Source organism: Lactuca saligna, chromosome 2, assembly GCF_052625555.1.
Source record: "Lactuca saligna cultivar CGN05327 chromosome 2, ASM5262555v1, whole genome shotgun sequence".
NCBI classification, from domain to species: Eukaryota; Viridiplantae; Streptophyta; class Magnoliopsida; order Asterales; family Asteraceae; genus Lactuca; species Lactuca saligna.
In genome coordinates, this window is record NC_136418.1 from 119,370,827 (window position 1) to 119,442,915 (window position 72,089).

Consider the following 72,089-nt stretch of genomic DNA (forward strand, 5'->3'; position numbering starts at 1 on the left):
TGCATAGGGTACATGGAAATAACCTTCAGTCATTGTATAGTGAAGTATCCTTTTTGATGATATTTTGTAGGATCCAAAGGAGAAAGCCAAGTCAGAGACTAGAGATTGGTTGAACAATACGGTATAACACTACACTATACTACTGCCTTTATAGCATTATACTAGTACTTTAAAGGCCTCCCTTTGTTTTATTATTTACATATATGGATCCTCATTTAGACATTATGTATGACAATGCTTATTATTGGTTAGGTGTCTGAGCTGGAATCTCAAATCGATAGCTTTGAAGCTGAGATGGAGGGGCTATCTGTTAAGAAAGGAAAAGCAAGACCTCCAAGACTGGTAATATCAATATAGTGAATAAAGATTCAGTTTCTTTAAATTTTCACCTTGTAATAGGCTCCATTTATTCAATATCTACCTTACAGTTGATAATCTGATGGATGTCTTTCGCTCTTTTGTTTGATAGACACATTTAGAGTCATCAATTGTTCGACACAAGGCTCATATAATGAAGCTAGAGTTGATATTACGGTTGTTGGATAACGATGAATTGAGCCCTGAACAAGTCAATGATGTTAAGGACTTCATTGATGACTATGTGGAACGAAATCAGGTCATCATATACTTTTTTCCCTTTCACATTTTCTCAATAGTTTCTTTGAAGTTCTCTCCATCTTGTGGTTTTCACTTTTCACAAAGCATCTAAAACAACCATTTCATCTGCAGGAGGATTTTGATGAGTTTGAGGATGTTGATATGTTATACAACACCTTATCACTAGACAAAGTAGAAGCACTTGAAGATCTTGTTATCATTGGTCCACCTGGCCTCGTTAAGGTAAAAACATATCTGTTGTTTAAAAATCAAAACCCTACTTGCTGAATTTATATTCCATTCATCATCTAGAAACTAGTTCCAATTAGAAACCATGTCAACTTAGTCAAGTTAGTTGACTTAATTGCCCTATGTAGAAGGAATTCATATGAAGAAAAAATTTCATGAAAATAATTGTTTTGGCAGGGTGTTGGTGCTACTGTTGCTGTTTTAAGTACGAAAAATGCTTTGTCTTCACCTCCAGTTCAGTCACCGGTATGTCAAATGACAAATCTACCCCCATAGGACACCTCCCCATGTTGCCATAGCCCATATGCATAGAAAGACATAATATTGTGTATTCTTTTTTGTGTTTTTTTGATTTATGGAAAAAATATATTCAACAGGGAGCTTCAGTACAGGAACAAACTGAGGAGACATTATCCCAGGAGAATATATCAGAGCATGGGCCACGGACCCCACCACCAAAAGCCATTGCCATCTCATCATCTCCTCCAACACCATCCGGGACCCACGCAACCACCCCTATTACTGTCCCCACTCCATCTCATAATCTCACGACCTCTTCAGTCCCTCCAAGTCCAAGTCCGGTGAGGGGCGTTTTAGACAATTCAGTTTCAGTCTCCAGCATCCCTTCCTCACCTATAAACAAGGAAGAAGAAGTTGGTGGATTCCCTGTTCGTAAATCATCTCCCGCTCTTAGTGAATCCGGATTAAGGAATCTCGGGAGGGGCAGTTTGACCAGCTTGACCAGTCAATCCTCAGTTACTCTCCCTATCAACCCTACGAACAGTAACATTATTTCTACCAATAATGCCCTTGGTGTTGCTCAAGCTTCGGAAATGGCTAAGAGACCTATGTTAGGGACAGATGAGAGAATGGTTCAGCAGCATCCTCCTGTTTCATCTTTGAGTAGCAGAATCATGTTGCCACAAAGTGGTGTGAAAACTAGTGATGGTGATAATGGAAATGGTGGTGATGCTGGTGGCATGGGCACAAGAGTCTTTTCACCTTCTGGTGTTCCTGGCATTCAGTGGAGACCTGGAACTTCCTTCCAATCTCAGCATGAAGGGGTATGCTATATATATATATACATTGTATCTACATTAAACTAAAATACTTTTTATTTTTATTTTTTTATAATTTTAACAGGGACAATTCCGTGGAAGAACTGAAATAGCACCAGATCAAAGGGAGAAATTTCTGCAGAGATTCCAACAAGTACAACAACAAGGAAGCAGCACCCTTCTTGGAATGCCTCCTATTTCTGGAGGAACTCATAAGCAATTTTCAACACAGCAAAACCCTCTTCTACAACAGGTTTCTCTTTCTTATTTCATATTTTATAATTCATAATTCTCCAGATTTTTTTATTTTAAATAAATGATGTTATGTTCATATGCACATTGCACAGTTTAATTCTCAAAGCTCAAGTGGATTGGGTGGGGCACCGCCAGCAAGTCCCAACACTGCCACGTCAGCACAACAACAAAATCTAATCCATTTACAGTCAAGTCAACAAATGTCAACCGGTTCTAAAGATAGCGGTAAACTCTTTGACTTTATTTTTATTTTTTTTAACATTATTGTCAAAGATAAATGAAATTTAAAATTTGAAGCAGAAATTAACAATTCAAAAGCTGAGGAAACGGAACAACAGCAACAACAACAAAGCGTTACATCTGATGACTCAGCACCCGATCCCGCACAATCTCCTGTCCTCAACAAGAACACTTCCAATGAAGAAGATCCAAAGGTCTCGTATGCATTAGACATGCAGGTATAATTTATTTTTAATTAATTTTTCTTCTAGGGTTTAAATATTTTATAATATGATTATTTATTTTTTTTTAAAAGGGATCTGGGACTATAACAGAAGCAGCACAAAGCACACGCGATGTTGACCTGTCACCTGGTCAACCATTACAATCGAACCAATCGGTTAGCCTGGGTGTGATTGGTAGAAGAAGCCTGTCTGACCTGGGTGCAATTGGAGACAACCTTAGTGGGTTAGCCGTGTCCTTAGGTGGGACCCACGACCAACAATACAACCTCCAAATGCTCGAGTCCGCCTTCTACAAACTCCCCCAACCCCGAGACTCTGAACGCGCCAAAAGCTACACTGCAGTACATATTACAACATCATACTCTTCATTTTTTTTTTATTTTTTTTTTAAATAATAAACTATTTAACTATTTTCAATTTTTATTCTACAGAGGCACCCTGCAGTGACCCCACAAAGCTATCCGCAAGTGCAAGCTCCAATTGTGAACAACCCGGCCTTTTGGGAACGTCTTGGATCCGACAACATTGGGACCGATACTTTATTTTTCGCATTTTATTATCAACAGGTATTTTTTTTTTTTTATTAATTGGATTTTTTAATTTTAAATATTCTGAAATGTGTGTGATTTAATGCAGAATGCTTATCAACAATATCTGGCTGCAAAAGAATTAAAGAAACAATCATGGAGGTACCATAAAAAATACAACACGTGGTTTCAAAGACACGAAGAGCCAAAGTTTGCTACAGATGATTATGAACAAGGGACGTATGTGTACTTTGATTTCCACATTGGAAATGATGAGATGCAGAATGGATGGTATGTATTATGTATATGATATTGAATATAAAAGTGATAAAAATAGTGATTTTGGTAACGATTTTTTTGGCCAAATTTTCTAACAGGTGTCAAAGAATCAAGACAGACTTTAAATTCGAGTATAATTTTCTTGAAGATGAGCTGATCGTGTAAATAGAGAGGGAATTGGGAAATCAAGATGGCGTTTTCTTTTATTCTCTTACATTATGTTTTTATTATGTTGGAAGTTTTGTACTTTTGTGTAATATTGCTATTATCTCCATTGGTAAATTTTAGTATTATTGCATTTCTCTAGATCTACATATTCTCTGCTTTTCACCCTTCTGGATTTTTTTTTATGTAATTTCGTATGACAATAAAATCTTTTAACAAAATATTTCTACCTTTTTATGTAACTTACAGCTAATGTGAACATAACTTGGTATTCTAATAACTCCCAATGAAGTAGTTTGCAATTTTAAGTTGCATAAAAAGTTAATGATACTTGTTAAGAGGGTTTATTTATTTATTTATTTTTGTTTTTTAGGTTTATTGTTATACTATATTACTAAAGTATTATATAAAAAAATCTTTAAAAAATTAAATATTAGTGTAATTTAACTAATGAGTTTTCTAATATTATGACATTTATGTATAAAGTATAAACAATAAAGTAAAGCATCTATTATTCTTTATGAAGTTTCATCCACTCCTTTTTGACAATCTCTAGATATTATCATTTTGATTGATAAGGATGCACATGTTAAATGCATTAGTCATGTCAAGAAAAAGGTTTGTTGACCAAAAGTCAATAGTCAGCACCATAAAAAGAAATGGATCAAATCGAGGTCATTGATTTTTAACATATTGAGTTCATACGATTTGATTTTTAATCAAACATTATGTTCTTTTCTATAAATGATTAACACGACCCATGATAAGTAAAATGAAAAGATTCATGGGTTAAATGGGTTTGTTTGGTTGAGATTTGAATCGATATGTTAGATAATACAACACTTTTTAATCATTTATATTTATCGTTGATCTTGTCTTGAAAAAAAATTCACAAAGCCAAATATAACAGTAAAGCTTAGAAAAACTCAACTTATCATTCACTAATACTTGATAAAACCATTTTATTTGTTATCATATCTAAAATAATATTTTGTAACCGGTAAACTTTTGAAAGCCGGTTACCTTACCTTTTTGACATCAGAAAAACCTAACATACTATTCTTTAATGCTCTAAAAAATCATCATATTATTATTATTTTTTTACAAAAAAACCATTTTATTTTCTAATTTTATACAATAAAACATTTATTTCCCCTTTATGTCCTATATATGTGTTATTGAGAAAGGATAATTGATAAATATCTTGTTTGTTGTTATGGTTGCACATTATACAAAATTAGACCATAAAAAGGTTTTATTGTACAAAATCATAAAATAAAATGTTTTAATTGTTAAAAAGAATAGCACAATGGTTTTTCAAGCATAAGAGAATAATATGAATGTGAAGTTACAAATGCTAGGTAACCAACTTTTAATGGCTTGCCGGTTACAAAACATTATTTTTGGCATGATCAACAAATAAATAGTTTTATTATACAAAAAAATAACATAATAAGCTTTTCGAGCATTGGACTATAATAGATAGAGTTTTTTTAGGGTTTTTCAATGACATAAACAAGAAAATTGTACTTCTATAAACTTGTATCCATAAGAAAAATATTGGTATGCGGGTAGATACCTAAGTTATGATGTTTTGGTTGACAAGCTAACTAAAAATATGCTAGCTTATGAATTAATAGTATTTTGTAAAAAGTCGCTTGTAAAGTATACTACAATTTAAAGTTAATAAATGGACATTGAGATATATAATTATATAAAAAAAAAAAAAAGAATAGATATAACTTTACAAGATTATTAAAAAGTACTTCAGAGTAATTTATCAAAGGTTCTAAAAAGCTTGTCATGACTTCGCAATGACTCGTCATGGCTCAAATCTTTGTAGTTGACGTCAAGTTTTAACAAAATGTCATCTTAAATCATATATGTATATAAAAAATGAATTAATCGTAAAAAAATATATAAAAAATTATTAATTTTATATAAAATTACCGCCTTAAGTCATGTGTTACCAACAACGTAGCTTGTCACGGCTTGTAAAAGCTTGAGGTTTGACATTACTGTCAACTTATATCTTACATTGTTTAGAACCTTGAGTTTATCTAACTTATAAACTATTTTATAACTTATAAGAAATTATTTTTATAGTTGTACTAAACAATAAAAACAATAAATTACTTGCTTGTTTATTTTTAGAAAACCTTAATCTGAAACTTATTCATATGCAAACAAAAACTCTAGCATGAGCATCTTAAATATTGGAATTTAAATTCTCCGGCTAAATCTATGCGATTTAAAGACAAAATTGCAAAAATGGTCCTTGTGGTATGCATTTTTTTAGGTTTTTGGTCCAAACCATGGGTTTTTTGGATTCGTGGTCCTTTTGGACTAGTTTCATTGTAAAATTGGTCCCCGATAAACTTGAAAAGACGACTTTGCCCTTTTAATTTGTTTTTTCCATTTACTTAATTATTTTTTTATTTTATTTAAATATAAATGTTAAATCAAATCAAGAACTCTCTCTCTCTTTCTCTCCCTCACTCTCTCTGAAAAAAACCCACTTGCCCCCACCCGTTCTTCTTCTTCTTCCTTACCAGCACCACCATTCTTGAACATTCTATATGTTTCTTTCTTACCTGCACCACCATTCTCCAACTCGTGATTTACAGACTCGTCTTCAACACACAAGAAAAAAAATCGAGACCTTCGTCTCTCGATTCGACTGGTGAAACAGATTAAGGGGAAACGACCAATCTACACAGAATGAGGGGATGGATGGCTTACCAGCAACGGCAGCAGCAGCAGACGGTGGTGGCTGCAGGATGTTGGTGGCAGCAGTAGCGAATGACAGCGATTTGCGGTGGCGTGTGGTAGGGGGCTGCTTTGACGGCCTTCTGTCGCTTCGCATCTGTTTGAATTAGATGGAGACATGAGTGGACGAGGAGGGGGAACTCGGTGGTGGTCGAAATCAATAGTGGTGGTTGTTGTGGGTGGTTTTCTCGCCGATGAAGATGGTGGATGGCGGTTTCCGACCTTCCTTGCAACATAAATGGTGGTGGTTGTTGATTATCTGAACAGGAGGAGGGGTGGACTTTGTAGAGAGAGAGAGAGAGAGAGAGAGAGGAGAGAGAGAGAGAGGTGGGCCCTCTCATTTTTTAATAATTAAATTAATAATTAAAATGAATAAATAATTATTAAATTAAAAAAAATGAATTTAAAAAATGAAAATAAATACCCCAAGGGTATTACAGTCATTTCACTATTCAGAGGGACCAAAAACGCAACGAAACTAGCTCAAAAGGACCACCAATCCAAAAAAATCGTGGTTTGGACTAAAACCCCAAAAAAATACATACCACAGGGATCATTTTTGCAGTTTTGTCCGATTTAAATATAGTGGTATGTATTTAAATTGAAAAAAATGCAATTTATTCATATAATATAATAATAATAAGACATAATAATACAAAAGAGAAAAACCTTTCAAAATCACCGAAAGTTTTTGGCGCCACCTGTTAGGCATGGAGATGAAGATGGTTTCCAATTTTCAAAATGCTTTGTCGGCTTCTTCTCCTCCTATTTTGAATTGTTTACTCTATAATATATAGTACTATATTTTGTTTATTCAAAAAAAAAAAAAAATTAAAAACCATGCAATATAGTTTTACCAAGTTTAGGTTTAGGGTTATTGTTCGAAAGTTATACTTTTAGTTTATGGAAAAGTTACAATTTTTTTTTTAAACAGAAAAATTATGATATCTAATTTTACATAATAATCTATCATTTTCTATTAAAAAATGATTTTTCTGTTAATTTGGACAAAATTTAAATAAGAGAATTTTCAGTTCAAAAAATAGAAGTTAAGACTCTTTTATAAATTATGACAAAATAATAAGATTTTTCTAACAATAATCCTTAAGTTTATATATAATTTGGAAGAAAAGTTTAATTAGTAAACTATAAAATTGCTTTATTAATATTTTGTAGATATTGTTAATAAGTATATACACACATTGACATCGGATTCTTATAAAAAAAGTGTTTTGAAAATAACATAGAATGAATAATGTTTTATTCTTTTTGAAGTAGAGAGAATAATGCTTAGTGTAAAAAATGCTTTATATAAAAAGTTATCAAAAATAAATATTGTATGAATTAATAAGAAGTCTACTTCATAATTACATATGCATTCAATTCTTTAGTATTTGATTTTAACATTTAAAACCTATATAGTCATAACAATATGAATAAATAAATAACGTAAGTAAGTGAAAATGAAAGATATCAGTAATCTAAAACAATGTAGGCCTCAATATTAGTCAACTAGTTGAATTATAAGTAGAATATGTGCTATTTTGATCATTTCCCCCCAATTTTTTCCAATTCAAATTTAAATTCTGTTTGGTAGAAAAAATAAATATGAGGTTAAAAAATAGTCCACATCTGTTTGTCTAACATGATAAACAATTTTATATTGTTTAAATTATTTAACAATATGGCGAAAATATATTTTTTTATCCAAAATAAAAGTATAAAACTATTGCATCTCTATTCTCTATTCTATGCTACTCTCAAAAAGTAAAACTATTGCATCTTATCATATATATTTCAATCAAATATATTTGATTAATCCAATATCTAAAATATGATCTTTAAATAATATCGAAAAGTTTCCTAGACGAAATCTAGGGTGACAGTCCATGGCAATGATGGCACGCATGATAGAACTACATTACATGAAACAAAATTTGGACAAAATCAAATTTTGAATTTTTGGTCGTGTTAAGTGTAAAAAATATGACATTATGTTGTGTTCAAAATTTCACATAATGTTAACATGTGTATGTCGTGTTTTGTAAGATTAATTATGAATTAAATAAACTAAGAATTTATTTTATTTTATCTTTTTCGTATTGATCGTTTTTATCGTGTTTTAATTAAGTTGTTACTGTATTAGTAAAATAAAATGTGAAGATGTATGTTTTAGCTAAAACCAATAAAACTATTTGATTTGTCACCGCTAACAAAATCAAATGTACAGATTTCAAATGGAATATATATATATATATATATATATATATATATATATATATATATATATATATATATATATATATATATATATATATATATATATAAAAGTTTAAAAGCTTAAAAATGATATTTAATTGGAGTAATTATAAAAAAGTTAGGATAGTCACAAAAATGATAATATGATTTTGGGGAACATAGGGATATGACCTATTTTTTTCTAGAAAATTGATGACTCACCAAAAGCCGAAATTAATTTTGTTCTAAATCAATTTTGTTTTACATTAACTTTTTGTTTAAATTAAATATATTTATAATAAAATTAAATATTTTGGATTTCGAACTACCTTGCGGACAAAGTAAAAAAAAAAAAATGTATTTTGAAATTTCAAAAACATGCCAATCCGCATAATATATCGGAAATTTCTAAATTTTTTTTATTGAAATCTAAAAAGAAATCCATATCAAATCGAAATAGATTACGATGCGATGACATAAAAAGTGTTATTTTGTTGATAAATTAGATGTAAGACCTATGTATTATACGGGTTAATTAAAAAAAATAAATATAAAAATTTAAATATTTAAGAACTTTAGATTTATAAGAAAATAAAAAAAATGAATTATAAAAATTGATTTTCTTATCTTATAAATTTAAATAAATAAACAAAATAAACTATGGAAGAATTTTGAAATAAGAAGGTAAATCTATTAATGAAATCGATATTTATTTATTACTATATTTATTATAATTATTACATTAAAATATTATGTAAAATTTATTAAAATAGAAAAACTCATAAAATGACGTATGGAAAAGAAATTAATTCAAAATAACCACAAAATGATATTTGACAAATTGAATGAGAGTGTAACATGTGACAAAAAAAACTTCATTTATTAGAGTAGATGACGATGATGTTCGTTTCATATTTAAAAGGTAAAGAAATTTTTTGATAAATATTTATGGCAGATTAAAGAAAAATACTCGTATAAGAACTACGATCATTTATGTTAATGCTCCATTGTAATGTGGTATGTTTTGTGATTATCCAAAGAAAGTAATATCTTTTTTTTCAGAAAGCGACTATTCTAAAATGACAAAAGTGGAAATAAATTTTCATATCAAACAATTTTTTCTTCTTGGACTACTATCCAAAATGACAAAAATGGAAAAAAAAAGCACGTGTCTAGTCACCAGATATTAGATAACCAGTTGTTTCAATCATATCAACAACGAATTTAGGTAAAAAGGAATAATTAATTAATTAATCAAATTCATATTCAAATCCAAAAGATTTGAAATTTTTATAACATGGGTTTTGATTAATTCCTCATAAACAAAAACTAGAAAAACTAAAAATCGATTCTTTTCATCAAGAACACATTCTCATCTCCAACACTTTCTTGTGAGAATTCGAGTGTTTATAACTCACAAAACTCGGACTCTTTGCTGGTCTATATTCGGGCAGCAGCCTGCCCGACTTGTACCTTACCCCACATGCATTACACAGTGTCTTTGGCCCTTCTGGTCCTGCCCGCCACTGTGGGGTTCTTTGCGAAAGACAATGCCTACATCTCCTCCCCTGCCCGCCACTGCTGCCCTCTTCCTCCTCATGCTTCGTCTCCTTGTACCTTCCCTGCCCGTAATCTTCACTTCTTGTGCTGTTATCACTTGTACCTTTGTTGGGTAAAATCAGCTCGCTGTCTGCTAACCAATAAGCTTGATGGAGCAAAGGAGGATCTGTGTTCATGGGGTACTCTTCTTGAGACATGCATAATCGACTTGTACTTTTTCTATTTCTTTTGCTTCTTGCTTTGCATGGTACAACGAGTTTATGCATGGAAAGATAGTTTCCCGAATGGGGTTTCATTTTCATTTTCATTTTCATTTTCATTTTCACCTCGGTTTCTGCTGTTGTTGTGTTTGTAACTTGTGCATTGGAAGTTGTACTTTGTGGGTTTATTGGCATACAGCTTCCACTGCTTGACAAACATTCCTCCACAAAAATTGACAGCCACTCCGTGTTGATATCCCCTTCTTCCTGCAAAATCTTCCAAATTAGAATAATTTCAAACAAGACTTGTACATCGTGCATCAAAGCTTGTATCTTGCTATGAATTTAACTATTAAAAAAAAAAGGTTTCGGTTTTTGTCGAAAAGTTGTACTTAAATGTACAAGCAAATGAAGCTATGAACACACAGAGGTAATAAGGAATATGGTACCATGGAGTGACCGGAGAAGAGGTCGTCGAGGCTGCCAAGTTTGGAGCATGATGGAGATAGAAGCTGTTGCTCCGGCTGATAATTGGCCGGAATCCCACCTGAAACAGAGATATTCCGGCAGATGTTCATACTCTCTTTCCTTAAAAAGAAAGAAGAAGACGAGAGAACGATTTTTGTTGGAATAAAGCAAGGTTTTGCAACAAGGCTTTTTATTTATTCAGAGTATAAGTACAAATTTGGTCCCTAGACTATCAACTAACGTGCTGTTTTGGTCCGCTAAGAGTTTTTTTTTAAATTTATTATTATTATTATTATTTATTTTACTATTATAATTAGACTAAATTACTGATTCTGTTATGTGGTTTGATCCAATCTGCATGTTTGGTCCAACGTTGAGAAAAATGATATGAATGGTCCCGCTATTTTCCAAATCTTGCACCAATCCCTCATTGAGTTTGTTAACGTTTATTTTTCACATGTGCAACTCACATGAGAACAAAAATGACATTTCTTTTGGTACTTGCTACACCCAATAAGAAAACCACGTTAATATTCTTCAAAGGGTTAATGATATAGAAAGATAACCGAAATTTGATCTTTATTATCCACATTTAGGTAATTATGTTTTTTTTTTTTCCGTTCATATTTGACCATTGAACAAGTCAAATAAGTTTATTAATCAAATGTGTACGAAAAAAGCATGGTTACCTAAATATGGACAAAAAACCCTACTATGAACAAGTCAAACAAGTTTATTAGTCAAATGTGTACGGAAAAAAACATGGTTACCTAAATATGGACAAAAACCAAAGTTTCTTACCTGTTTTGGTAATATTGGACAAAAATCGTCTCTGAGACTATGCCCTGGGATCAGTCTCCGACAGTCAATGAACAATTATGTTAGACTTTGTTTAACCCAGTTCAATCATGACTAGTCATGGGCTAGACTATGTTGCTAGATCTTTAAATCACATACAACCTAGCCCCTTAAGTATATACAACCTAACCCTTAACTAGTTGGCTTAAACTAGTTAGCCCAAGACTTGACCGTTTCCTCATACATAATGATCAGACAACCCAATTTCATGTCACATCAATGGATCTTATGACTACTTGTACTTAACATAAATAACCTAATATTACCAAAATGGGTAATGAACTTTGGTTTTTGTCCATATTTAGATAACCATGTTTTTTTGTACACATTTGACCATTAAACTTATTTGACCTGTTCATAATAGGGTAATGTTACCGCTAATTACTAGTTATATTACCTTATTTTAAACATGTCAAACAAGTTCAATGGTCAAATATGTACGAAAAAAACATGGTTACCTTAATGTGAACAAAAACCAAAATTCGTTACATTTCTAGTTCATTAAACCTTCTCTAAAGTTCCCCATCTGATCTTCTACCCTAGGTTAAAGATTGATATCATAATATTATGAAAAGAAAAATCAAGTTAATTAAGATGTTGCGACTCACAATGTATAGTATTCACACCTTGGAAACTGTTGTGGATATAAAAAAAGTATATAGTAAGTTTATCAATGTAATCTTTAATCCTAAATCTTTCATTAGAATAGTTGTTTTGTTAACAAAGATTTGTTTTATTTACAAAGTTTCTTCCTAATATGTTCTCAATTAGAATCAATCATAGTTGATTTTGTTGAAATAACCTATTAAGTGTGGTCTTATCGCTATTTTATTATAACAATCATATGTCGGGTACAATTATATTATATACTATAATATTTGACATTATGACGTATTATGTTCTTAGACTTTAAATCTACTATAATAAATGAAGGTTTTTTTTTGCCACATGTCTTCTTCTCTTTCATTTGGACACTTGGTATTTTCTAAAAATTTTAAATTTTCTATTTTCCACTTGTCATTTTATTGTATTTTTCATTTTATTAAATTAAAATTCCACATTTAATGTGTAATGTAATATATATGTAAAGTATTTATTAGAAAGAGTTTATATATGTAATGTATTCAATACATTAAAGTTTCAATAATTTTAATAATTCAATTTTTTTTTTCATTTTTCTTATAAATTCAAATTTTTCAAATTGTTAAAATTTCATATATATTTTTAATTAAACCCATGTAATACATGGGTCTCATACCTAGTTATATAGTAGATGGATATGACATATGTTTGAAAATTAAAAAGGCTAAACTTAATGGTTCCTTAACTTACTGTATTACCTTAATCCAGAAACTGTTAATGGGCTAACTAAGGAAAGAAATATCTAAAAATATCATGGGCTTTTACTTCCCTTTAATTATGCATTTATGCACAAACAGGGGAAACGATTTACATACGCGTACGTTTAAAAATTATTGGATGGTTTTTATTTTATTGAAGGTTCATTTGTAATGAGTTTGCCAGTTTGGAAACTTCAATTCGTTTATAATTTAACTAGGTTAAAACCCGTGGAAACCACAGGTAAAAAAAAAAAACACTGTTGATAATTTAAAATGATAATAAAAAATAAAAAAATTTATAAAAAATTATTAAATTACAAAGAGAGAAGTTTTGTCTATAATTTTATAATGATTAGTTAAAATTAATATATACATTATTGTAAATTCGGATATATGTTTTGTATGTATAGACATTTGATAAAATCATGATTTTATACAATACAATATAATTTTAAATAGAGTAAAAAAAAACAACATAAATAATGATAATGATATTGTTATATGGTATTTTTCTTTTTATCTAAATATAATTTCCTTAATTTTCTTATTTCTCTATTTTAAGTGTAGTAGATGTTCTTATTTGTATTTGCATAAACAAAAATATTGTATATTGTTTCAAATAATATAATAGTGACAAAACTGCAAAATTAGTCCTTGTGGTATTCAAAAAACTTTGGATAGGATCCAAAAAGTTTTCAACTTGTATGGATGGTCCAAAATCAAAGTTTTTCTGGGTTTTTGGTCCTTGATACACTTGAAAAGTCGATTTTACCCTTTTCATTTCTTTTTTCTATTTTCTTTATTTATTTTGGTATTTAAAAAATAAAATATAAAGTCTCTCTCTCATCAAACTCAACACTTTAGCTTTGCGAATCTGCATCTCAAATCAAATACAAAATCCTTTCTGTGTTTAAAAAATTTACTCATCGCAACACCAAATTCTTTTGACCAAGAGCCGATAATCATCACTCCATGTGAAGCTGCAATTGATAACTTGATGAATCCATCTCCTCCATTAATTAATCCATGTAACAAACACAAAATTAAAACACAGAAATTGAAAACATTAAAACCTGCAAGTCAAGAACAATCACTCACAAATTTATCTCCTCCTCTAACGAATCCATCCCCTTTGTTTTCTACAATTACATATATGAAATTGAACATGATTTACACCTGTGTTTTGTGTTTTTGTTCATTGAATCAAAATTGAAACCGAAGAAAATAAAAACACAGTGAAAAATAGAAATCGAAACACACATGCACAACCAAAATCAAAATCAAATTCAAACCTTTAACTTCCTCATCGAAATCATTTGTACCATAAGAATATGAAGATTGTTTAAAAACACGGATATTCTAACCCTAGTTTTGTACCATCGACATAATCAAGCCATAGATAATTAGGCAATCGTAATTAGTGACTAAAATCAGACAACAACCAATAAAAATCAGCAATTGATATTGAAGGATGCTTCATTGTTTGATGAGTGGAATCGCAGATCTAGAGGAAAACGAAGACATAGGATCTTCGTCGCTTTTAGTGGCAAGTGGAATTAGCGAGCAGCAAGGTAACTTCTTCCAACAATTAAGCAACGTCGGAGGTGGAGGTTGGCCACCGGAAAAGATGAAGGAGAGGCTAGTGAAGATGGAGGACTGTGGTGAGTAATTTAGGATAAGGTGGTTCGTGACGTTTGGGATGAGAGAGTATGGAGGAGTGTGGTGGTAGTGGTGAGCCTTTCTCAAACGCACAAATTTCGATCATATCTTCACCAGAGCTCAATCCACCATTTTCGTTTATGCTATGCTAATCTTCATCACTTTTTTCTTCTTCACTTTCTCACCTTTCTTTCCCAACAACGTTTTCGTCTCCTCTTATAATCTTCACCAATATCGTCAGTACATCTCTCAGAGTCACCCTAAGTTTAACGAAAATGAGATTCAAAATTACCAGACACTGTGGTTTAGATTGATGAAAATGAGAGAAGAAAGTAGATGAGGAAAATAGGAAGCGGATGAATAGGAGAGAGAGTTAAAGATAGAGAAAAAAAAGTCAAAGAGATAGAGAGAGAGAAAGAAGGGTGTAGGGTGTAGGGTATGAGATTTTTTTATAACTATTAAAATATAAAAATAAATAAAGAAAATTTAAAAAATTAATAATAAAGGCAAAATAATCCTTTCAACTTTTTTAGGACCAAAAACCTAAAAAAACTTTGATTTTGGACCTTCCATGCAAGTTGGAAACTTTTTGAACCCTATCCAAAAATTTTCGAATACCACATGAACCAATTTTGCAGTTTTGTCTATAATAGTCCATGTTGATGCAAAGGTATAAAAGTGGAGGCACATGCCCCCGATGACTAATTTCTTTTTTTACATATAAGGCCCTTAATTTTTTTTTTTTACAGATAAGGCCCTTTAACATTTTAATGAGAGACCTAACTCTCAGACATGAAAATGAAAGTAACGTTCTAGTTTGATCTTTGTGGTGAAAGTAGCATCATTTGTTCTATAAAAATAAGAGTAACAATGTATAAAACTAACATAATTTATTAGACATCACGTTATTAAAATACTATTACTTAATGGTTTTTTGTTCTCCTACACAACCAATCTATTATTCTAATAGTAAAAAAGCTTTATTTTAATTAAATTACTATAAATGATACAATTTCCATGTACAATAATTTATGATATTATAATAAACAAAATAACAAAAATATGTTATTAGTTATATTTTACGTGAATTTGAAAACCCAACCATATGGCTATGTTGGGTGCAATGTCTAAAATGTTCTTTAAGCATGAGATTATAATTTTATCACAACTTAATGAATTAAATACTAAACATTTCTAATAAATAAAGGTGTTTAACATTTTGATAAACATTATGCTTTAACGATCCATTTAATCAAATTTATTTTTATCAAAGTGGTTATATTTATTAGACTTGTTAAAGATATAATATAATGTGGAATTATCCAATTATAAATAAAAATAAAAAATTTCATTTGTAGTATTATACATTTTTATCTAAAGTTGATTTGGTGCTAAACATTAGAAAACAAACTCATTTTCTTTTTTCTACCAATTTGTTGAAATATAATAAAAAAATATATATATTGGTGACACGAAAGAAGAGGATTTGGATCTTAATGTTATCTTTGTTGTACCATCACGTAATTACACCGAATGGGTGGCAGTGGATTCGCATGTCTACATTGATATTGTTTTCTCTCATTTCTCAGTTAGGACATTAATGACAGTAACTTGATATCCTTGATTATGTAATTTTAAAACAAATTAGAACTTGCACCACAAAAAAATGAGATTAGCAAAGAGTGGAAAGCCAAGTGAAGATGGTGAAAGTAATAAATGGAGAGAATGATAAGCTTTGATTCCTTCAATAAATATAAATGTACTTTCAACATTTTACACATAGTAGCAATATACTCATATTGTTTTTTAAGCACAATAACATTATACTTTCAAAAATGGTTTAATAAGAAAAAAAGTATTAACAAATATGAAAATTAAGAAAAGCATTTATGAATTAAAAATCAAAGTAAGATGTTATATTAGATAATAAAATGAAAGTACATTGCTGTTTCTCGCATTTAGCTCTAAGAAAAAACAATATTCTTTCATTTCGTTGTCAAATATAGCATCTTACTTTAATCTCATACTCCTAATTTAATGATTTTTAATTTCAAATAATGTCTAATATAGCAATGTATTGTGCTAGAATTAGTTATGTTGCTATTAATTGATTGTACTTTGAAAGTACAATGTTAGAATCAGCTAAACTTTTCAAAGTATAATATAGCAATGTATTGGTGATAACAACCTTGTATGTGCTTTAAATTTAGTCCAAAGGGAAATGGTACTTTTAAAAAGTTGACAACTAAGTAGTTAAATTTAATAAGTGAAATCCCCTCAAGCATGCCACATGGAAGCTATACTAACAAATATAATTAGTTTATTTGATATTAATGCAAGAAAAAGACTAATGTGACTTTACATGCATAAGAGACAACAATGGGGAATGGAATAACTTCTACTCACTACTCATACAACAATATGATTATTATGTATAAGTTTTAACTTATTACCTCTAAATCATCATGAAATCTAGAGTCTAGAGTACTAATCCACCTGCACCACTTAAACAGACATCAAGGTACCTGTTATCCAAGGATAACAAGTATCGGTCAATAATTATATACTGCATTGAGGATGAACATGGGGACCCTGAGGTTGGAACCTATGTTAAGGGAAAAAGATTAAAAAATATATTTCAAAAAGATGATAGTTTATACTAATTTATCAAGCAAATTAGAAAGAATTCTTACAAAAGTCAGAAACCTTTAATTACAAAAACAATGTACTTACTTGATGCATCACGAATGACTCTCTACAAATGGAGATATCAAACATAGCACTGGAAAATTCTTTGGAAATAACAATTGTTTTTCATGTATTTTCATCAGGTTAACAGCCATTTATCAAGAACTTCTAAATCCTTCACACCATCCTGAAAAACATCAGATTCATCAGCCGTTTCATCTGCACCAAAGTTTTTTCTCTATCCTCGTCACCATACTCTAATTTATATGGTTCTACCTAATCATTTTCGTCAAGATAAGCTTCAAGTGGCTAACTTGTCGAGTTTTACCTTCTCTTGGCAATGCACCCAATATCAAGAGATTTGAGAAAACACAACAACCTATCTCGAACCCAAATGAGAAGAAACAAATCAAACCTCGAAAATGAAATAAAAAATATATATATAAGAAAACAAAAACAAAATAATCAATGGGACTCACAAAAAAACTCATAGGCTTCATTATTAAAAGAAATTGATGAAACAAAGCCCAAAACCTTGGTGTTTTATGTCAAAGAAATCTGCATCAAACACAAATTTACATGGTTTTATCTTCGATTCAGTTAACATGAGGATGCTATGAGAATTGAAGCTAAACTAACCTCCCTGTTTTCATCAAGGGTCTATCTGGATAAGCAACAGCTTTGATATATTAACCCTTAACTTGTGGATGGTGGTTGTGACGAAGGTGGTGGCAGGTGGTGACTTTGATGGAGTACTGAGATCGAGTACCAATTGCTCGACTAACTGCATTTTTCGATCGATATTCTGATTTCCTCGATGGCGTTTGGGAACATAAACAGATATGTGGTAAATTCGTGTATGAAAAAAAATTCAAAAAAGGGTCTCCGTTGGGAACATAAACAAAATATCGATCGAAAAAACTCAATCGCGACCCCAAAACCAATTACAAAAAAGAAATTACACCCAAATTGATTGTAGCTTAGTTTAAATCCAAAATCATAGGCTTATTACCTGGATGTAGCGTTTCGAATGCCGTTTCTTGCAAAGAACCATTGATGGAGAGGGAAGAGGATTAGGGTTTAAGAGATAATCCACCATTGATGGTGAGGGAAGAGGATTAGGGTTTAAGAGAGAATCCACCTTCATCGTGATTAAGTTTGGATATGATTTCTTGCTATGGAATTCCTAATTTCTTGCTATAAATTTGGAACTGATTGCCGATAATTTGCTATACCAATTCAAACTTCAAACGTCAATTTGGAACTGATTGTCGTAGCAAGGAATTCCATAAGCTGAAGCAGAAGGGTATTTATGGAAATTCACTTTGTTATTTGTTATTTTGAGCGGGATAAATTGATCAGAAGGGATTAATTGAATGATACGTGGCAAAATTGCTCTTATTTATTAGATTAGGGGATAATTCCCCTCTCATATCTTTCCTTTGTGATATCCTCAACATTTTGTGTGCTCATCATTTTTATTGTTTACGATTAACGTAAAACAATATAATATTTTGAATAATAAAAGTTAGTAAGCATCACATCTATGGATAAAATTAACCTTTATCCTCTGGATTTTGATGAAAAACATATATTTTCTTAAGTAAAATAATAAAACATATTTATGATATAAGTTGTATTAGTATTCATTTCTTACTAATTCAACCTATGTGTTTTATCAGTTAAACAACTTATTGGTCAAATGAGATATTTTATGTTGCCAAAGATGATGTATTTGGTGACGTATTATAGCCTGTCAATCAAAATCTTCAGTGTGTATATGGCCATTATTATGATTTAAGTAGTACTTACATAACAAACTTCTTAGTTCTAAAATCAGATATAATATTAAAATATAATTTTGAAATCATACATATAATTAAAAACATTTTAAATAATGTAAATTATAAAAATATATTAACTAAACTAACCATAATGAAATAACAGCTTTTTTTTTCTTAAACTAACCATAAAGAAATATATTATTGATAACTTACAAGCACTTATCTGATAAAAAAATATCTCTAAATAACCAACTTAGAAGCACTTTTTTCTGATAAAAATATATTTCAATACAAAATTCAAATTTCGGGAAAAGGCGTCAGGAGTTTTGAAAACAAGTCTAAAATCCGATGAATAATTCTAGAATTTCAAGAAAATACTTCGTTTTTTATTAAAATCTAACAAAAATTAATGAAACATAACAAATAGAAAGTATATACGGTACAAAGGCTTAAAATATAACATTTAACTAAAAACGGTAATATTGTCACTCTGAAATAGACATTGTGGAGATGAGTGGAGAGGCTTTTTTTGAAAAACAATTGTGCAAATGAGAAAAAAAATAAATACGTACTAAGGGATGTTTGGATAAATTAGATTATAGTTTATTAGCTTATTGCTTGTTAAGCTTATTTACGGTGAGAATAAGCAATAAACAATAAGGGGGGTGATGTTTATTAAAATCAGCTTTCTTATTCAAACACTTAAACTTAAGTTATTATGATGGGAATAAGCAACAACCAATAAACATCCTCTTTTTTCCCAATCCAAACACCCCCTAAATATTTTTGGTTAGTTGAGAATGTCATGAACAAGTCCAAAATGACTCGTCTAAGACAATGTGGTCATTTTGAAAAACACAAAAAAAACCTTGATTATTTTTGTTAAAAACCTTATTTATAATGGTTGGTTTAATCATCCCAAATATAAACAGTTTGGGTGGAATCAGGTACTTTAGTCATCCCTACATTTTCTTATGGGATTTGAGTTTTTTTGCTGTTTGCTGTGATGAATTCTTGCAGAAAAATTTCTAACATAAGTGGATGAAGCCAACATATTATTAATAGATAATGATCTATATTACCTGGCCTAAATTGACATGCACAAATCAAACTGTGAAACAAATATATATGCACTAATGACACTAATGTTTCCTTTCAGTAATACATGCCTTAAGTACTACACTTGTAAAAGATCTTCAACACTAGCTAACGGATGTAATCGATCCCAAAGAAAGAACCCATGAACTGTGTTGTTGACTTCAATCCAGCTTTTTTAACCACTCTATATCTTTCATCAACTTTCTTGTCCGATTTATATCCCCCAATTTCCCAGAAACTTTGATAAAAAAACATAAGTGGCTGAATCTTTGGTTCTAATTCAAGAAGATGTTTCGAAGAATTTCTCCCATTTATTTATTTTTATTATTACGTGTGACACAAATAGCAACATTTTAAAAATTCAATTATTGAATTTGAACCAACCAACCAAACCGTTAATTACCTAAGAGCATCTTATACGATATTTTATTGGGAGAAGACTTTTGTATAGGTACAGCACCATCATATACTCATTCTAAACGTCGTTAAAGCACATGGAAGCGCTATTAATTAGCCATATTAAAGTCCATGCTAGTTTTTATAATGCTAATTTTTTAATTATTTTAAAATTACTTAATAAACGTCAACTATATGTAAGGCGGAGAGGGTTGACTAAAAGACCTGAAGTTCTATATATTATCAAGCAACTATGTATATGCAATATTATTATACCTTTCACGCACTTCAACTTTAGTTCTTTAGAACTCTTATTCTTGTTTCCTCGTTTTGACTAAACATCAGAACAATGTCCATCCTAGAAAAGTTTAAACACCTTGAAATACAAATAGAAGCAATAGAATCAGCAACCAACAATTTTTCTGTCGACCATCTCATAGGGGAAGGGGGATTTGGTAAAGTTTACAAGGGAGAACTCCTCCTATCAAAGGGGCAGACCATAGTTGCTATAAAACGCTTAGATCGTAATATGGGGCAAGGAGACTCCGAGTTTTGGAAGGAGGTAATCATGCTTTCCATTTACAAGCACCCAAATATTGTCTCCCTATTAGGGTATTGTGATGAAAATGATGAGAAGATCCTTGTGTACGAGTTTGCATCCAATAAGAGTCTTGACTTGCATCTCGGCAACAAGGATCTAACGTGGGTTCCACGCCTCAAAATATGCATTCAGGTGGCTCGCGGACTTGCATACCTTCATAATCCTGCTGGAACCCAACAAAGAGTTTTGCATCGGGATATTAAAAGTTCTAATATCTTGTTAGATGAAAACTGGAATGCAAGGATTGCGGATCTTGGTCTATCAAAATTTGGTCCAGCTAACCAACCATACACGTTTGTTATCTCCAATAATATTGCGGGCACAATTGGGTATTGTGATCCCCAATATCTTGGGACTGGGATACTAACAAAGGAATCAGACGTGTACTCTTTTGGTGTGGTGTTGTTTGAAGTTTTGTGTGGGAGGTTGTGTTTAGGCCAAAACGATAAGAGTGAGTCGTTTAGCAATTTGGTACGCAAGCATTACAAAGCAAATACCCTAAATGAAATTATTTTTGGTGAAATAAAGGATGAAATACATCCTAGTTCTCTACACGTGTTTTCAGAAATGGCTTATCAATGTTTAAAGGGAGACATTGAAAAAAGGCCATTAATGGACAAGATGGTGACAAAACTTGAAAGTGCACTCATATATCAAGTAAGTTTTTTTTTTTTTTTTTTTTTTTTTTTTTTTCTATGCAATATTCATTTTAGTGCTCTTAATCTATTTTTTTTCGCTAAATTTCAAGAAAACAAGATATATTGTTATATTATTATATGAGAAATGAAATTAATTGATTCTAAATTCGTCATAGCTAATTGATTAATGGAAAAACCAAATAGTTTGTATCAACTTTTCCAAGTTAGAATTTTACCAAACTACATGGGTTATGTAATTTCTTTAATATATTATCAAAATAGATAAAAAAGAAATATATCTAAAATATTATTTTTCTTGTTAAATATAATATAATGAATTGTATATGATCTAGTTTTTATATTATATTTTATAATATTTTTTTATGTTTGGTGTGAAATATAATGTTAAAGATCGAAGATAGTATAATATCTTAACAAACCAGCAACCTTGACATCCAAATGATGGGTAATTTGATCTTTTAGTGTATCACATTTGTTTATATTATATATCCAATAGTCACATGTATACTACTAAACAAACCAAAGAATAGTGTCATCAAATAGTAATCATATTTGAGATTTGCTCAAACTATACGCCTTAATTTCTTACTTGTCTCCATTAAGAACGATGACAAAAAAAAATTGACATGTTTAGTTGTTTACTATCGACTGACCATGATTTAAGATAGTAGCGAATCTAAAACCAAAATTCATGGTACTTAACTTTTTTTTTTCTGAGCAACTCTTTGAGTTTGAAGATGATTTGAAATAATAATTGCCCTTTTATTGGCGTTCTTCGAATGTCGATCTATTTCAGTTTATGTTAAGTTCTTTTTATGTTAGTGAGATATATAATCATTTATTCTCGAAACTTGATATTGATTATCCCTTGTGAGATAAGTGTTTTTTTATGTGTCTCTTTAATTTGAAACAAAACTCAAATTTCCAGGTGACTTTGATTCTTATTTATACAGTTATCTTGTTTACTATGGTTGGGGCACCTCCTCCTTTCACATTCAACATACAATAGTTTATGAGGCTATACAACTTTCATGTGGAAAGATAACTAATGGATCAAAATATTCTTTACACTAATATCGCTTATAATAAAGTCATAGTAAAATAACTAATGGATCAAAATATTCTTTACACTAAACATAAGATTTTCTAAGAATGTTAATATACAAAAAGATTCATAATTAAAAGAAAGTTAAATGGTTCATGTTGATGAAATAGGCTTTCTACAAATCTTGTTAACATTGTACCTCTACAATTCACAGGGCTCGAGTGTTCCTCCACCACCTAGCCTATCTGATGTAGGTTCTATAACTTCTCCTAACCAAAGCCGTCAGAGGTCCCCTACGAATCATGTAGGTTATTCAAATGGGTATGTGAATTTTTTCGATGAAAATTGCTACATATATATAATATAAGTAAATTAAGGTTGTAATGGTTCCAAAACATCATCAAGCCATAATATAAAAATGTATCAAAACATCATAGCATTGGAAGTCTATAGTAAATTAGTAGCGATACATATTCCATACAGTTAAGTTGGAGCATTCCCCTAAGCAAAGAAACTACCCGAAAAATATTAAATCAACAACTATAAGTACAAATTTTAGTGAGTTCCAAAAAATATCACATATCATAACACACATACAATACATACAAACAAAGGTTTCGGCTCTAGTGCCGATCCACCGGATCACACAGTGAATAATGACTTTAGTGCATGTCTAGTCTTAACGACGACTAACTGTTTTAGTGCATATTTAACAAACACAGCGGTTAACGGTTCTAGTGTAGGTCCAACCATAGAAACAAGTAATTTAGGCTTTTAAATCTAGTGTCGATCCACCATTAACTCTTCAGACATAATATGTTGACATATCATACAATCAAACAATCAACATGAATAAGACTATATTGGCCCACTTAATCAACACACTAAAATTCATCTATCCTAACATACAATGGATATATATATATATATATATATATATATATATATATATATATATATATATATATATATATATATATATATATATATATATATATATGGGCGGAACATAAACGTTAATGTTAGGGGGCCGAAATCAAAACTTCAAGAAACTTATATAGTTGATAAATATTACATATATCTCAAAAACCATATATTATTTTTTGTTTATGAATAAGTTTACTAACAATTTCAAACTAGGTTTATGTAATATGAATTAACTAACAATGAACAAGTTGGTTTACATTTTGTTTTGAGCCTTTTGTTGTTGAAAAAACCCCTTATTGTTTTATTTATTCAAAAATTTATTTTTAGCAACAACGATTATTTTTATCTTCTTAAAACCTTATTTGACAACTAATCAATAAAGCAAGTATAAATAAAAAAAATAAAAATAAAAAGAACATGAAACATCTTTTTATCTCGGTGATTAAAGCATACAGATGGTCTAGGAAAAATAAAATAAACAATTCAATAACAAATATAAAATCATTTATCACTATAGACATCTAGGAAAAGAGTCAAAAACTATTAAGCTAATATCCTATAATAGTGTAGTTTGTCCTATGTAGTGATTGTGTGCGACATAAATCTTTGATAGAAAAGGATTATAGATCCCAAGAGATCACATAGTACCACACCCTTCTTTATTACACCATATGTCCATATCATGAAAGATCAAACTTCAAAGCAAAAAAGAAACGGTAAAACGCTCTAATAAGAAAAGGAAGAAGATACAAAACAAGAGGGAATGAGGGATAAGAAGAAGTGTTGTATGGACTTACAAGTAAGCAAGGTTGCATAGGTGAGTTGGTGGCTGACAACTACTCAGGAAGATGCTCAAACCGGAGAAAAGAGGTGCCGCCAACTGATTTTTTAGGGCAGAAGGTTTCGGTTTTATGTTTGAGACATTTTAGTTTGATTTTCTTTCTTTTTTGTGTCATTAAATAGATAAAAGTTTAGAAGTTTAAATTTTGGTGGATCAGTTTTCCTTCAATTTCAGAATTTTAGGTATCCTCACAAATTCTAGTTTCTATTTTTATTTCTTGGTTTTTCTTATTCCATTTAAGTTTCCGCAACAGTGGGTTTCTTACATTGAATACTTTTAAATTATTTAATATATAAACATGAATTGGAGTAAAAAGCAGGGGGGCTATGGCCCCCCTGGCACCTGAAAGGGATCTGCCTATATATATACTAGCCATTTACCCGCGCAAAGAGGCGGACGACAAATAGTTTGTTTCGACAATTAATTTCTTTTCGATAGAGAATGATTATTTTCAATTCAATCATTAGTTTGTTTTAGGAAACATGTCATATTAAAACTAAAAAAAATTCATGAAATGGCCAAATTATAGAGTCTTGACTATTTATTTGGATGAAAAAAGATCTGGTCAAAACCTTGGAAGAGAAGATTTATAGGAGTTTGTTTAAATTTTAATATTATTTTATTAGTGATTAGTTGTACAATTAGCTTAATGATTTGGATGTCTTAAAAAAATATTATTATTTTATTCAATCTATTTTTAGAAATAGTGGGATTTGTTTTATAAGATAGTAAAGATATATATATATATATATATATATATATATATATATATATACACATATTATAACACATAGTATAGTGAGATAACTAATATATATATATATATATATATATATATATATATATATATATATATATATATACATTATAACACATAGTATAGTGAGATAACTAACCTAAACATAAAGCTGAAGAATCAATGATACATGCTTGAATATGCTTAAATCACTCTCTCAAAGCACCTAGATAAAACTAGAGGTCAAACCTTGGCTTAACCTTTTAAGACCAAAGACCAAATCATTATATATGATTCTTCTAAGGTTTATAATGAATAAAGTTTCAAACTTTGTCCAGATCCTAGGCTTAATCACTCACAACTTCAAACCCTGAATCAAGATAAGCTCACCCATGCATATACACACCTTTTCTTACTCGAAGATGGCTAGAAGATCATTCCAATATGTTCGAAGGTTCTGGGGTTGCTACCCTAAGAACAATATGTCTATATTGATAAAGGGGTCCAAAATCCCCTTAAGACCTAGATCTAAGCATAAAAACACATAAAGCAAGGATATTTATACTCACAATGACTCCAAAAGAGGATAAGGACTTTGAATCTACACTTGCAAGGATTCTCTTGCACCAAAGACCTTGATCTCCTTAAAAACACACTTCCAATGTTACAAATAGTAAAGAACACTTGCAAGGAAGGCCAAGGTTTCACAATGGACGTTTCAGAGGTGGAGGGTGGAGGTTGGTGAATAAGATGAAACCCTAAAAGTTAGCACCATTATATAGGCTTAAGGCCCGAGACCTAAGGTTTTGCCCCTGGTAGCTTCGCGTCGCGACCACTACATGGTCATGTCGCTACTTATTGACATGACTCATGTCATGACATATAGAAGTTACGTCGCATTCCGTCTAAAACCCCAAATCTTAATCTTAGATAATTCAACACAAAACAATTCATACCTGGAAAACATATGTTACACAAATACCTTTTTAACTTACTGGATTTTTAAAAAAACCAATAAGTCGGTAAGTTATTTCAATAAGCAATCCCAAACACCTTTTAACATGACTTATCATCATTTTCAGACGTTAAGGGTTTGTTTGGTATAGAAAAATTGAATTGAAGCAGAGAATGTAAATGAAAAGAAAATAATTAAGCAAAAGAAAAAGAATCCATTCAAATTGTTTGGTACAACAGAGAATTCACCATATATGTGAATCAATTTTCTTGTTTCGCAAAAGTATGTAATGGAATGAGTTCCTCCATGGAATCTTGGAAAACCCTTGTCGATTTCATGCCTCATAAAATCCTTTTTCAAAGTGAGAATCGGAGGGGAAGCATCATAGCAAAAAATGTGCAGCCAAGGGCTACAACTCGTCGAGGGAACAATTCAATATATATACGAAAAAATCCGTTTACTACCATCAAAATATTGTTGTCAACTCAATCTGAAAATGGAACTATCTCCACCGGAGCCACTGATGGTTATCCATTGAGATCCCCTTCGCCAATTCCCACGTCAGTTCAATCATATTAATCAATCGTTTATATGTTACCTAGCGAAATGACAGTTTAATTGAGATGGGTTGAAGGTACTCAAAGTGCTCTAATGCATTTATCCGTTTTATTAGCTTGTTCTTAGGAATACTATGTATGAATTATTTCTCCATGAGCATAAATGTCATGAATTGAATATAAGTAATTGTTCCTACTAGAAGGAGAGTTATATGGTGTTTTTATTTGTTTTTTGTATGGTATTTTAATGAATATTTGTTTTTGATTGGTTAGTGACGAGAGGATCGTGAAGAAGCTTAGGTTGTCAAAGGTCCTCACTATGTCGGATGAAACCTCTGTGTTAGATGTTTGTAAGAGAATGGCAGCTCGTCGTGTTAATGTGGCGATATTTACAGATACTAATAGTTTGCTTTGTGGAATAGTCACCGGCAAGGTATGAAAATTAGAATATCTACCCGTAATCTATAATCATAATTAAAAAATTGCAATATTTGTGATATTGACAAGCCAAAACAAGGTTGTGTGTCATTTCTTCAAAAACAAGTCTTTATTTTCTATTTTGGTATTCCTTACATTTTTTTTTGAACTTTCCTTGCATGGTTTTCTTTTCTGTTTTCTGACTAATTGACTATCTTTGTCTTTAGGATATAGCAACTAAAGTTGTTGCAGAAAAACTAAGCCCACACCAAACAACAATATCAAAAGTTATGACAAAAAATCCTATTTTTGTCTCTTGTGATTCTTTGGCAATGGATACCCTTCAGAAGATGATCCGAGGTTAGTTTAGTTTCAACTTTCATGTGGTTTTATATATTTATATTTTCTCATTTATTACGAAAACAGGAAAATTTAGGCATCTCCCAGTTGTTGAAAATGGTGAAGTTATTGCATCATTGGATATTGAAAACTGCCTCTATGATGTTATATATGGAATTGAAAAAACTGTGGAACGCGAATCGGAAAATAATTTGACTGGTGAGTATTTATATTATCATTCATAATATTGTGGTTAAATATTAATGACATTTCAAAAAACTACTTTTTTGGGTACTTTAAAATTGATTACCTAAATTGCATTTCATAATGTAGTGTCATTATATATTAATCGTTGTGGGTCTATGACTGATGATTTAAAATCATTTTTTCAGCACCTTCTACTTTTGTGGAGACGCTAAGTGACCAAAAGTTCCGGTCCTCTTTGTCAACCATCGTTACCGAAAATTCCAAGTATTTTTTTAATTACTTTTTTTTTTTGGAATATATTTCCATTTACGAGTCACTTAATTAATTTGGTAGCTTCATTATGTCCAAGGGTCGCAATTGTTATGGCATCAGATCCAGTTTATGTTGCTGCTAAAAGGATGAAGGAATTGCAAGTTAGTTCTGTTATAATTATGGCTGGAAACATTATTCAGGGCATATTAACGTAAGATTATTGTTTGGCTATGACCTTGATTCGTTATTTATATTTTAGGCTTTTTAGTTTTTAGTTTAAAAATGCATCGGTTTCCAATATTTTTTTTAGTTGGTATGGGTTAGTTTCGACTTGACTCTGCTCGATGACACTTTTATTGCTTCTTGTACTATATTAATAGTGTTTTTGGTTGTTTTTAGTTCCAAGGATCTACTCATGCGAGTTGTGGCACAAAATCTTCCTCCTGAGTTGACATTTGTTGAAAAGGTTATATTTTTACAACTTGTTAATTTTTTTGAGGACTTCAATTGTGTAGCTATATGTTAATGCCTTGTAAGGAAAAAAAGTGAAATTAAAATGTTGAAATAGAAAGAAATGAAAGTTAGGTGCTACAGGACACAAATAAATGAAAGTGCATTGATGGTTCTTGTAGTTGGCTCTAATTAAATAGTCACTTTTAAAATGCACATCCAAACTCCTATGGTTTCTTTTGGAATATTTTTTTTAAACATGGGAAATTTTTGTATTTTTATGAAAAAAAATGTTGTTTCTTTAAGGTTATGACACCAAATCCAAAATGTGCAACGGTGGACACAACGATTCTTGAGGCACTACATATAATGCATGATGGGAAATTCTTACATCTTCCTGTTATAGACAAAGGTAGGCTTTACCTTTTTATAATATCCAAAATTATTATCAATTTCACTTGATTTTTATTTACTTTTTTGGTCAGATGGAAGCGTTGTAGCATGTCTAGATGTCCTCCAAATAACTCATGTGGCTATTTCGACGGTAATTCTAAAAGTTGTTTACATATGATCACCTTTTGATACCTATTTAATTTCTTATGATATATATATATATATATATATATATATATATATATATATATATATATATATATATATATATATATATATATATATATATATATATATATAATGTATTAGTTTATTACCCGTGAGAATCATATTTATAAAATTAATTAAACTTTCATATTAAAAAATTAAAATTATTAATCAATTATTTTAAATAAATTATTACTTAGGAATACTTTTTTAGTTATATAAAATTATAATCGTTGATTTGAATAAATACGTAAAGTTATATCATCTTATAATTTGTATTAATTTTATTTTATTTTTTAATCTAATGTTATTAATTTAATATAATTAAAGCGGGATATTTAAATTTTAAAATTTGAAATTGATAATTAATAGGTTGACAAGTAACATTATAGGTGACATATTATGTTAATGAGGAATTATAATAGTATGATACTTATCAATAGAAGAATAAACATATTTATTTATTAATATATATATATATATATATATATATATATAGAGAGAGAGAGAGAGAGAGATGGAGAGATGCTTGTGACGACATCGATCACGATATCTTTTCTACATGGAATAGCTTCCACAGTCACAAGACCCAGGATAAATACATATACCTCAAACTAAAGGCAATTAAAAATGCAATCATTGAATGGAGAAGGCTCGAATTTGAGAAAGTTCACAAAGATCTCTTTGATATCAAACCTAAGGTGGAATGTTTAGGGAAGGAAAACAAAAATACTTGAACTTGAACACCTATCTAGGCTTGACTTACAGCAACGAGCCAAGATCAAATAGCTTACTGACGGAGACAAAAACACCAAATTTTACCATAATTTCCTAAAAATTAAAGGCAGAAAAATACCATTCAAGGCCTCCTGGTAAACGGGAATTGGGTATCTGATAAAGATTCTCTAAATGTGGAAGCATTACGTTTTTTTTTGGTGAAAAATTTAGAGAAACTCAGACTGTCATGCCCTTTCTGCTCAACTAGAATTTCAAACGACTCTCTCTGGAAGACAATGCCTCCTTAGAACTTGATTTCAATCTTGAAGAAATTAAGGCTATTATATGGGACTATGGGGGTGATAAAGCCCAGGGCCAGATGGATTCACCTTCCAGTTTTTAGGAGATATTTATGTCTGATGCAAGACGACATCATGAGGTTCGTTAGATACTTTGAAGCTAGTGGGCGTTTTGCTAGGGGTGTTAGCTCGTCATTTATTACCTTAATACCCAAAACCAAAGACTCGTTCCCCCTTAATGACTATCGACCGATCAACCTTATAGGGAGCTTATACAAGATTATCGCTAAAGCACTTGCTAATCGCATCAAACGGCTTACAGGCACGGTGATTGATGGCATCCAAACCAGTTTCATCGAGGTACACAACATACTTGATGATCCTCTTATAATCAACAAGATTTAGTCTTGCGCTAAAAAGGAAAAATGGAAGGCATTCTTATTCAAAGTTGACTTTGACAAGGCGTTTGATTCTAATAACTGGCACTTCCTTGATTCTATTATGTTTCAAATGGGTTGATGAAATCATCCTGTCAACATTCTCTTTTCCGTGGCATCTAAACTCCGAACAACGACCCATCCATCTCACATCTCTTTTATGCAGATGACGCCATCTTTGTTGGTCATTGGCCAAGCTCTAACTTCATCAACCTATATCAGATTCTTCGTTGTTTTAACATTGTTTTAGGTTTAAAGGTGAATTTCCATAAGTCACACGTCTTCAGATATTAAAGTAGGCAGTTCTGTTGATATCCTGGGATGTGAAGCGACACCCTTTCCTTTCACCTACTTATGAGTTCCTATCAGATTGAACATGGCTTTGAAGCGAAATTAGAAACCTATTGTTGACCGGGTTCAAAACATACTCTCAACTTGGAAATCAAAGACTCTTTAATTCGGAGGGCATCTAACTCTCGTCAAATCGGTGTTGCGCAGCATTTCGTTATTCTATTTCTCTCTCTTCAAAGCTCCTACATCGGTGTTGAACGATATAAAGAGAATTCCTCGCAGGCCGCCTGAATCGTTGGAGCTTGATCAACTAAAAAATCTTATTTTCGTTGTCAACCTCACTGATGCAAATGATATTTGGAAATCCAAACATGATGCCAAAGGTGATTTTTTTGTGAGCAACCCCGCATGCGTTATTGACTCCAAACTCATGTGTGGAATTCCAAATGCAACTATTTGGACTAATCTTGTTCCCCTTAAGGTATCGTGTTTTATTTGGAGCGAGTCTTGATTGCATACCTGCCGCTACCGCTCTCAATCATTGTGGTGTCTCTCCCTCCTCAACCTCTTGCCATCTTTGTTCCACTGGCTTCGATTCCACTGATCACATCATGGCAGGTTGCATCTTTACTCGGGAGGTCCTTTACTGGGTTTTTAAATGGTGTGATATCCCTCATCCAATTTTCAACTCTATTAATGATGTCATCGTTTTCACGGAAAATTGGGGTTGTTGCCTCAGAAGAGTACAATTTTAGTGGCGATTGTATACGGTCTTCTATGGAACGTGTGGAAAGTAAGAAATGACATGTTTTTTAACAAGATTCATCACTCCCCTTCCAAAACGGTGGATACCATCATATTTACGGTTTTCAATTGGGTTAAAAATATGGGTAATTTTGGTATTTATAATTGGCCTGATTGGTTATGTTGCCCTTTTAAGGCTATGTAATTTTTGATTTTGTTTCCTCCTGCTTTTTTTCTCTTTAGCAATGAGTTTTCTCTTATAACATCATCGTTTTAGAAAAAGAATAGTAACATCTACAAAAAATCAATTATTGAATTTGAACCAGCTAACCAACCCGTTAATTACCTAAGAGCATCTTATACGATGAGGGGACTTTTGTATAGGTACAACACCATCATACTAATTAGCCATGTTAATTAGCCATGTTAAAGTCCATGCTAGTTTTTATAATACTAATTTTTTGATTATTTTAAAATTACTTAATAAACGTCTATATGTAAGGCGGATAGGGTTGACTAAAAATCAATAAAAAAGGGTACGATTTTTAGTAACTTTATTTATTTATTTTTTAAGAAATGAAATTTTTTAGTCAACTTGAAAATTACCTGCGTTTTGGCTTTGAATCATAAATAACTAATAGTTAAAGACGTAAAGATACTTTAGACATACATATTTGGTCTGTAATTTGCAATCAGAAAATAAATAATGTGTAGCTAGTTTTACTTGTGCCTTCTGGGATGGTGTAATCCAACATCATATAGTTGTATGTGATAGTACTTCCAATTATGTGAATGTTTCCCGATAATAATTGAGTGCAATTTCAAGAGGTCATCCATCAATCACAAAAGCCACATCCTGGAACAAAATACATACATACCTTCTAATTAAATTTAAATCAAACAAACAAAACAAGTAATTGCATCAATAATAAATGTAAGTCATTTGTTACCTTAGGTTGTTCTTTTGTTATCTTCATTGTAAGAATTTTTTTTTCCATATTTCTATAAACTTCATCTTCTATTTTTCCATTAACTAATAAAAGTTGGGCTTTGGGTTCTATACATGATTGAAACATAATGAAATTTGAAAACTACAAACAAATCATAAATTCTAAAATTTAATCAAACATGGAAAACTATCATTCCCACTCAAGATACGGGTAAACCCAAGAAATAACAGCATAATTTTGTTCATTTGTTTACTTTATAATTGAAAAACAAATTGAGATGGTAAAATCCTAAGAAAATATCATGGATTATTAGAAGTGAACAAAGGAATGCAAAGTTGTATACTTGTATTAAGCCAATCTACCTTAAATTTAAAGCAAAGGAACTAAATCTGGTTCAGGACTTTCATTGAGCAACTTGTGTGCACTTCAAAAAACCTGACACTTTGAATACAAATTGACTATATTTTCACCAAAAAGGTCCATTTTAAAGAGAACAACAATTTTCATAAGGCAACACATGAAGGAAAAGAGCACTAGAGTTTCATATATTCACGAAAATGTTCTTCTTAATAAGAAAACTTCTAAACTCTAAGTAATTTCAATATCACATACTGTATTGAATCTGGTGACTAAATCAGAATATGAACAAGCATATAGATTGTCAGCTTAATTTTAGTAATGCAGAAAAGCAAAAGTGACATCTAATCTAAAAAACCGAAGAAATGCAAAAAAATAAAAACCTCTGTTTAAGCAACTTCTAGTGGATGAAAATTGAGACTGATATCGAGAGTTCGGGATAGTCTGATAGGCTAAGGTCAAGTGCTTCAGGCGTAAGTATAGCGATCGAGACCAGATGCACTTTTCATATTGTTTGCACTTTGAATTCTTGATCGACAAAGCATCTTCTTCTCCGTTCAGGTCTTCAATCCACATAGGAGGCCGAGATGAAGTCAGCGATTATGGTGTACTCCGGGGAACAAATTGATAGAGGATAAAATGATTCAAAATCAAAACATCTTCATTGAAATTTTTTCTTTGAAGAACGTGAGATCGAGTGTGGTGGTCGACAGAGGTAGAGGTGGTCGGTGAAGGTAGGAAGGAGGTGATCAACAACAGATGATGGAGGAGGCAGTCGTCTTTATCGTCAATGAAGAACGTGAGAGGCAGAGAGATTTGATGACGAACATAGAGAAATAGTATAAGGAAAGGGTTTGAGAGGATCAAGTATAAGTTTTCTATCCCTAAAATGCCCTCTAACAAATTGAAATAAGATACCCCCATGTGTTTTATTTTCAAGTTTTTACAAAAATGCCACAAATCATCTTGACCCTTTGTTATTTTGATCTAACGGTCCTTGCAATGGCGGATTTACTATAGGGCACACCGTTGCCCGTGCAACGTCTGACTTTTTCGGACGCACCGTAAAATTTTAGTAAAATTTATTTTTTCTAGTATCGTGCAACCCATGACCATCCCGTGACACCCATACTATAAAATTCTACATCCGTCCCTGGGTCTTTGTTTGGTTCTCGGGTTCTCGCGAAAGTATAGGTTTTCAAATGATCTTTCCTCTCTCTCTCTCTCTCTCTCTATATATATATATATATATATATATATATATATATATATATATATATATATATATATATATTGTTTGTCCCAAATAAAAAAAGAGAAAGTGAGTAATTTTCTTTTTTGGTGGTAGCACGAGTGATAATTGGGTGGCGCATTTTATTTTGACAAAATTACATGTCTTTGTGGTTTTTTAGATTCTCATATATCATGTCTATTTTTTCGTAATATGGATGGTATAATATCTATGATCCTTATTTATATAGTTTTTTCTTATTTTTTATATAAAATTGCCACTATGGTTGGGGCAGCTCATCCCTTCACATTCATCATACAATCGTGACGCTATATAATCTTCATATGGAGACTGGAAATGTTAATGATATATTTTTTATTTTTATCTAAGTATAATAGTTTTTTATATATTATTTAACGAAAATATCGCTTATAATAAAGTCATAGTAAAATAACTAATGGATCAAATATTCTTTACACTAACATTATTTATTAATAGAAAAGATTTTCTAAGAATATTAATTTACGAAAAGAATCATAATTAAAAGAAAGTGAAATGGTTCATGTTGATGAAATATGCTTTCCACAAATCCTACTAACATTGTACCTCTACATTTCGCAGGTCTCTAGTATTCCTCCACCACCTAGCCTATATGATGTAGGTTCTACAACTTCTCCTAACCAAAGGCGCCAGGGGTCTCCTACGAATCATGTAGGCTATTCAAATACACGGTATGTGAATTTTTCGATGAAAGTTGCTACGTATATATAACTAGTAATTGAGCTTGTGCTTTACACGAGTTTTTATGAGTTTTTGTTGTGTATTAGGAAAGTATATAAAGGAAAATCATATTATATGTAGAACGGGGGATAAACATGAAAGTTTAGAAAATAAAGAGATGAACGTGACATTTTATAAAGAAGGGGGTGGATATTTTAAAAAGTGAAGGGATGATATTTACAAAATTGAGGGGTTGCAAGTGACCGATTATACAAAGTTGGGGATGAAAGATGAAGGGGGTGAAAATAACATTTTATAAAGTTGAAGGTGGAGAAAGTGAAAGTTATATTTTAAAAGGTAAAGTACTGGAACATATTTTACAAAATAAAGGGGTTGTAAGCATCGTATTATATAAAATTGAGGGGTTAAAATCATACTTTACGCATTGACATAGTTGTACATTGAGTATTTTTTCTATTAAGAGGGTCAAAATAACATTTTAAAAATGAGAGGGGCGAAAATACATTTAGGGATGTCAAGAAGTCCCGTGGGGGCCCCGTCCCGTATGGGGGGATTTGTTGAAAAAAATCGGGGGTGGGGGTTGGTAGTTCTGATCCGAAACCCTGTGGGGGTCTCATTAATAAATTATATAAATTGACATATATTAATTATATAAATATCATAAACAATAAAATGATTTTTACATACAAAAATTCAACAAAAAACATGTTTTTAAGTTGTTTGTAACATGTAAAATTATGTTATAAATATATATTTGTTACCGAAAAAATAGTTTTTTTTAACCCAAACAAGAACTTATGGTATTGGCCCCTGGCGGCTTCGCGACGCGACCATTACAGGTCGTGTCACTACTTATTGACGTGGCTTGCGCCGCAACATATAGAAGTCGTGTCGCGCTCTGTCCGAAACCGTAAATCTCGAAACCCTAAATCTAAATCTTAGATAATTCAACACAAAACAATTCATACTTGGAAAACAACAAGGGTTACACAAACACATTTTTAACATATTGGCTTTTTAAAAAGACAATAAGTCGGTAAGTTATTTCAAAAAGCAATCCCAAACACCTTGTGATTTATCATATTTTTTAGGCGTTAAGGGTGTGTTTTGTTACACATAAATTGAATTGAAGCAGAGAATGTAAATAAAAAGAAAAAAAAAATTACGCAAAAGAAAAAGAATCGATTCAACCTGTTAGAATTCACCATACATGAGAATCAATTTTTCTTGTTTCTCTAGAGCATGTAATGGAATAAGGTCCTCCATGGAATCTTGAAAAACCCTTGTCGATTTCATACCTCATAAAAGCCCTGTTCACAGTGAGAATCGGAGGGGAAGCATCATAGCAATAAAAATGAGCAGCCAAGGGTCGTAGCACGTCGTGGGAACAATTCGATGTATAGACGAAACAATCCATTTACTGCCATCAAAAAACCGTTATCAACTCAATCGGAAAATGGAACAATCTCCCCCGGAGCCACTATGCATTGAAATCCCCTTCGCCTATTCCCTCATCAGTTCAATCATATTAATCAATCTTTTATATGTTACCTAGCGAAATGATAGTTTAATTGAGATGGGTTGAAGGTACTCAAAGTGCTCTAATGCATTTGTCCGTTTTATTAGCTTGTTCTTAGGACTACTATTTATGAATAATTTCTCCATGAGCATAAATGTCATGAATTGAATATAAGTAATTATTCATGCTAGAAGGAGAGTTATATGGTATTTTTATTTGTTTTTTGTATGGTATTTTAATGAATATTTGTTTTTGATTGGTTAGTGGCGAGAGGATGGTGAAAATGTTTAGGTTGTCAAAGGTCCTCACAATGCCGGATGAAACCCCTGTGTTAGATGTTTGTAGGAGAATGGCAGCTCGTCGTGTTAATGTCGCGATATTTACAGATGCTAATAGTTTGCTTTGTGGAATAGTCACCGGAAAGGTATGAAAATTGGAATATCTACCCGTAATCTATAACCATAATTAAAAAATTGCAATATTTGTGATATTGATAAGCCAAAACCTGGATGTTGTGTCATTTCTTGAAAAACAAGTCTTTATTTTCTCTTTTGGTATTCCTTACATTTTTTTGAACTTTCCTTGCATGGTTTTCTCTTATGTTCTCTAACTATTTGACAATCGTTGTCTTTAGGATATAGCAACTAGAGTTGTTGCAGAAAAACTAAGCCCACACCAAACTATAGTATCAAAAATTATGACAAAATATCCTATTTTTGTCTCTTCTGATTCTTTGGCAATGGATACCCTTCAGAAGATGATCCAAGGTTAGTTTAGTTTCAACTTTCATGTGGTTTCATATATTTATATTTTCTCATTTATTACGAAAACAGGAAAATTTAGGCATCTCCCAGTTGTTGAAAATGGTGAAGTTATTGGATCATTGGATATTAAAAAGTGCCTCAATGATGTTATATCTGGAATTGAAAAAACTGTGGAACGCGAATCAGGAAATAATTTGACCGGTGAGTATTTAAATTATCAATGAAAATATTGTGATTAAATATTAATTACATTTCAATAAACTACTTTTTTGGGTACTTTAAAATTGATTACCTAAATTGCATTTCATAATGCTGTGTCATTATATATTAATCGTAGTGAGTCTATGACTAATGATTTAAAATCATTATTTCAGCACCTTCTACTTTTGTGGAGACGCTAAGTGACCAAAAGTTCCAGTCCTCTTTGTTAACCATCATTACCGAAAATTCCAAGTATTTTTTTAATTATTTTTTTTGGAATATATTTTCATTTATGTGTCACTAAATTAATTTGGTAGCTTCATTATGTCCCAGGGTCGCAATTGTTATGACATCAGATCCAGTTTATGTTGCTGCTAAAAGGATGAAGGAATTGCATGTTAGTTCTGTTATCATTATGGATGGAAACATTATTCAGGGCATATTAACGTAAGATTATTGTTTGACTATGTCCTTGATTTGTTATTTATATTTTAGGCTTTTTATCTTTTAGTTTAAAAATGCATCGGTTTCCAACATTTTTTTTAGTTGGTATCAGTTAGCTTCGAGTTGACTCGGCTTGATGACACTCTTATTGCTTGTTTGTACGATATTAATAGTGTTTTTGGTTGATTTCAGTTCAAAGGATCTACTCATGCGAGTTGTGGCACAAAATCTTCCTCCTGAGTTGACATTTGTTGAAAAGGTTATATTTTTACAACTTTTTTTTTTTGAGGACTTCAATTGTGTAGCTTTAAGGAAAAAAGTGAAATTAGAATGTTGAAATAGAAAGAAATGAAAGTAATACACAAATAAATAAAAGTACATTGATGTTTCTTGTACTTGGCTCTAATTAAATAGTCACTTCTAAAATGCACATCCAAACTCCTAGGGTTTCTTTCGGAATATTTCTTTTTTTTAATACATGGGAAGTTTTTGTATTTTAAATAAATGTTCTTTCCTTAAGGTTATGACACCAAATCCAAAATGTGCAACGGTGGACACAACGATTCTTGAGGCACTACATATAATGCATGATGGGAAATTCTTACATCTTCCTGTTTTAGACAAGGGTGAGCTTTACCTTTTTATAATATCCAAAATTAATATCAATTTGCATCATATTTTTATTTACTTTTTTGTCAGATGGAAGCGTTGTAGCATGTCTGGATGTCTTCCAGATAACTCATGTGGCTATTTCGATGGTAATTCTAAAAGTTGTTTATATATATGATCACCTTTTATGTAGAATATTTATTTTTATCCAATTATACCTTTTTATTGGGAAAGTTGCAATAAATAGCAGTATACTTTTACTTTATTTCCAATTTGGTCATTCGAGTTTTGAAATTGTTACTAAAACCGCCCAACTTTTGAAAACCATTCAACTTCCGATATAAATTTAATTACCAAAAATGAAGTGAAACTGTAGTGCTATTTATTGGAATCGGACCTTTTTTATTCAAACCTAACTTGATTGAACAAATAAGGATATATTTCCAATATATGGAAAGCTTGTTTTTGACGAATAAACAAAAAGTATACAATTCTTAATATGTTTTTTCTCCAATATTAATACATTAACCTTCTGATTCTCATAAAAAATTAGGCAACATGTAGACTGTAAAACTGATATATATCTGATGTAAAGGACGTCCATAATAGATGTAATTAATGGAGTAGCATTTTTTGTACATTAGGGGTTGTTTGATTGGTAGCCTCTTAATGGCTCTGCATCTGAATGGTTCGAGCGTTGGATATGCTTCCCATTACCTCCGACCGAATCATAGATGGCGCTTTTTGGCTCTGAGCGGATCTGAATGGATAAAAAAAGTGCCTTCAATTTCTGCAATATATTTTCTGAAAAATTAGAACTCTGAAAATCGATGTTATCTTCTCTGATTTTCTGCAATATATTTTCTGAAAAATTAGAACTCTGGAATCTATTTTCTGAACCTTCAATTTCTGTCTATACTTGAAATGTTTGAACCTTCAATTTGTATTTTCTGAAGATTGAACCTTCAATTTATGAAACCAGAGTGTAAATTGTATGATGTTCAAATTTCTATTTTCTGAAAACTTTGATCGAACCTTCAATTTGTGTTTAATCTTGATTTTGGATTTTGATCAGACTGAATATGATGTTTAATGTTCGTTTTTTGATATTTTTTTAGTTATGTTTACATTTTATTTTTGAGTTCATCAGAGTAGTGATTCTTGCGCTTGGTTTTGTTTTTGAGTTAATCGGATTAGCATCATTTTATCTTTACTGGTGTTTGAATGTACTAATCCTAATATCCATGTTGCTGCTTTCAAAGAGGACCTCCAATAAAAATACAAGTTATAAATTTCAAGGATGAAGGTGTTTAGAGAAAAGTTTATAGCATAAACATATTATATATGGTGAGTGTGAGAAGCAATATAATATGTTAAGGGGCTATGTTAGAGTTGTAAAGGACCAATGAAGACACAACTATAAATAATATGGAAACAAGAAAAATTAAAAGGATCTATTAGGGCCTTTAAACAATGTTTTACAGCAGGAAGAGGGGATTTGTTAGGACTAGATAGAGCCTTTGTGAAGGGGTCATTTCCAGGTCAAATCTTTGTCGTTGTTTAGAGCTGACAGTGAGTCGATCTGTGTTGGGCTCAGGTTCAACCCATTTATTAATTAGGTTGAAGATTTCAACCCAACTCAACTTGTTTATTTATAAGGGTTGATATTCTCAATCCAACCCAACCCAACATTTCAGATAAATGCGTTGTCATCAGGTTGACATGTTTATGTATTTCTCAACCCTCCTATTAAATAAATGGGGTTAACCACTTTAAAATAAAAACAAATAAGTTAACCAAGATTACACCATTTAAATTAGTTTCAAACTTAAATAAAAATTCATTATATGAAAAAAGCACAATCTCAATTCAAAAATACATACAAATTGTTCAACTAACATTAATTTTTTTTTTAATTCTGAAATGATTTTGTAGAATTACTAGTGTTGTCAGTGCCAAGAAAAAAGATGAAAATTAGGATTGCATTTTTTTAAAAAACATAAATAATAATATAATATTATAATTTATAAATTAATACTTAGATCGACACCAAATAATATTGAAATAATTATTAAATTAAATATAAGTTAAAGTTTAATGGGTTGGCAAGTTGAAAACGGATTGATAATTTTTACTCAACATAACCTATTTAACTAAACGGGCTAAGCAGGTTGACTTATTCAACTTAAATGGGTTGAAATCTCAACTCAATCTGCTAATTTTGGGTTAGGTTAACAAGTTAGGTTGATTTTTTTCGGCTTTAGCGGTGTTGTACTGGATGCAAACAATGACATTTTTCATGTTGCTTATGCAATTGTAGAAGCTAAAACAATGTGCTCTTGGAATTTAATGAATATTGTCTCAATATGGTCTCATACTAGCAATTTCTAGGGTCTTCCCCACTGTTGAGCACATGTTTTTCCTTAGACACATCGTTAAGAATATGAAGTTGTAGTGGATGTGAAAGCAACTGAAAAAAGTATTTATAGAGGTGTGAAAATGCCACTACATTTCCCTTCTTTAGAAAAGCTATGGCGGACATGAAGATATTCAACAATCAAGCTCATGACTGGTTGCAAAAGATACCACTAAGCTATGGGCTACGAGCCATTTCTCATATATACCTCATCAATTAAGTTTATCAACTTATATAATATTACATGTTGAAATTATTGACTTTGATTCATTGACTTGCTTTATTATGGTATACTCAAATCAGGAAGACTACATACAAATATTTTGCTCAACAACTTATGTGAGGGTTTCAATTCCAAATTGATTGATGGAAGTGATATATCTATAATTTCTTATTTGGAGTTCATTAGGGAATATCTTATCAAGAAGATATGAATATTTTAGAAGGTACTTGACAAGGCAATTGATATTATCACATGAACTGCACAAAGTTTGATGCCAACAATTAAGGATGAAGCTACTTATTATAATTGCATCTACAATGGGGCTGGAAAGTACCAAGTGAATGGGAAATACCTTGATCAATATGTTGTGAACATAAATAAGAGGATATATAGCTGTAGGAAGTGGGACATTATTGGGATCCCTTGCATTCATGTTGTTGTCTTTTATGATGTGACATCATCTAATTTTCAGAACGAATTAAAATTTTGTGTTACGCTTTTAAAATCATTTATTTATATTTACAGAAAATCCTAGTACAAAAGATCATTTTGATAACAAATTCTTGTTTCCAAAATATTAAAATCCTAAAGATGTCATAAACAATACATATACAATAGTTACAGTGTAAAGACCTGACGGTCCTGAATACTATTATAGGTCGACTCTTAATCACTCAACATCTTAATCAAGTTCCAATAGCTTATGTCTTGATACCTGTGATGCATATAATTTGAGTGATTCATGTTGGAAAACCTGGTGAGATACATAGAGATTTCAATCCCACAATATTGATATGATAATATTCCTTAATTATCAAACCTGCAAAACCAACCATTATCATACAATATCCATATAGGCTTGCATTCCTACATATCCATTCCTACCGATCCTCATAGATCTTATTCTAAGATTATTATGAAGAAATAATCTCACCAAATGAATCGTTAAAAAGATTGACTACATAGCTAGGGGCTTCCTTTTCCGGTGTAAGCCACAAAGAATATGCAAACATATAATTACAGTTGTCTGATCAAGACCTACCATTACTAGTTTATCGACTACACAACTAAGGGCTTCCTTTGTCGGTGTAAGTCACAAAGAATATGCAAACATACAATTATAGTTGTCTGACCTACCATTTCTAGTTATCGAAGAATATGCTGACATACCATTATAGTTGTCTGATCAGGACCTACCATTTCTGGTTATCCAAGAATATGCAAACATACCATTACAGTTGTCTTATTAGGACCTATCATTTTTGGTTATCCGAAAAGGAATACTATAATGTACTCCGATACGTAATCATACCATCAACACCTTAAAGTGTCACGGAATATGACTTTACTCTCCTTTCGTAGCTTACACACATTCTCCTAATGAGACTACCTAATATCAAACTTAAGTGAACTAGCTAGGTGTCTTCTATATGTCTAAGTTTATCCCCAGACTAGTTTATAATACATGTAACCAATTTCTAATAACAACTCTATCCTTGGGCGACACTAGCCTATATTTAGTGTATACATTCCATACATAGTATTAGGTATTATTAATCATTTATCTTTTCAACAATGCTACTTTTAATATTATCTATCTACTCATCCTAACATAAAATAGAGCCATACGTGGTTCACACATAGAATAGTATATATATATATATATATATATATATATATATATATATATATATATATATATAGTTGAGCATATAATCCAGATAATAAGAATATAATTTACATACAACATCTAACATGTATTTAATACTTTAATTAATACATGTATTAAATCATGTTCATGAAAGAGACTATGCACTTACATGATAAATGTGGATGCCTCATAATTTGGGCATAACTTCGCCTTAGCACTTAGTTTTTCTTTTGACGTGACCTAGGTATGATTAATATAGAGTTTTAGTCAAATGATCATGGTGATTAATAATAGTCAAGATCCTCACTAATCTCAATGTTTACAACAAGATCTATCAAGTAAGGATATGCTAGGCACGACAGTTGGGAGGCAGAACCATTTTGACATATGGTCTTTTTGAAATTCAACAACGAAGTCAACGTGACCATTCTATTCACCTCTCCTGTAAGTAGATTGATCATTATTATAACTTGGAATTACTGATAAATCTTATTTATAAGGTCAAAATAGCAACTTATGAGTATAAATATAAGTTACACTGAAATACATAGAGTGTAGCTTAACTTACAGAGCTTTTAAGCGAAAACCAGGAAAATACGCAGACAGAATCCCCACTCGGATACTCCTTCTATTCGGGTTCCGAGAGTTCCCAAGACTCTACTAAAATATTCCTAAAAGATGGGAGAAAATCTAATTGAAAGCTTAGAGAGATGTGAAGGGAATTTTGAGGAGAAATGAGCAGATTCGGCAGCTATTTATAGGGATTTTAGGCAGGCGCACCAGGAAAAGCATGTGTGCATCGCGTATATCGACGTTGTTGGCTCCTCCATCTTCCTGCCACGTGTTGCTTGCTGGTTGGTCCACATCAAGGTTTCTAGAAGACTACCACGTGTTGAATTCTTATGGAGCCATGCGTTGCAACCGGTTGATACCATGTCACCTTTAATGGATTATGAGCACTACATCAATCCTATGGTGTACATGAAAACCCTAAAGCTTTGGATCTAGTTTGTCTAATGTGTTGGATTAGATGTCTAAGCCCATAACTATTATTGGTATGTATTCGACCCGACTTGGTATGGTCCATTTGGGTTGCACTTCACCGGAACAATTGGATAGACAAAATGAGAAAAAATGATACTAGTGATTTATAATAATATATTATAAGTTCTAATATATTAATATGAAATCATATTATTTAATTAGTAGTGATCAATAATTAATTTAGAATTAATCTAGTGATCAAAATGAGCTAATTAAATATGGACTCTTATATATCTATATATATATATATATGTGTGTGTGTGTGTGTGTGTGTGTGTGTGTGGTGGACCAAGTTCATTTAGGTTGGGCTAAGCTTTCATGGATAGTCCATGGAGTATTTAACCCATGGATCCTATAGAAATGAAAGGTCATGGGTATTAGGGTTTACATGAATGTAACCCTAATCCTCCACACTATATAAAGAGGTCCTTGGTTCAAGAAATTGGTGTGGGTGCATAGAAATGAGGGCAATGTCGATTTCATAAGTGGAACCTAAGTATCCTTATTCTCAAGTTATTCTAAGTTGGTTCTGGTGATTTGTGATTCCACTTGAGGCTTCCATACTATTGGGGCTAAGCTCTTAAAGTTCATGAACTTCAAGCTTCATCAAAAGGTATGTCTTCTAACTTGTTTATATTACCCAAGTATCAATGATTGTATGCTAGTTAGGGTAATACCTTTGAAAGTTCAAGTTTGCATGTATAATAGAGAAAACATAGATCCAAGGTATTTAGGGTTGCATGTACACCATAGGAGTGTTAGAATGCTCAAAACCCTTCAGTGGTATCACAGCCTAGGCTTGTTTTCAAATATACTTAGGGCAAATTGCTGAAAAAGCTGAAAAATATTGATTTTCTAGCTGTCTGGGCACTGGACTCGCCGAGTCCATGAAGAAAATCATCCTACTCGCAGAGTAGGTTCATACACTCGACGAGTAGGAGCCCCAGACAACATATTTTCGAGTTTTTTTGTTGGAATTGGACTAGGAACATTACCCTAAACTGTTTTTGAACCTATAAACCTATTTTTGATGTGTTAATGTTCATTCTAATACAATTCAAAAGATAATTGTCAATAGATTCATGTTTTGTATTAGTTTAATGATTAGGTTAATTACATGAAAAGTGTTTGATTTGAATTATCTTGTTCTTATAAGTTGATTTAGATTAATAGAAAAGTTACGTGATAATATGTTATCAATCCAAATTAATCTAAAAGTTGCTCATAATATGTGTTTTTGTAACTTGTCCTCAAGTTATATGAAAAGTCACATTTATGATTATTAAAACTCATAAGATTTCCATAAGTTATGAAAAATGGAGAGTCTCGTTTTTAAATGTTTTAAAGCCTTCCATAACTTGTCCTCAAGTTATGGAACTTGAAAAGTTTTTTCATTAAAACTACTTTAAACACATAAGTTATGGAATTGAAAAGTTTTGAATAATTCAAAACTTGCCCTCAAGTTTTGAAATTTGTAAAGTTTCCCTCATGAATACTTTAATTCCAAGTTAAGCCCTTAGAATTTTAAAAGTTAAAATTCAACCCTTATACTTTATAGTATTATAAGTTAATAATATATATGTATAAGAGCAAGTCAGTCTTACCATTAGTAGGCCTCATTCACGAAGTTGGTCTATAAGGGGGGTATAAGGTTACTGCCTATAAAATGGCAGTTTAATGGGTGTCCACTCTCACCCACCGCTTCCTTGACTGGTGGAGGGTCGTTAGTCGAACGGGTAGGACAAGGACTAGAATTATCCCTTCATTAAAAGTATTAATGATAAATATAAAGTAACTAAACCTTTTATAAATTCCCAATATTAGTTACTTTAGGAACATGTGAATTTGGTGCTAACCCATGAAATTACACTTTGCACTTTGCTTAAGTCGGTTAGTGGAGCGTGTGTGGTTAATCGGCACACTTGCTTGATTTAACAAGTTAGGCAAATGGTGGCTTAATGTTTATCATAGTATCGATGGAACACGTGTGGTTAACCGGCACATCGATTGAGGGGTAAATATTAAAGGTACCAAGTATATTTGCATGGTTATTCACACCTTGTTTTGTGATCCTCGGCATCTTAGTCACAAAACCTGAGAGGGCACAATCGAGATTGAAACATGCCATTGAAAAGTTTTATGAATTTAAAAAGATCTAGGAGTTTCAAATACAATTAAAACCTAATAAATAATTTCGTTTTTCATGGTGGAAATTGGTGAATCGTCATTCGCCTACCTTCAAATATTCTATAGCTTGGATTACGACATCCCTCTTCCAAGTTATAAAATATTGTGTTAGGTCCTAGCCTTAATATTTCATATTGGGTGTTATATTAAGGCTTTAAATCAACTATCTTGAATATCTCCCAAAAGATGTCTGGTCCAGACATCTATGATCTCCCAAAAACTATTGGAACAAGTTTTCCTAATGAAGATGATGTCCCAAAAAGCATTATTTACTCCCTCCACCTCCTCCAATTATTCTCCCTAACCCAAAAGATCAAGGTCACTCAAGCCCTATTGGCAAGCAAGGTCTATGTGTGCTCACATCTTGGAGATGAAGTCACATATTGACAAGCCAGGAGAGTTGGGTGTCAAAGTCTTGAGGAAGTTGAATGTTGACTAATCACTTCCTAAGTCTCATAGTGAGTGTCCTTTGGGACTACTATGTAAAAGACTATGACATGACCCTTAATGATCTTATCTATTTGCTTGGTGCTGCTGAATCAAAAATGATTTGGAGCTCTAGTAAAGCAAATTTGATTAGTAGATCAACTTCCCAAACTACAATGGACATTGACAATTGGTAACATTGGATATCAAGAAAAGCTTTCTCTTCCTAATGGAATGGGATCGGCCATCGTCAACTCGGTTGACCAAATGGTAAAGAGAAAGGATAAGTCTAAGATAGTCATGTGTACCATTACAAAGGGTCCATATGTTTCTATTGCCAAAGGAAGGGGCATCGGCTGCGAAGCTGCCTTAACTACCTGTAAGATCGGAGAGAAGGTCTAGTCAAAAAGCTTGACTCTGCCTCAGGTAAGTCCACTATCTAACTCTCTTAAGTTCCTATTTGAAGATTCTTAATATGTTTTTAATGTATGGCAGGATCAAGCAAAGGGAAGGGAACTTAAAGAAACAGTATGCTGAATGTGATCACGAAGATGGATTTTAATCGCATGGTTCGAAGATCGAATTCTTGAGCTACTACTTAGAGAGTTATGATAGATTGCTAGTAAATATGTAATAGCATAGTTTCCATTTAAAGTTGCATTGTAAGGAAAGTTTCTCCGCATTTGATAAATAAATAAAATTTTGTTTTATTTTATATGTCCTTGCAATGGCACTTATGGAAAGTTGATGTTTGTATATTTCTAGCAATAATGGAAATACGAATTTGATTCTTTCATTTGTGGTAGTGTCTAAATTTACCAAATAGGGACCAAAAACGCAACGAAACTAGCTCAGAAGGACCACTAATCCAAAAAAGTCGGGGTTTGGACTAAAACCCCAAAAAATGCATACCACAGGGACCATTTTTGCAATTTTGTCTATTTATATGTGAGTCAAGTGAAGGACTAAGGGATCGAGTACACATTCTTGTGCACTGGTCAAGTCCACCACAAAAGATTGATAACACTATTCATCATGATTTACTAAGGTTTAGTAAATATGGTTATACATACAAGTTTAAGTATAATTCTGAAACATTGGAAAAGTTTCAATGTATGGCAGAACGAATGAGAAGAATCAAATTAGTCAGAAAGATAAAAATTTCTAAAATCTGAAAAGATGGGAGAGTATTGTAGTATCATGTTATGTGATCATCTTAATGATTAAGAAACCATATCACAATTGGTCCCCTAAGGACATTTTAGTGCATTCCTCTAGCTAAGAAGAGGAATCAAGAATTGCTGAAATGGTTAAATCAAGAAGATGAGTCATACTTCGTTCCAAAACAATTCTTAGAGTCATACTCCAAGATTGTAACTTGAGTGACCTATCTTAAAGAAAGGTTTATAACACTTGTCAAATGTAAGAGTAAAAGTGTCCTACTCTTGTACATTTGAAATTGGAAAGTTGTGATGTTTTGGATAAAACAAAGACCAACTAAGGCCAATTATGTGAAGTGTTTGTCTTGATAAAGAATCTGCACTATCTCTTGAATATTTGGCAAGTGAATCTTATATGTCAAGAGGACAGTGGGAGTCTTAAAAATCTTGAAAAGCTTCAAGATATAATCAAGAGTAAAAACATGTAGTTTATCACTAGCTTACGACTTGAGGTTTATAACCTATCGCGTTGACATTTTTTTTCTCTATTTTTGTGCCCATTCCTGTGAAAGTTGGCTTTGCATATGAGTTCTGAGAGTTCTCAATTGGTTGCATAACAACTTGGAAGCAATGGCAGTACCTTGTGCTGCCAGATGGCAAGAAGTTAAGACTACACAATTTCAATCCATATGAATTTGGATTTGTCACTAACCGTGTCTTGTGATTATGGTTTTGAAAAATTCACATGGATAGGAACACATACACCATAAAATCTAAGTGTCATAAGGTTTCTCTCCGATTCATGAAAATGATGGTGAGGAAACGCTTTCACTAAGTAGATTTTAGGGAGATAGCAATTGTGATATTTGCATTCTCAAAGTCGTTAGTGGAGCGTGTGTGGTTAACCGACACACTAACATGGACTTGTGAGAAATGGCAAAGGTATAAACAATTGAGACTATGATTACACCATCCCTTTTCATAGTTCTAAAATTGTTTAGACACACGTGTGTGCTATCTAAAGAAAGGTGTATGATTTTGATAAAGTTTTTTTTATCAAAACATCTCGTATTAGAAGTCTAAACTTTGGTAAGAAAGTCAATAAAGTATTGGTTTCTAGAAGTCCAGTTGATCTCTGAGTACTTTTCAAAGCTAGTGGGAGCATAAGTGTTATGCTGATAATTCTCATGTTAGTACCTGTCAGAGCTGATCTCTGAGTACCTATCAAAGCTAGAGGAAATTATACTTCATTTCAATTCTAAAAGCTTAGATTGAGGTTTTAATCATCTTTAGTGAAGTATATATATATATATATATATATATATATATATATATATATATATATATATATGAAGTTTATGTTGGAAGGGCTCAACATAAGGAAGTTCTATATATGGGACCATTATTTGCGTTCTAAAATTCGATTGTGATTATGGCATCCTTTTTTATAATCTGAATTATGAGAACTTGGCAAATAGAAATAAAAATATTATAGCAAAAGACTGGTCTAGTATCATGTCTTTATGTGAGACATCATGAATCGTGTCCCATATGCTGCGGATATAGGATCGATTGCATGTGCTATAATATTCATATTTTCTAAATTTTTCCAAATGCCTAGAGCATTAAAAGGGAAAAGTAATAGAACTTTATATGACTAATTTGATTAAGCAATTGTCGAGGACAATCTAAGGTTTACCAAATATTGGTTGCTCAAGGACAATTGGAAGTATGGTGTAAATTTTGTAGAGGACCATATTGACATATTCTGAAAAGAGGCAACTCTTGGTCAGAAGTAATAGTCAAAATGAGAATATGGAAATATTCCCATAGGTGGAAGTTATTCATCAAACCTGTGTAAGATTAGGAAACTTAATTCAAGAATGATGTTCAAAGGAATGTACTTTGAATTTGAGACTTCATTCCATGGAGTTGATCTCCATTGGAATACTCGGTAATGTTTGTTGACAAGTCTTTGTGACTTTGTGCATAATCATTACAAGAGGATCAATGCATATAAGTTTAGAATCTAACAGATTTAGGTAAATGGAAGAAATTTGGAATTCTTGCATTTATGGTAAGGATTTGGGATTGAGAAACGAGAATCATTGGAATAATGTTCAATCGATCTGTTTCACAAAGTAAATATCATAGACAAGCTCAGTGTGCATACTTGGTGTATGGCATAACTATTGTTTGGAAAAACATAGTGTGCATACTTGGTGTATGGCATGACTAGTGTTTAAAAAACATAGTGTGCATGCTTGGAGCATGGGACAACTATTGTTTTAATTCATGTATAAATTTGATAGTTTGAAACAGTATGCAATGAATGATGGATAATCAATATGGTGATAAATAAAATGTGTTTTATTTATATTCATAAGTTCTGAGACCATATTGGATTCGATTATTCTTGTGTTTCACTTTGCGTGTTTTGACTTCCAGAATAACTAGGTCGTTCTTCCTGAATGACTAAGTTATTCAAACTTTACACAGTCGGTCATATGTTGGAAGTAGATATTAATCAAGACTGTCATGAAGTTGGTTTGTAGATGTCCAAGGTAGTGGACATAGAAATAGTTGTTGCAACATTCATGAGTGCTCATAAGTTCTGAGTATTGGATTCAACCCACGCTCATTTAACTCAGTTCATGGATTTTATCACGAGTGATCATGAGACGATAATATCTTATATTCTTCAAACCTATAGATATGACTTGTTGCCTATGAGTTGGTTATGCATTGATTGTGTGAAAACGCATTGGTAACTCGATGTTATAAAATGTGCCTTTGTGTATGATTCAACAAGTAGTAGAACAAGCATATGAGTCGAATTTTATCCATTCCTTTTACCCTTAAAGGGATTAAAGTGATATATGTGGGCCCCTCGATGATTTAGTGATGACACCCTGAAGTGCTTGGCTAAGCCAGGACTGATTTGATTTGTTCAATTAGTCGGTCGTCATAAATCGGAAATCGGGAAACAACAAATAGACAGAGAGAATGATTGTAATCCATGTCTCAGTCCATATGATATCTAGAATGGTGGAATATATGATCCCTTATCTAATGGACGCGTCATTGATTTGTTCAGAGTTCGACGGCAGCAACTTTAAGAGCTACGATTGCTAGTCGGGTTTGGAGTCATACGCAATAATAGTTTTAGACTTATCCAAGTGGTGGATTGTTGGATTAGATGTCTAAGCCCATAACTATTATTGGTATGTATTCGATCCAACTTGGCATGGTCCATTTGGGTTGCACTTCACCGGAACAATTGGATAGACAAAATGAGAAAAAGGGATACTAGTGATTTATATTAATATATTATAAGTTTTAATATATTAATATGAAATTATATTATTTAATTACTAGTGATCAAGAATTAATTTAGAATTAATCTAGTGATCAAAAGGAACTAATTAAATACGAACTCTTCTATATATATATATATATATATATATATATATATATATATATATATATGTGTGTGTGTGTGTGTGTGTGTGTGTGTGTGTGGTGGACCAAGTTCATTTAGGTTGGGCTAAGCTTTCATGGATAGTCCATGGAGTGTTTAACCCATGGATCCTATGGAAATGAACGGTCATGGGTATTAGGGTTTACATGAATGTAACCCTAATCCTCCACACTATATAAAGAGGTCCTTGGTTCAAGAAATTGGCGTGAGTGCATAGAAATGAGGTCAATTTAGATTTCATAAGTGGAAACTAAGTATACTTATTCTCTAGTTATTCCAAGTTGGGTTTGGTGATTTGCGATTCCACTTGAGGCTTCCACACTATTGGGGCTAAGCTCTTAAAGTTCAAGAACTTCAAGCTTCATCAAAAGATATGTCTTCTAACTTGTTTATATTACCCCAAGTATCAATGATTGTATGCTAGTTAGGGTAATACCTTCGAAAGTTCAAGTTTGCATGTATAATAGAGAAAACATGGATCCAAGTTATTTAGGGTTGCATGTACACCATAGAAGTGTTATAATGCTCAAAACCCTTCATAATGAACATGCAATAATCATCCAAAGCTCATAAACCCTATATCTAGCATACAATGATCGAAATTAACAAAAGAATAGAGTTTAGATCTTACCTTGTTTGTTATGTAGCAATAACAATCTCAATTCCTCTTGATCTTGACCTTTGAAAGTTTAGTGCCTCAAATGTTGCACCTCTAATGGAGTCACAAACACCATGAGCAACAAGATGGCCTAGGAGAAGGAGGAGGAGCACCAAAAACGTCCAAGAACCCTTATGGATTACTTCACCACGTTTTTTGGGCCTTAGGGGTTCCTTATATAGGTAGGCTATTAGGGTTTTCAACTAGGAAACCCTAATTTGACTGCTTAGGCCCTAAGCAGACCATGGACTCCCTCCTTAGAAGCCTTGGACAAATTCTTATGGGTTTCCCCATAGAATTCGCCCACTCCAACTTCTATGGAGTCCATTAGCCCATTTATGCATCTATCTTATAATTACACAATCAGTCCCCTTTATTTAGTTAATCTCTTTTAGCACAAAATTAATTCTTATTAATTCTTGACTAATATTAATTAAACAATATGAATTCTCTTTTAATATATTATTCATATAATATATTAATAAATCATAATTAATCCTCTTTCTCCTTAGTTCATCATATCAGTTGCTATGATGAAGGCAACCCAAAAGGACCATGCTCACAATCGGGTCAAGTACATACCAAAATAGTTATGGGCTTAGACACCTAATCCAACAACCTTGACCTTTGGGGAAGGGAGTGGCTGACTTTCCACGTGGCGCCCTCTCGTGGTGCCACGTCTTCGGCGCACGACGAGCGTCGTGCACGCGCATAAATTTCCTAGTTTTTCTTAATGGCATAACTTCTTCATACGAGCTGCGTTTTCTATTTTTTATATTTTGGGAAAGCTCTCGACGAGATCCACAACTTTCCTTTAAATCTCAACAACTGATTCTCGCTCTAACTAAAATTCCATATTTTAGACTGGTTTAGACTGTTGAAGTCCGTGCAAAATCCGTATCTCCTTCATACAAACTCCATTCTTGACTGTCTTTATATCGATGGACTCTTATGGACGAGATCTTCAATTCCCGTGTAGATTATTTAGGCTAAAAATCAACCTTTCCTAAATTCAATATCGGTGCGCACACTACTGCATTGTATTTTATAAAAATCATAACTTCCTTTTGTGAAGTCAGATTTAGACATTCTATATATGCACACTCTCGGTTTTATGACCACTGCGACTTTGGTTAAGATTATTTATCAAAATATTCTTCTATCAAAAAGTCATTATTGCTTATAATGCCTTAATCGTCTGGCCCGGATTGGTTGGCGTTAGAATTATCTCCCGTTTAGGATGATTATATCCAATAATCATTAGCAAGACAGTGTTGGATAATGATCGTGCAATTCCCTTTCAATCCTGGATAATATTCGTAACTCATATTTTCTGTTATTTCTAGAGTCTTTTCTCTAAGAGTCAGGTGCCTACTCCAGAAAGTACCTTCCTTCATGTTCTAATGTCGTATAATCACACTATAGCAATTCCTTGCTACTGGTTGTTAAGTCCTAATGACAATTTGCAATATGTCTGTCAATTGCCTTGATTATCTTCTTCTTCAACCTTTGATTAAATTCGGACACTACATCAGACATACTTTGAATATTAGTCGGATTTGATTTGATATGACCACTAGGGTCGGAATAACGTTCATTTAGTCATTACTGAAACGATAGTAATGATGGAAACAAACGAAACGACTCAACTACTAAAGTCTTAGAAACCTTGTGACTTTCCCTAATCCAAGTGTGAGTCATGTGCTTCCAGTAGTATAGGCCTATACTACATTTCACACCTACTCATACTCATCCTAAGTATTGTCTCACAACCCCTAAGTCAAAATCACATAGCAACTTAACACATACTAATGTGTCCAAGAAAGCACCTACAACTATTTGCGCTAGATTCAATTATGATTTTCTATTCCTACTTTTATCTCTACAATGATCCAACCTAAAACTTGTTTGTACAAATTCTTTCTTGTGTAGTGTCTTGTCTATAAGGCACACTATAGCAAAATTCATCCTACTTCACTCGACTCAGTCCACCCTACGAGGTCCTAGATGACGATTTTCGTTATTGTTTCTTGATCCGCTATGTGTCCTCACCATGACGTAGTGTACACCAAAGGCGTTCGATGTACCAAGACGAGAATATAGATAGGGAAGTTTTAGACGCGTAATTATCCTTATCACTTTGAAAAGTTATATGTCAGTTCTGATATTGTAATTAAACGTTTAGAAACCTGAACACATAAAATTTCTTAATCCTAGGTCAGCAAAAGACCTCAAATCTGATTTAGATAGGCAACCTAAAGCATATTAAGGCATCTTATAGTTATATCATGCATAAGTCATTTAGCACATAAAGTAAATTAGGCCTCTTATCCTAAGTAAGCTAGTGCTTGTGTCAATTTAGACCTTCTATCCTCAATATAATAGACTCTCTCACAATCATTGCTAAACATTCTAAGTTTAATTCTAGAAATCCTAAAAATTCGTAGTTCGCTTAAACTAATGTTATTATACCATCTATGACATCCGCTAATTTTCAGAACCAATTGAAACTTTTATTTACGCTTTTAAAATCATTTATTTATATTTACCGAAAATCTCAATACAAAAGATCATTTTGACTACAAATGTTTGTTTCCAAAATATTAAAATCCTAAGGATGTCATAATCAATACAGATACAATAGTTACAACGTAAAGACCTGACGGTCCTAAAATGTCGATTCTTAATCACTTCGCATCCTAATCAAGATCCAATAGCTTAAGTCATGTTACCTGTAATGCATATAAACCGCGTGGGTTAGGTTGGAGAACCTGATGAGATACATAGGGATTTCAATCCTGTAAAACCAATAATTACCATACAATATCCAAATAGGCTTACAGTCCTACATATCTGTTCCTACCGATCCTCATAGATCCTAGTCTAAGATTATGTAACAACCCAAAAATTTACCAAAAATATAACTTTTCAAAACCAATCCGGGTAAATAAAATTATTCAAACATTAACATAGTTCACAAATTGTTTTCAAAATGATTTCATATCAAAGTTCCCAGAAATCCCAAATCATAAAATGTGAGGATGTGTACGTCACACCTTCGCCTTGCCATGGTCACCTGAAGTACCTGAAAACAAAAATCAATAAATGTAAGCTCGAAGGCTTAGTGAGTTACCCCCAAAATACCAACATATACCACCCAGCAAAATAATAACAAACATCATGTATAATGAGCCTTCAACATGACTGGACTGCCTCGCAGGGCCTACAGCCTATCTGTACCACTCCCGAGCCTTCAGAATGACGGGACCGCATCGCAGGTCCTACAGCCTATTCGGACCGCTCGTCGGGCCTTCGGCATGATTGGACCGCCTTGCAGGGCCTATAGCATATCCGGACCGCCCTGGGTATGTTGGCCTACAGCACGAAGCAGGACTGCCTCAACCCAACCACCAGACAACAATCATGTGCACATAAATAGCATATGCTAGCATATAAATATATCAAATGACCATTCTAATAAATTAATTAGCATAACAACATCCTATGACCAGGATACCAACATAACAGGCCACTAAGCAGACCATCAACCTAACTACTAGAGTGCTAATCAATACGCATAGCATGCAATAAACCTGGATACAATCCGAAGAGCTGGCATTGGTGCCTTAGACCCTGTTGATATAGTGAGGATAAGTCACCTAGCAAGTAGTGCAGAACTGAACTGAGAGTCTCCCGCTGCTATTTCACCGACCACCTCGACTGCCTAAAATGATGAATACTAAATTAATAAGTGGGATCTCCAAAATTGCCAAAGGGTCCATATTGTCCATTTCCCCAATTTGGGCCCAAGGCCCAATATCAATCCACTAACCCAAGTCCATATGCATAAGCCCAACAATGGCCCAATTTTCCTAATTGGGCCTAACCTCCTAATTAGGCCTTACCATAGGACCCCTTATCAGAACTGGCCCTACTTCAAAAGTCCAAATAGTCTAATTACAGCCCAACCCGAAGCCCACAAGTCAAAAGTCCAAACTGAGGACGTACGTGGGGCGTACGTCTGCCCTATGTTGACCGCCATCGGGGTGGTTGACCCCGTACGTTAGGCGTACAGGAATTACGTTGGGCATACGCAGGGTTTCACCAAAACCCTAATGAGTGCTTAATAGCTTAAGCACTTAAGCCCAAATTCCAGATCCATCGACCAAATGTGCCATTGAACCATAAAGTTTCGAACTTTATCACTTTGGACGTCCAGAAAGTTCCTAACACATGGTCTTAATCCATTAAGACCTTCCTACTTCATGCATGAGACAAATCTAGCTATTGGGACCTCATTTTTATCACTTAGGACCTCTTCTAAGGTCTGAAAGGACAACCCATTTCATCCAAGTCATCACATGCACCATTTTGGGACTTTTGGGACAAGAATGCTTCCATAAAGCTAAAATGACTAGATCTATAACACACGAGCATAAAGTTCCAAGCTTTTTACCATTTGGAGCTTCTAGGGCACAACACAACTTTAGATCTATAGCCTTGTTCTCCTTATCCAAATCCTTGGCGCAATGACTTCACCTTCAAAGGTTCAAAATGCACACCAACTCACACTCACACGCAAAACTAGGGTTTGGAACGCTTTCTGGGATATGGAGGTTGAGGATAATCAGAGGAAATGAGCTAGAAGGGTGTTTATATAGTCCCCAACCCTAAATATTAGGGTTTTCACCTGACATGAGTACGCCCAACGTACATGAGTGTATGCCCAGCGTACTAGGGCGCGCCTAGTACGCTCAGCGTACTCCTTCCTGACTCAAAGTTGCAACTTTAGTCCTTATACTTCTCATAGCCCAACTCAACCAACTCCAGGGACTACAAATGGCAACTAATAAAAGAGGAAGGATTCGAAATATACCTACGAAGTTCGGGATGTTACAGATTATCAGGGAGAAATTATCTCGCCTGATGAACCATTAAAAAAATGACTATATAGCTAGGGGATTCCTTTATCGGTGTAAGTCACAAAGAATATGCAGACATACCATTACAGTTATCTGATTAGCACATACCATTACTGGTTATCCAAGAATATAAAGACATACCATTATAGTTGTCTGATCAGGACCTACCATTTCTGGTTATCCAAGAACATGCAGGCATGCCATTACAATTGTCTTATCAGGACCTATCATTTCTAGTTATCCAAGAATGAATACTATAACGTACTCTGGTATGTAATTCATACCATCAACACCTTAAAGTGTCATGGAATAGGACTTTACTCTCAATTCCTAACTTACACACATTCTCCTAATGAGACTACCAAATATTAAACTTAATTAAACTAGGTATCTTCCATAAGTCTAAGTGTATCCCTAGACTAGTTTACAATACATGTAATCAATTTCTAATACCAACTCTATCCTTGGGTGACAATACATATATATATATATATATATATATATATATATATATATATATATATACACGCACACACACTAGCCGTTTACCCGCGCCAAGCGACGGGTGTGACAATGGTTGTTGAATGCTGAAAGATGAATTAAACCCTTGAAATGGAAACATCAGCGATATATATCCAAGATTTGTGAACAGAAATTGCGAGACTTGGGGAAATACGGAGATAAGGAATGAACTAAGTCAAAATAGCCTAAGAATATGGGATAAAAGATTTGACATTTCAACTGTCGACCATATGTACTCTACTCTTTTTGTAATGCATAAATTAATTGTACAAATGCATTGTATGTTTGTACGACTTAAAATTCAGCATTTGACGAAAAATGTTTTATAAGGTAATTAAGATATATATATATATATATATATATATATATATATATATATATATATATATATATATATACACATAGCTCAGCATATAATCCAAGTAATAAACATATAATTTGCGTATGACATCTAACAAATAATTAATAGTTTAATTAATACTAGTATTAAATCATATTCATGAAAGTGACTATGTACTGACATGATAAAAGTGGATGCTCAGAATTTGAGCAGAACTTCGCCTTAGCACTTAGCTTTTCGTTTGACGTAACTTAGGTATGATTAATACAAAATTTTAGTCTAATGATCCTGGTGACTAATAATACTCTAGATCACTAATCTCAATGTCTACATCAAGATCTATCAAGTAAGGATCAACCAGGCATGACAGTTGGGAGGCAAGACCATTTTGACATATAGTCATTCTGAAATCCAACAACCAAGCCAACATGACCAATATAGACACCTCTCCCTTAAGTAGATTGATCATTATTAGAACTTGGAATTACTAATAAATCTTATTTATAAGGTCAAAATATAAGTTACACTGAAATAAATAGAGTGTAGCTTAACTTACAGAGCTTTTAAGCGAAAATTGGAAAAATGCACGAACATAATCCCATCTCGAATACTTCGTCTAGTCGGGCTCCAAGAGTTCCCAAGATTCTACTAAAATATTCCTAAAAGTTGGGAGAAAATCTACTTGAAAGCTTAGAGCGACTAGAGAAGGGAATTGTGAGGAGAAATGAGCAGATTCTGCAGATCTTTATAGGGATTTTAGGCAGGCGTGTCGGGCAGGGCATGTGTGTGTCACGCACGTCAGCCTTGTTGGCTCCTCCAACTTTCTGCCAGGTGTCGCTTGTTGGTTGGTCCACATCAAGGCCTCTAGAAGACTGACATGTGTCCAATTCTTATGGAGCCACGTGTCGCAACCGGTTGATGCCACGTCGCCTTGACCTTTGGAGAAGGGAGCGACCGACTAGCCACATGGTGCCCTCTCGTGGTGCTGCGTCTTTAGCGCACGACGGGCGTCGCATGCGTGAATTTCCAGGTTTTTCGAAATGATGTAACTTCTTCATACGAGCTCCGTTTTTTATGTTCTTTATATTTCCGGAAAGCTCTCGACAAGATCTACAATTTTCCTTTAGACCTCAACAGCCAATTCTTTCTTGAACTAAAATTCCACATTTTTTATTGTTTTAGACTATTAAAGTCCGTGCAAAATTCGTATCTCCTTTATACGAACTCCATTCTTGATTGTCTTTATATATGTGGACTCTTATGGATGAAATCTTCAATGCTCGCGTAGATTGTTTAGGTTGAAAATCAACCGTTCCTAAATTCGATATTAGTGTGCACACTACTGCGTTGTATTTTAGAAAAATCATAACTTCCTTATGTGAAGTCAGATTTAAATGTTCTACCTATGTACACTCTCTTTTTTACAACCATTACAACTCTGGATAAGATTATTTATCCTAAATAATTTTCTATCAATAAGTTATTACTGCTTATAATGCCTTAATCGTGTATCCCGGATCGGCGGTCGTTACATATGATATGGAAGGACATGAAGACGAAGATAGAATAACCTTTGGGTCCTCCCATGTTATAATTTAAGAACATGGAAGGAAATGTAAATTTTCAAAATTAATTTAATTAATGGTCGGGAAATATCGCTAAGAAAAGTCCACCGGAAAACTCATTTTTGTCGGAGGCTCGCCGGAGAAGATGACCGGAGAGTCGCCGGAGATACGAAATTGTCGGAAACCTTCAATAGCCGGTTTCAATGGTTTCTATGAACACCACAACAAGTTTAATAGTAAATGAGGTAAAAAAAAATAACCAAACGAGTACAAAATCAACAATTAGGCTGTGGGGAGTCGTCAAGGTCAAACCGCCAACTCAGTGCAATGTAGGTATTTTACCATTCCACAACCAACCGACCGGATTGTGGAAATGGTGTTCAACGGTGGGTTGATAGTGAAGAGGCAAAAAGGAGGAGAGACAAGGAAAGAAAATGTGAAGGGAAAATTAATGAACCCATGTCTTCTTCCGTCTTCACAACCCACTTCACAGCCAAATAACCGACCCATGAGGCGGTGTTCACCGGTGAGTTGTGTGCCACACAGGAAACTCAGTAGTTGGTGTGGGTAGCCTTAGTTACCTGGTAGGCTGGTAAGTCATTTTCCCTGATATATACTACCTGGCTTAAATCGACATGCACAGATCAAACTGTGAAACAAATATATGCACTAATGACACTATGGTTTCCTTTCAGTAATACCCGCCTTAAGTATTACACTTGAAAAAGATCTTTAACACTAGCTTATATAATTACATACACCAATTTTGAATGATAGTTTTGCAACTGATATAAGAGAACAACATCCGTAAAAAAACAAATGTTCCCAAATGATAAAAATATAAATTATCTACCTTAACAACTTCCTCAAACGCAACAAAATCACCAATGATCATTACAAGAACAAACACCCTCCCCAAAATGATGAAACCTATACGAATCCCTAACTACAATATCCCGATTCGAAACCTTCGACACAAACTTTATCCAATTATGACAATCATTACACACACGAAGATTTTTCATCACACGAATAGGAACCCTAATTGACAAACTCATAAGCCCAAATGTAATCGCTAACTTCTCACTATGCACACAACTCGATGCTTCCTTCTGATCTTGCTCCAAATCATTCAAAAGACTATATCGATCTTGCACATACCCAATTTCACAAACCCTTTTATTAATCACCTCCAAATAATCATAAATCTCATCAGCTTTCGGATGCAATCGATCACCAACAAAGAACGCATGAACACTGTTCTTCACCTCAATCCAGCTTTGACCAGGTACCTTTTTCACCCCTCTTTCTTTCATCATCTTCCTCGTCCGATTTCTATCCTCCCATTTCCCAGAAACCGCATACATATTTGATAACAAAACATAAGTCGCTGAATCTTCTGGCTCTAATTCAAGAAGATGCTTCGAAGCAATTTCCCCAATTTCTTTGTTCTTATAAACTGTACACGCGCTTAAAAGCGTTCGCCATGTCATCGCGTCCGGTTTGACTTCCATTGACTTTATGAACTCCATCGCTCGGGTCAAATACCCGGCCCGCCCGAGGATATCTACAACACACGCGTAATGTTCGGGTCTAGGGGTTAATCCGTAATTTTCACTCATGGATTTGAAATACTCCATTCCTTTTTCAACTAATCTTACATGGCTACAAGCTGCTAAAACACCAACAAAAGTTACATAATTTGGTGTGAATTTGTAACATTTCATTTCTTCAAAGAGTTTAATCGCTTCATTTCCACATCCGTGTTGTGAATAACTTGTAATCATTGCATTCCATGAGATTTCATTCTTTTTACGAATTTCAAGAAACTCTTGTTTAGCGTCTTGAAGACTCCCACATTTTGAATATAAAGTTATCAAAACGTTTGAAGCTTCGGTTTCCAAATTATAACCTGTTTTTATCATTTTTCCATGGATTTGTTTCCCTTGTGTCATGTTTGTTGTGTTTGCAGCTGCACTAACAGCAGATCCATAAGTAAACATATTCATTTCAACTCCAAGTTGATTCATTTTAGAAAAAACTTTCAACGATTCCTCAAAATTCCCACTTTGTGAAAACCCTGAAACTAATCCATTCCATGAAACGTTATCTTTAAGGTCAATTTTGTTAAACGCTAAATACGCTTCATGTATTCTACCACATCTTGCGTATAAACAAACAAGTGAGTTCCCAATTGAAAGATCAGATGAATACCCATTGACAACAGTTTGACCATGGATTTGACTTCCTTGATGAATCGATTGAATTCCAGCACATGCAGTAATTGCACTTGAAAACCCGATGTTATCTGATTGGATTCCTTCATGAATCATGTCATAAAACGTATTCAAAGCTTCAAGAAACAAATCATGTTGTGTGTATCCAGCAATCATAGCTGTCCAAGAAACAACGTCTTTTTCATTTAGGGTTTTGAGAATTTTCAAACCAGTGTCCAAGTATCCATGCTTAGAGTACATGTCAATAAGCACACTACAAACATATACATTCAACTGAAAACCCGTTTTCACAACTTGGGTATGAATCTGTTTTCCAAGATCCAAATCCCCAACTAAAGTACATGTCTTTAAAATACTAGGATACGTGTATTGATTAGGTCTCAATCCTGAAATTTGCATTTGAGAAAAAATACAAAAAGATTCATGAAGATCACCTAATTGTCCATAAGCAACTAACATCACATTCCATAAAACCACATTTTCTTTTCTTGTTGTGTTAAAGAACTCATGAGCAGTTTTCACATCTGAAGTTTTTACATAAAGGTCAAGTAAAGAACCTTCTATGATTATATCTGAACACATTCCTGACTTTATAGCATAAGAATGGAGTTGTGTTCCTTTATGATAATCTCCAATTGAAGCACAAGCACTTAAGAGGCTAGCAACTGTGACACAATCTGGTTTTAAGTTATCAGATTGCATTCTTTCATATAGTTCTAAAGCTTTCTCATTTAATCCTTTTTTAGAAAGACCTGAAATAAGAGTGTTGTATGATACTCCATCACGATATTCCATTCTGCTAAAGATTTGTTCGACAGATGAGAAATTGTTGGAGCGTGAATATAAAGTGACAAGGGCATTACAGACAAAAGTTTCGGATGAAAAACCCCATTTATGGATAAGGGAATGTAACTGTTCTCCAAGTTTGAAAAATGCAATCTTTGCACATGAGCTTATGACACTAGAGAAAACGTAAGGAGTGGGTGAAGTTCCAGAATTATGCATTTCAAGAAATAACAAAATGCTTTCTTCTTCATGTCCATTTTGGGAGAATCCAGAGATCATAGCAACCCAAGAAACGTTATCTTTCATATCCAGGCTTTGAAAGATGTATTTTGCAGTGTTGATATACCCCTTTTTTGCATATAGATCGATTAATGGATTGCAGACAATGTAGTTTGAACCAAAACTATAACGAATGATCTTGTTGTGGATCTGTTTTATGTTGCTATGATGAAAGTTATCTCCTGTAATAGCGCGTAGAACATTTGCAAATGTTACTTCATTAGGGGAGTGGTTTTCAGCCAACATTTTTGAAAATAGACCCAATACTATAGTAGTTAACTTCTTTCCGATTAAACCAAAGATTAGGTTATTCCAAAAAGTCACATCTCTGTTAGGCATTTCATCGATTACCTGGCATGCATCGGTTAAATCTCCTTTTGAGGTGTAAACATCAGCTAGACGGTTGCAAATTACGTAATCCCTGTCAAAACCTGATTTTAAGATCCTTCCATGAAGCTTCTTAGCGTCTATCAGAGATCCGGAATTCGTATATCCTTCTAAGAGCCAACAGTATGTCTGCTGATTAGCAAAAACTCGGCCGGAATTGTTGTTATCCACCTTCGTTTCAAAACTTTCACGGACCTTCTCATCTTCTTGATCGACGATTCGGAAACTTGCAGAAGTTCGAAAAGCAGCTAATCTCAATCCACTCAATTTCCCACAAAAATACTGCAATTAGAGCAACACTGTCATTATTAACGGTATAAACTATGAATCAGTTGGAGAAAAATATAATACTTTACCGAAAATTCTAACATGGGTTCCACAGATTTAAACAGATTCGGGTTTTAATGAAGTCTAAGAGAGCTGATGAAATTACCTTCGGGAAATTTGTTGCTGATTTACGCGGGAAAGGTTGAAATGGGTTATGCGAGAATGAACCACGTAATAATATCATTGGGAGTATAAAGCGAAAAACTACTTCACCGGCGTACGTCGGGAGAACCCCTCTATCACTCTCTACACATACTGTAAGAAGATTCCGACTGAAAACTTCATAAACGAGAAATTTCTTTGAGAGGGAGGTTGGCGAAGAAAAAAAAAACTTTGTTGCTTTTAGAAAACAACTTATTACTTTTGGAAAATTCAATGTTAGTTTAAAAAGTGTTTGGATAAATTAGTTTATAACGTGTTAGTTTATTGTTGCGGTAATAATTAGTTTTTGCAAAAATATTTGTGGTAGGAATAAGTAATAATTAATTGGGGAATGTTTATTAAATTCAATTTATTTAGTTTATTCTTACTACAATAAGCTGATTTTTAAAGATTCATATTCAAACCCTTACTTGTGGTTCGAATAATCAATAATCAATAAGCACCTTATTTTTTCTTAATCCAAAGACCCTTTATTCAATAAGTAATTTTTTATAAGTCATTTATCTCTTATGAAAAACTCTTTATTTCATCATTCAAAAAATTTAACAAATATACCCCTTAACCTAAACCTACATCGACACAAAAACATGCGCTGTAAGTTAATAAGTTTATAGCGTTTTGATACCCGATAAGCTTAGCCAAGCTTTTTTTGAAAGGGAGTATGACTTATTAATGTAATTAACTTTTCGGTATGTTTACATCTATGTAACTATCTTTTTTTGTACACATGTTGGTAACAAACTTGTTGAAAGTGTTCATATATGACTATTATGATCTACTATAGCAGGTTAAATCCTAGATATGAACGTTCTCAACAAATTTGTTACCTAGATAAAAATAGTTACTCAAATATGAACAAAACGAAAAGTAAAAAATTAAAATTACACGAATGGTCCCTGTGGGTTGGGGGAATTTATGTTTTTGGTCCCTAACATATTTTTTTAACTTGGATGGTCCTTAGTGTTTATTTTTGTTGCACGTTTTGTCCATGTTTTACCTAAAAAGACTATTGTGCCTTTATTAATTTATTTTTTAATTAATTTTCTTATTTATGTATTTATTTTTTACATATTTTAAAAAAATTAATAGACCATACATATTTGTATCTTCTCGGATGATCCTTACTGTTTATTTTTTAATTAATTTATTTTTTTAACTCGGATGGTCCCTATTGTTTAATTTTGTTACGAAGTTGATCTCTGTCTTACCTAAAAAGACTATTGTGTCCTTATTAATTTTCTTGTTTATGTACTTATGCTTTATATATTTTAGAAAAATTAGTAGACCCCACATATCTATATTTCCTCACCATCCCATCTTTCATCCTTCTCAACTTCTATTTATTTTTCATATTTAGTGATATCGACGTCTTCATCATCACTTCTTTTTTCGGTCCTTCAACTTCGTCGAATCAACACCACAACCCACTAAATATGAAGAGACAGTAGGTTATGGTGTTGGTTCGCCAGAGTTGAAGTACCAAAAAAAGAAGGATGGTGAAGATGTCGATGTTACTAAAGATGGAAAATAAATAGAAGTTTGGGAGGATGAGAGATGAAATGGTGACTGGTAAGACCCAAATTAAATTTCTCAAATGTGATTTCAGGTTTACGGTGAGGAGATACATATATGTGGGGTATATTAGTTTTTTTAAATATAATAAAAATAAATACATTAATAACAAAATTAATTAAAAAAATAATAAGGGAAAAATAGTCTTTTTAGGTAATAGAGAGACCAAACGCGTAACAAAAATAAACAGTAGGGACCATCCAAGTTAAAAAACTGCATGAATTAAAAGTAAATAGTAGGGATCATCCGAGGAGATACAAATATGTGTGGTCTGTTAATTTTTTAAAATATGTAAAAAAAAATAAACACATAAATAAGAAATTTAATTAAAAAATAAATTAATAAGCGCACAATAGTCTTTTTAGGTAATATAGGGACTAAACATGCAACAAAAATAAACAATAAAGACCATCCAAGTTAAAAAAATAAGTTAGGGACCAAAAACATAAATTCCCCAAACCACAAGGACCATTCGTGTAATTTAATTTTTACTTTTTGTGTTGTTTATATTTGGGTAACTATTTTTTTTGTACACATCTAGGTAACGAACTTGTTGAAAATGTTCACATCTAGGATTTAACCTGCTATAGCATGTCATAATGGTCATATGTGAACACTTCCAACAAGTTTGTTACCTATATATGTACAAAAAAAGATAGTTACCCAGATGTGAACATACCAAAAAGTTAATTACCTTAATAAGTCATATTCCCTTTTTGAAAAAACAATGTTTCGATGACGTTATAAGTTGATAAGCTATACGTTAAAATGTTAAAAGCTATTTTATATAAGCTTTGCCAAACACCCTCTAAAACGGCCAAATAGTCAAATGTTTATGCCATATGGTTTATCCTTTACATCTTTTTTAAAGAAAAAACCCTAAAAATATATTAGGCCATAGAGAGTCCCTTTAATGTTATATAGGCGTCATATCATTTTCTTACCACAAAAGTGTGGTTTCTTGCTACACACTAGAAGCGGTGTCACACTTTTTTGAATAATTTTTAAATAAAAGCTTCATTTTTAATAAAATAAAAAAACTACATACTTAGAAAAAAACACACATCAAACGACTTAACATAATGTTTTTCGACGTCAGCTTTCATCGCCATAGTAATTTCAAGCTCCTCCCCAGTCATGTTCGATGTGTCCATCATTAGTATTCTCATGTCACTATCACTTTGTTTACGAAGCCATCTTTTTGAAGCAATTTGCAAAATTTTGTCCATTCTTTCTTTTATACCCTTTATATCGTCCCCGATTTCTTTCAACTCATTCAAATCTAACTTTTTGCCTTTGCCTTTACTTTTTTGCTTTGTCTCATCCCATTGGTCGGGAAGGTGGTGAAACTTGGATGAGTACACAATCCTTATGGTCGAAACCAAAACGAGCATCTGTTGTAGTGTGGTCGGATTTAAATGTTCTTTAGCGTTTTGAACCACTATCGATATGCTCTTCGGATGTTTTGCTTTTAGAAATTAAGGATGAAAAGGTTGATTGGATTCTCTGAAATTCATGGAACACTATCAAATTGAAGTATTTTGATGTTACAAATCAAACACTTAATTGGATAAAATTCAAAGTTTTCAGAATGAGAGAATGTTGATGAATGTTCTTCAAGAAGTACCAGAAAAATGACCAAAACGGGTATATAGTTTTCTATCTAAAAATTGTCACATGACAGCTTCAAACTGTCACCAAACCATTAAAACTGTAATAAAAACAGATTTTGGAATAAAAACTATCATTAAAACCTAGCTAGGGGCTCTGCCCATTGGACTTCGCCAAGGGCTACCGCCCCTTAGACCCCACTCCTAGGATCGTTGCCCCCGGACCCCCATTAGGGCTTTGCCCCTAAATAATATTATACTTTGAATCTTGAAAACTTATACAAGTGTGTGCTTCACATCATCCTAACTTTTTCAATTTTTTCTAATATCATTTTTGGTCAACAAATTTAATTATATTACACTTAAATAATATTGATAATATCAAATCACTAACATTGCTCACTTGAAATTTTTTGTTATCTTTCACGATATTCCAAAATTCAATAAATTTGATGTAACACCCGCAGATTCGGACCAGTTAATTAAGATCTAATAAGCGTTAAAATGTTTTTTTATAGAAGATTATCTAAGATAAATAATATTAACTAAAGTAATAGTTAGGGTCAACAATTATAACATATTTGATGTAATAAAGAAGAATTATATGAATATTATGTGTTTCATGATTATTTTAATATAATAAAATAGGAAAAAATCAGCTGAATCGCCCGTAAATCATATAAATAAGTGTGTCGAAACATATTTATATATATATATATATATATATATATATATATATATATATATATATATATATATATATATATATAGTACACGTCTTCCCAATCCCGAAAATATAAATTTCGTAGAAATCTGACTTCGTATGAATTATATATGATTTTTATAAGATATAAAAGTCAGCCACGCACAACGAATGTGCGAAGTAAAAAGCTACGAAGAGAATGATTGAATTTTATCTAAAGTCACCAAAAAGAAAATTGTAGTACTCTTTAAAATAAGAATTTTGAGAAAAATAATATCAAAAACGGATTTCGTACGAAAGAGTTATGATTTTAGCAAAATCATTTAATTTTATAAAAATATAGACAAAAGATAAAGTTAAAATTAGCTGACGGAGTCTAAACAAAAGTTGTAAATCCCGTCGATAGATACGCGTGAATATAAATAACGTCAAAAACCTAGTTCGTATGAACGAGTTATAATTTATAATAGCATATTTACGTATTAAAATAAATTATAAATCATATATACGTGTGTGTGTATATATATATATATATATATATATATATATATATATATATATATATATATATATATATATGATTAGAAAGGTACTAACGATGCGGTCGTTATAAAACTAGTGTTGAGTACTTTCGACATTAGTTGAGTACAAAAATCATTAAATCTATTTAAAATAGTATTATAAAGGGTTGTTTAGTCGTTTAAATAACTATAAGGTGAGCGTTAAAGAGCTACAAAAATCTTTTTAAAAAAAAATAAGCAACGAAATTTTGTCCACGCAAAGCTCGGTTCCTCACTAAACCCCACTGTAAGTGAGTTATGCTTATCATACTTTAAATATAACTTATGTTTAAGTTCATTATCGTTATCATGAACCTATAAACAATATATGTGCTAAGTATTATAAATTACACAAAGTGTTATTATAATACATTTTAACTGTTCACGGTACGGGAAATCTGGTTTGAAGGGTCGCATAGGGCTGTTGGATTTCAAAACAGCTTTAATGCCAAAATGGTCCTGCCCTCCAGTGTTTCATGTCCGGCCTCTGTTTGTACATAGTAGTTGAAAATTATTGTTTAACACTTATATAATACAAGAAAAAACAATATTACTTGTAGACCTTGACTTAATGATAAATCTAGACTAATAATTTGTCGCAATAAATATTAGACTGAAATCTAGTGATAATGATACTAGGTTTCGTAGAAGGGAAATAAATTTGTTAGAAGCAAAACGCTGCCCGAGTTTGGAATCATCACTTTAAATAGTGAGTGCATAATTACCTTCATCTTATACATAGATATGAAGTTTTTAATATAAATTATGAATGACCTATTCTCCATTCTTTCTAAAATTACATTATATTTCTGAAAGATCCAAACTTTCATATTCACAATATTGTTACTCCAAAACATGCTACATACTATATTTATAAAACGATAATTTACATTGATAGTTTATTTACATAAATTGGATACAAACCGACTATTAAAAATTGTGTTGGCTAAAACTCACTCGATCTTTATTTCGAGTTTTTAGTTGTCTACTGCTATACCGAAACTTTTCAAAATTATAACTTCCTCATATGAAGTCAGATTTTGACGTTCTTTTTATGGAAATTCTCGGTTTAACAAATACTAAGATTTTCATTTAGATCATATAGTCTAAAATGTAGTTTATCAAAAACTCACTCTTTACGTCATTCAACGTTGTGTCGGTTATGTCGCAAAACTTCAAATAGTCATAACTTCTTCGTTATAACTCGGATTTCGATCAGGTTTTCGCCTAAATGGTTCTAACGGGATTCTCTAAAACTTTTAATAATAAAATTTTACTTATTTCAAATTTTATATTTTTGTTAAATTTCAATATTAACTTGAAATCTCATAAGACTTCCAATATTTTCCGAGTAATTCTAAACATAGTTTTACTTTATTTCTAGTAAAAAATCTATTATAACTCAATACTCAATATCAAATAATATTTAATAATATTTTACAAAAACACTTGAGTATGTTACAAATACCTCCTCCTTTTGAGGATTTCGTCCCCGAAATTACGTTGATTAAAACAAATGGGGATATTTCGCTTTTATCTCATTCTTACTTTCACAAGTATAATTTGGGCCTCGATGGTGTTTCCACTTGAGGAGCACCAACTCTAATTCTTTTTTACGTAGCTCGGTCGTTCTTTCATTTACGATCTCTTCAGGCTCTTCTACATATCTTAACTTATTATCCAATTTCACTTCGGATAACGAAATCTTTTCATCATATATGCTCAAACACTTACGCAGATAAATCACATGAAACACATCATGAATACCTGAAAAATCTTCCGGTAATTCAAGCGGTATGCTTGTTTACGAATCCTCTGGGTGATTTTGTAAGGTCTAACAAATATGGGCCTCAACTTTCCTTTCTTCCCAAATTGCATAAGGCCTTTCCATGGGGATACCTTTAGCATTACAAAATCACCCACCTGGAATTCTATTGGTCGTCTTTTTTTTCCGCATAGGACTTCTGTCGATCCTGGGCTGCTTTCATTCTTTCTCGTACGATTTGAATCTTGTCGCTGGTGTATTAAATCATTTCAGGGCCTCCAAGGATTTTTTGTCTTGTATCACGCCAACATAATGGCGTATGACATTTACGGCCATATAATGCTTCATATGGTGGCATCTTGATTGAGGCGGGGTAATTGTTATTATATGAAAATTCGACAAGAGGTAAGTACTTGTCTCAATTACCACCGAACTCCAAGACGCATGCACGAAGCATATCTTCTACTGTTTGGATTGTTCTCTCTGTCTGACCATCTGTATGGGGATGATAAGCTGTGCTGAGAGCAACTCGAGACCCCAATTCACGTTGTATACTCGCCCAAAAGTGAGAAGTGAAGCGAGTATCACGATTGGAAATGATCTTTAATGGCACACCATGTCTCGCAACAATTTCATCAAAGTATACTTGTGCATATTTCTCCATTGGAGTCATTTCACGCATGGCAAGAAAATGTGCACTTTTAGTCAGACAGTTTAACGATTACCCAAAATGCTATCATGCTGTCTTGCAGTCTTTGGCAATTTGGTAATAAAATCGATAGATAATTCTTCCCATTTCCATACAGGAACACTAAGACTTTATGGAGTTCTGTAAGGCTTTTGGTGCTCAGCTTTGACTTGTAAGCATACTAAGCATTCCTGCACATATCTTCCAATGTCTCTCTTTAATCTAGGCCACCAATAATCAGCTCTTACATCATAGTACATTTTACTTGTACCAGGATGTATCGATAGTTTAGACTTATGAGCTTCATCTAAAATCTTCTATCTTAATCCACCAATCTTTAGAATCCATAGCCGATTCTTAAATACTTTTAGTCCTCGTGGATCATCAAGGAAAACATCAGCATATTGTACCATCCCTTCCTTATTCATATTTTCTGGCTTTAAGGCCTCTTTTTTCCATTTCTCTAGTTCACCAAGAATAGTGACCTTCATTGTAGTGTGGGTAATAGTATAACACATACTATTACGATAAACTTTCCTGCTAAGTGCATCGGCAACTACATTGGCTTTTCCAGGATGATACACGATTTCACAGTTATTATCTTTGATCAGCTCAATGGCTCGTTGTTGTCTCATATTCAAAGTTTGCTGACTGAATATGTACTTGAGACTTTTGTGGTCGGTAAACAATTTGCATATTGTACCAAAAAGATAATGTCTCCAAAGTTTTAGGGAAAACACTACTGTAGTGAGTTCGAGATCATGGGTGGGATAATTCTTTTCATACTCTTTCAGTTGTCTTGAGGCATAGGCTATCACTTTACCACACTGCATCAATACACAACCGAGTCCCAATCTTGAAGCATCGCTATACACAGAGAAATCATTATCACCTTTTGGAAGTGATAAGATTGGATCATGAGTCAAAAGATCTTTTAGAGTTGAGAAAGCTTTTTCTTGGGCTTCACTCCATTAGAACTTTGCTTCTTTTTGTGTAAGACTCGTGAGAGGTACGGCTATACGAGAAAAATCTTTAATGAATCTTCGGTAATATCCCGCGAGACCCAAGAAACTGCAAATTTTAGAAGCATTACAAGGCACTTCCCAATTTTGAATGGCTTCAATTTTAGTAGGATCTACAGATACACCGTCACCAGAAATCACATGGGGAGAAATTGAACTTGGCAAAGCCAAAATTCACATTTCAAGAATTTAGCATATAGTTTCTCCTTTCGAAGAAGTTATAATACAACACGAATATGAATGACATGATCAACTTCAGACTTAGAATATATTAGAATATCGTCAATGAATACGATAACAGATTTATCGAGCATTGGACGGCATACCCGATTCATCATATCCATGAATACGGCAGGGGCATTTTTCAAACCGACTAGAATGACAAGGAATTCATAATGCCCATATTGATTACGAAAGGCAATCTTCGGTACATCCTTCTCGTGTACTTTCAACTGATGATAGCCAGATCTCAAATCAATCTTCGAGAAATAACTAACACCCTAAAGTTGATCGAACAAATCGTCGATGCGAGGTAGTGGATACTTGTTCTTAGTCACCTTATTTAGCCCACGGTAATCAATGCACATTCGCATCAATCCATCCTTCTTCTTGACAAATAGTACTGGAGCACCCCACGGAGAGGTACTTGGTCGAATGAAGCATTTGTCAAGTAATTCTTGCAGTTGGATCATCATTTCCTTCATTTCAGTTGGCACAAGATGATAAGGAATCTTTGCAATTGGAACAGCACCAAGTATAGGATCAATTCGGAATTCTACTTGCTTGTATGGAGGAATTCCATGCAACTCATCGGGAAAAACATCAGGATATTCGTAAGCAACGGGAATATCATT

At 32.6% G+C, this 72,089-nt stretch overlaps 4 protein-coding genes and 1 long non-coding RNA gene across 10 annotated transcripts in view; 2 read left to right on the plus strand and 3 right to left on the minus strand.

Annotated features, from left to right (window-relative positions):
- Positions 1-3,735, plus strand: part of LOC145031423 (uncharacterized) — a 4,979-nt gene extending 1,244 nt beyond the window's left edge. For 2 of the 3 annotated variants that reach the window (XM_078979967.1, XM_078979968.1), the window contains exons 4-16: positions 71-121; positions 253-342; positions 470-616; positions 730-840; positions 1,024-1,092; positions 1,224-1,910; positions 1,990-2,157; positions 2,252-2,384; positions 2,460-2,617; positions 2,695-2,964; positions 3,055-3,189; positions 3,260-3,441; positions 3,528-3,735. In XM_078979967.1, the coding sequence (XP_078836093.1) occupies positions 71-121; positions 253-342; positions 470-616; positions 730-840; positions 1,024-1,092; positions 1,224-1,910; positions 1,990-2,157; positions 2,252-2,384; positions 2,460-2,617; positions 2,695-2,964; positions 3,055-3,189; positions 3,260-3,441; positions 3,528-3,594 (2,268 nt within the window). In that variant the 3' untranslated portion in view covers positions 3,595-3,735. The remainder of the gene's footprint in view (positions 1-70; positions 122-252; positions 343-469; positions 617-729; positions 841-1,023; positions 1,093-1,223; positions 1,911-1,989; positions 2,158-2,251; positions 2,385-2,459; positions 2,618-2,694; positions 2,965-3,054; positions 3,190-3,259; positions 3,442-3,527) is intronic. The other variant, XM_078979969.1, reaches the window with a different exon arrangement.
- Positions 3,736-9,824: 6,089 nt separating this feature from the next.
- Positions 9,825-11,002, minus strand: LOC145031425 (GATA transcription factor 7-like). The gene is made up of 2 exons (XM_078979970.1): positions 10,811-11,002; positions 9,825-10,628 (listed from the first exon to the last, which is right to left on the minus strand). Exons 1-2 carry the CDS (start codon positions 10,937-10,939, stop codon positions 9,960-9,962), a joined length of 798 nt encoding a protein of 265 aa, XP_078836096.1. The 5' UTR covers positions 10,940-11,002; the 3' UTR covers positions 9,825-9,959.
- Positions 11,003-16,885: 5,883 nt separating this feature from the next.
- Positions 16,886-18,756, minus strand: LOC145031426 (uncharacterized). Of its 2 annotated transcripts, XR_013676946.1 has the most exons (5): positions 18,387-18,750; positions 18,014-18,179; positions 17,854-17,932; positions 17,420-17,753; positions 16,892-17,291 (listed from the first exon to the last, which is right to left on the minus strand). It is a non-coding gene; the product is annotated as an uncharacterized LOC145031426 (long non-coding RNA). The 2 variants fall into 2 exon arrangements; XR_013676945.1 differs by having other exon boundaries at positions 16,886-17,291; positions 18,014-18,756.
- A 2,184-nt stretch (positions 18,757-20,940) lies between these two features.
- On the plus strand, positions 20,941-39,369 carry LOC145031427 (CBS domain-containing protein CBSCBSPB3-like). 3 transcript variants are annotated; one of them, XM_078979971.1, is made up of 20 exons: positions 20,941-21,910; positions 23,172-23,278; positions 27,247-27,406; positions 27,618-27,750; positions 27,817-27,948; positions 28,122-28,200; positions 28,286-28,399; positions 28,588-28,654; positions 28,945-29,050; positions 29,124-29,182; positions 34,886-34,995; positions 36,789-36,948; positions 37,159-37,291; positions 37,358-37,489; positions 37,663-37,741; positions 37,823-37,936; positions 38,126-38,192; positions 38,454-38,559; positions 38,633-38,691; positions 39,187-39,369. In XM_078979971.1, the coding sequence occupies exons 1-20, from the start codon at positions 21,002-21,004 to the stop codon at positions 39,202-39,204; spliced, it is 2,844 nt and encodes a 947-aa protein (XP_078836097.1). In that variant the 5' UTR covers positions 20,941-21,001; the 3' UTR covers positions 39,205-39,369. The 3 variants fall into 3 exon arrangements, with proteins under 3 accessions (XP_078836097.1, XP_078836100.1, XP_078836101.1); XM_078979974.1 differs by lacking the exon at positions 23,172-23,278 and having other exon boundaries at positions 21,794-21,910; XM_078979975.1 differs by lacking the exon at positions 20,941-21,910 and having other exon boundaries at positions 23,243-23,261.
- Positions 39,370-59,945: 20,576 nt separating this feature from the next.
- Positions 59,946-63,485, minus strand: LOC145031428 (Pentatricopeptide repeat (PPR) superfamily protein). Its single transcript, XM_078979976.1, has 2 exons — positions 63,260-63,485; positions 59,946-63,108 (listed from the first exon to the last, which is right to left on the minus strand). The coding sequence occupies exons 1-2, from the start codon at positions 63,335-63,337 to the stop codon at positions 60,019-60,021; spliced, it is 3,168 nt and encodes a 1,055-aa protein (XP_078836102.1). The 5' UTR covers positions 63,338-63,485; the 3' UTR covers positions 59,946-60,018.
- Positions 63,486-72,089: the final 8,604 nt, after the last annotated feature.

Coding starts and splice junctions, on each gene's coding strand:
- LOC145031428 (XM_078979976.1), bottom strand. CDS start 63,337: ATGATATTATTACGTGGTTCATTCTCGCATAACCCATTTCAACCTTTC. Junction 63,109..63,259: donor CAGCAACAAATTTCCCGAAG/GTAATTTCATCA, acceptor CTCTAATTGCAG/TATTTTTGTGGGAAATTGAG.
- LOC145031425 (XM_078979970.1), bottom strand. CDS start 10,939: ATGAACATCTGCCGGAATATCTCTGTTTCAGGTGGGATTCCGGCCAAT. Junction 10,629..10,810: donor TCTTCTCCGGTCACTCCATG/GTACCATATTCC, acceptor AAGATTTTGCAG/GAAGAAGGGGATATCAACAC.
- LOC145031427 (XM_078979971.1), top strand. CDS start 21,002: ATGTCCATCCTAGAAAAGTTTAAACACCTTGAAATACAAATAGAAGCA. Junction 29,183..34,885: donor CTCATGTGGCTATTTCGACG/GTAATTCTAAAA, acceptor TACATTTCGCAG/GTCTCTAGTATTCCTCCACC. Junction 37,742..37,822: donor ATCATTACCGAAAATTCCAA/GTATTTTTTTAA, acceptor ATTATGTCCCAG/GGTCGCAATTGTTATGACAT.